Here is a 72,089-nt window from a genome sequence, read left to right as displayed (position 1 = left end):
TCCTTAATGGCAATCTTTTCGTCTTTTTGCTATCCGTCTGAGTTTAAGAGGTCATATATTTTTTAATTAATACTTATAGACTTTTTAATGTTTTCATAACGGATTGAATTATTGATATAACTCTACAAATTAATAGATTATACTTTAATAACTGTTGTATATTTTAGTTTAAGTTAATAATTGTACCAGCACTACTTTTGACTTCGCTTGCAAATTTAATCAAATTTTAATCGTTTATAAGACAAGCCAGTAAACTTTTGCCGTTAATATCAATATTTTCCTGGTGATCCTGGACAGAATAATAACATAAAATTGACAGGATAATACGATTAAATTATATTATTATTGTATTACGAGAATATTATCGGGCATTAGTACGTGTACCAATTTTCAAGGGCATCAGACTGAAAGATTCAGAAAATTAAGGTCCAGCTATTACAGCGCAGAAAACGAGTTTTCAATACGATATGAGCATTTCTGGATACTAAAACATAAAAATATACAATCTTATATGGCTTAGTACTAAGGATAATGACAATGGGGAAGGTTCGATAGGATAAATCCGAAGATTGAAGAACCCCCTTTGGAGCTGTTGCCCCTTCTTTTAGCAATTTTGCAAAATCTATCTCTTAGGGCTCCTCTAGTAAAATCAATTGCCTCGAAATCCTTTCCTATTACAATTTTGTATATTCTAAGTACTATAGAATATGGAGCATTTATAAAAACACATTTAATTTCAAATAAAAGTTCATAAGATATTCTGTTAAATATTTCAATTGATAATATTATTTAATATAATGTTTTTAATTTGAGGATTGACATACAATAATGTCGCTTCCTATTTTTAATTGGTGTTAATATCAAGTATAAGCTTAGTACTCGTAGCATTAATCTTAAGTTTTAACTATTAATAGTTTGTATATTGATCAAGTCCAGATTGAACAAGATGGGCGTTCCTAAGAAAAGCAGGTCTCGGGGCTCTTTTAACCTTTTCTAACTTCCTGTGATATTCTGTGATATTATTTCTACTGCTATATTACAAAGGTATGACATTCTATTCAAAACGGCAGATATGCTTGTTTAAAAAAATATTAACAATGAAATCTTTTTTTTAATTTGTGCCTGATATCGGCCTAAAGTGCCTAATGAATCATCCGGCCCTGTTAGACTATTCTGTAACTCGAAACTCATCCCAGAACACAAGCTTGAAATGTCGGAATGTGATAGACGACTACGGCATTGACTATAATCATTAAAAAAAATTATAGGATACGTTTCAAAATGGCGTATCACTGTAAATCGGTTGTCAATATTTCACGAGTGAGATACGAAGTGATTTCTTACAGAATCTCACCGCTGATCATAGTGGAACTATATGCGTTACTGTAACGTTCAGTTTATGTAAATGTATATTATGTATAAAACATATGGTGTATAACAATTAATATTTATCACTGATACTATTAATTTCGCGTCGCCCGTCTCGTCACGCCAAATGCAGCCGTTGCATCGCGATCGTTACGGACAGATCACTCTTGATACATGGTTTTATACGTATAATTTAGTAGATGATTTCATTTTATTAAGTTTTATTATTATTAAAAATATCTACATATAATATTATGATAACATAAATAATAGGGCTAAAAATAAATTCAGGCTTGACTTAAATGAATAGAGAGTCATTATAATGACTTCGTTTTTTTATAATATAAAAAATAAATATTATTATAAAAAAGTAGCAGACTCTCTAGCCTTTTCCGGAAAGATGCGAACCTATGTTTTTTTTTCACGCAGTGGAAGCTTTCAGAAAGGTAACCGACTCATGCCCTCCTTGCTAGTGCTTACGGCAGCACGAGGTCATCCCGGCTGCCATCCTCTCAAGCCATCTCAGGTCCGTCTGAAACAGGACACGCAAGGTCCTCACGCTTCCTCGTCACCACGTTCAAGTCCTTTATTTTAAAACTCAGGCATCCAGGCTGTGGAAAGGCGGAGACTCCAGAAGAAGTCCAGCTCAACTCGATACACCCAGCGAGGTCTGCCGCGATGTCATTGACCACAATCATTAATTACTGAAAATAAACAATGTAAGCTTTGTTAGTATTATCTTTCGATTTGACAATATTCATTTTATGAATAATTAAAAACACGGTCATTCAAAACAACTAGATATTAAAATTTTAACTTGAAACTCGTAGATATTGACGAAACTGCTTACTGAAGCCGAGAGGAATGAAGCAAATAGAAGCTTCCATTGGCAGTCCTCTGTGTTTATATATACTAAAATTATGAACAGGTAAAATTCGTTAGTTTGTATGTAGGGGGGTAATCCCCGGAATTAATGATCGAATTTTAAACATTTTTTCATTGAAAGCTTTCAGCATTATTCCTAAGTTCTATAGGGTATGAATTATTATATCAAAACATTTTCGTTATTAATAAATTGCACCCTTGCGAAGCCGGAGCGTTTTCTAGGACCAAATTACTTTTAACAATTTTCTAAAGTATCATACGATTTGATTCCGATGTTTATCGTAGCGATACATTTTATCTCACAGTTCAAAATCATTACGGTTCCTGTTTTTTTTAAATAGTCGTGACCATATTAAAGGAAATTAAGCAAAGACACGAACACTTAGTCTGGGTAGAATCAATACAAAGATAAAGAAAAAAAAATACTTCGGAGTGCGATTAAATACTTAAAAAGGCTGAAGCCGAGAATTGGTTTTGGGCTTTTTTTTTCGTTTTTGTAACTAAGGATCGAATAGATCTTCTTTAATAATATACGTTAATTGTTAATTTTATATGTAGAGCAATGTTATAATGTTACAATTAAATATATATTCATATGACTACAGTTTTGTTTTCTCCCTTATATCATCAGTAAGCGGACGGGCAAATGGACTATCTCGTGGCTAGTGGTCACCACTGCCCATAGACCAAAGGCGCCGTAATTTTTTTATCATAACTTACATATCCAATGCACCACCAACCTCAGGAACAGATGGTATGTCCCTTGTTAGTGCAGTTATTATAGATATAATATTATAATACTGGCTCTCTCACCTTTCAAACTGATATACCAATACTAAATATGACTTCTTAGCGGTAGAATATATAATAAGTGGGCGGTACCTACCCAGACAGGCTTGCACAGGCCCTACCATCAATTGTTAAGGTAACCCTAATAAGATTACATAAATTGGTTAAATAAGTAACTCCGGGGCTACCCGGTAGTTTTTTTAGTGGAATCTATATTCTAAACAAGTAGTATCATTGAATTTAAATCAATACTGTAAGATGACGATATTTTGATTTTGGAAAACAGTAACAACTAAATAAATGCATTCAAAGCCTCAAGATTATTTATTTGACAATACAACCAGAGTATCGTGATACGCAATATCCCGTACAGTAATCGCTTCATTCGCTCATGAAGGTATGATTTACGAGATCCGTGAATGCTTAGTGGCAGACGATTATAGATAACGCCTAAAACTAGAATATTTCTAAGGTGACTGGATTTTGAAACAATTTGTAATTTCTTCACCTATACCTTCATAGACTTCATTCTACTTATCTATAGTGATGGCAATTTTTTTTTTAATTTCCATTAAATTGCATCGAGATGATCCATGATAGCTGAGGCCATGCTCCACAATGCCTAGAATACGAGAATCTTTACTAAAAAATATTGGTTCAAGCCATAGCATAGCATAGCGTCTGAGATTTCATATATATCATTTTAATAATAATCTTTTAAATAATAATTCACAATCCACGTGCCCTGTGTGCAGTGTTGGTCATATATATAAAATGACTGATACAATTCAGCAAAATTTTGCTGAATGTATCCATTAACCTGCATTGAAGTGGTGGAAGAAGCTCTAAAAGACAGTCCTTCCCAGCAGGAACATTGAAACATCTTACTTCTACTATTGTCATAGTGATAAAAGATGAACACTACTGTTATTTGAAAAATATTACATTTAAATAACGCAAAGCGATTTACAAAAAACGAAAGATTACGCCAGTGACAAAATTATTTATAATGTAAGAACAGGTATTTATGGAGATAACAGCCTGGACGTGACTTGAACGAGGAATGGGAAGCAGTTAGTGTGATTGTCCTTAAAAACTTTTTAAGGCTTTTTATTTAAGCTACATTTTGTAGAAATAAGTGTGATTTTTATCTACCTGCTCTGATTCAAGAATATTCTTCCGTAGTTTTTTTTGTTACTTGTTAATATTATGGTAATTGAAATAAAGAAAAATGTTTATATGAACTCTATATTTTCAAAGTCAGACCGACGTATATATAAATTGTGGCGAATCAAACGTTGGCGCGATTTAGAAAATTGTTTTTGCATACAAAATTTTGGCACAATTTTTTTTTTAAGATTTTCCATAAATTGTAATGTACTTCTTAATTGCATGAACTTTTGATTTGAGATCAGTTTTGTAGTATATTTTTTATTTGCAAGTTACGATACTACGTTATAAGTTTTCTGTTGGAAATGTTAAAGAATAATAAACATTCAATTGGTAAAAAAAATATCGTAGTTAGTGTTTATCAGAACCTATCCAAAATAAATGCATCGAATTTTAGTTCGTATTTCATATGTTATAAGAGCTAATATAAAATGTAGGACGATTATCTAAAATACCGGGCTTAACAGTTCGTTACTCTTACACCGTCGATAGATTTGAAGTGGTCTCTAAATTCGCCAACTAATCTGTATTCAATCGATATGTGTATACGGTGTGAGTGATGACATTTAGCAGATAACATATAATTTTAAATTTCGAATACGTTCTTAAATTTAATTTTAAAATTTAGCAAAATGTTAAAAGAGATATTTACGTAATAGAGATTTTTATAATTATTAATATAATAATAATAAATATTGTTTAGAAATCAATACAGTGCATGTTCTGCTTGAGGTGATACGCTGATTTGATACGTATATCATCGGAATGTTATTATTATTAAGGTTAATGTCGCATATCACTTTGTAACCTCGACGATCGTGTTCTACGCAACGACAATAAGTCTCATGATTGGTCAGATTTTCGGAAGATCGAATTTTGAAACATAGTTACATTCCATATTTTTTTCAGTTGATTTATTGGGATCATTTCAAGTCAATATATCACTGTTCAATGATCACTTTTATTTATCTCCTATATATGATATTTTTAATATATTTAATAAAACGCCACATAAATATACTTGTACCATACTGTAGTAAATTCACACCGAGTATTCAAATATAATCCGAAGGGAACGTTATTTATAGTGTTGAATAGTGTTGAGAAATGAGGGTATCGTTTTAACGAAAATCATTCGCTTGCGTCAGGTATTCTAATCGGTGACTTTACTGAGCTGTATTTCCAAGACTACCTTTATAATTAGCACATTCTACTAAACATTCGTTTAAAGTATTATTGCTTTTGGTACGATGTATATTGTCAGTCAATGGTGTCAACATTCATTCAACCATCATGGAGAGCAATATCATACTGAGCAAAGCTCAAATTTTTCGAAAATGATTAACAAAATAAAAACCGGCGAGTTTCTTTCGTCGGTTCTTCTAAAATCAGGGTATTTTCTATTCCAAGCCGGTGGTTGTGTTTAATTTGAAAATAAATGGGTAGTTTAATGTAATATTGAATGAAGGTATTTGATTCGAGCAAAAATTCAATGTGAAACCGTTTTTTTAACTTAAAAATTAAACGTCACGTCTTACCTGAATGTATGTACTCGTATATATATAATTATACGTATATATATACATAACCTAAATCGTTCGGGATGATGTGTATTTAATAATATCCTATAATTTAAATATTTTTGAATTGTGTTTTTTGTGTATTTAAAACAGAAATGGCCCAGTGGTTCGAAAGCGTGCATTTTAATAGCGATGATTGCGGGTTCAAACCCAGGCAAGCACCACTGAATTTTCATGTGCTTAATTTGTGTTTATAATTCATCTCGTGCTCGGCCGTGAAAGAAAACATCGTGAAACCTGCGTGTGTCTAATTTCAATGAAATTCTGCCATATGTGTATTTCATCAATCCGCATTGACTCCGCACAAACACACACATAGATAGTATCAAATACAAATCTTGCGTAAATTTTAGGACACCCATTTCAATTTTGCTCTTTAGATTTCAGTCAGATTCTGATAAATGTATATATATATATATATAGTATATATATATATATATACTAACTGTAATAATTTTATCATAAGTGTGTAGGTAAGCTAAACAGAATAGACTTTATTATATATAATGTTGCATTTAATATTTGGAGCAATTATGCGGGACGGCTGTTTACTATTTATGTTAATCAACTCAGCCTTATGGGTGCTGCGTTGTGTAAAATTGGACACACTGTCTCCGAGGATGTCAATCTTTAAACACCATATTCGCAAATTGTTACTTTAATTTGATGTTAACTATCTATTAGAGCCTTTTTTTTTTTGTTTTACGAAGAGAAAATGCATTTACGCATGCCGCCCGGTCGGGGGACCGGGACGGATATGTGGGACTCAACCGGGATCTAATGCCCCGTGCCAGGGCACGTTAATGCTAATGCCCTGTCCTACCCACTAAAACCATCCTCGGGTTTCCACCATGCCGCCGAGTGGTGAGGCCACGGGATCACAAGGGCATGCAACCGTGACCCCACCAGCGGCAGCCGCCGTGAGGCGGCTGAATATTCATGGAAAGCGCGCCCAGTGCGCGGCTTCCCCCTCATCATCCATTTGGGAATGTGGTGAACTCCCCCGAATCCGCCGCTGGGCGTCAACGAAGCTGACGCCCAGCGGCGGCCCAGGATAAGATGGTAGGCACCGCCGCTGACCACCGGTGTAAAACACCTGGGAGGCTCGAGTAGCGAGCCCTCCCACTGCCTCCTAGCCAACGAGGCCACTCACATGGTCCGCCCTGACGCCGGTCAGGGACCAGACCGACGAGCAAGCTCAAGCCGGCCCCGTTGCCCAGGGTACACCACGAGGAGGTGACTGACATGTACCCCTATCTATTAGAGGCTTGAACAACTCGAATGTTACGATTGACTGTGTAGTGTAGGTAAGGTAGAACTTAAAAGAGGCTTTGTGCAACCCCGTCTGGGAAGGTTACACCCACTCTAATATTCTACCGGCAAACAGCAATATTTATAGTTGTGTTCTAGTTTGAATGGTGAATGAGCCAGTGTAAGTGAGCTGGTGTGCAACCAGGGACATAATATCTTAGCTAACAAGGCTAGAGCATGACGTTCGGAATGGTTAATATTTCTTACAGCGCCAATATTTATGAACGGTGGTGACCACTTACCATCTGGTGCCAAATTCACCGTGCGGCTATCTATAAAGTAATATAAAAAAACGTCGTCTTACGCCGTCATGCTCTTTCGCTCTCCACTTGTTAATGTGTGCGTGTTGCATCTAGTATAGTTCGTTGCTTCTTCGTGTGAGTGTGTTTGACACACAACAACAATATTACTTTTGCTTATAAAACTAAGTTTAAAGCTCACGGTAACACCATCTGTTATTATTGAACACAATCATACTTCTATTTTTTATTCATTATCACAAACCAGTGCGTTCAATAACACAAGCGTCATACTAATAATTCAGTATGTTATCGTGTTAATAATTGACTGAACATACTAAATGGTAATTTTTTACAACTAAACGAACAAACAAACAAAAACTAGAGTGATTTGAAATTGGATACAACGTACATTTAATTAATATTTTGATAGAGGTCACAAGAATTGAATAGATAGCCTTTTTCATCTGCCCAATATCATAATGTCACAAAAAAAAATTAAAAAAATTACAAGCGACCACATGTTCATCAAACCTCTTTGGAGCAGGGCGGGATAAGCAGCAATCCTTCTAGTAGCCCAGGGCCAGATGTGGGATATTTAACATCGTGACAGGCTGATACTTTTGACATATATTGTACGACAGATTAAGGCGCAGTGTGTCCCCCCACATATCCTGTTTACACGAGTTATCTGTTACGAACACGCAGAGTTACGATGAGAACCGTTTATCCTAATGAATATAAAAGTGTTATGTGTTTGACGCTATCGTCTACAATGTTTATAACTAGAAATATAAATAAATTTATAAAAATATTTTTTAAACGAACTAATTTTTCTATGTATCCTAAAATTCGTGTCTAAGTTTAGTTTATATATATATATAAATATAAGTTTAGTTTTTGAGGCCAAGGTTATCATTCAAATGTATTTTCGTTAGAACTCCACCAACATTTAAAATATATGCTCATTAGGATGAGAAGAACTCTAATACAGGTTTTGATTGGGAAGGTAGGGAGGTTAGTACTAGTATTGGCTTGAATTCGAAGATGGCGGCGAGTGAAATCGTGTTATCTCTTTCCGACGTAGTAAAGCTGCGTTCATGATTATCCAGCGTTCGTGTTTCCCAGGCCTTCCTCTATACTTTTCGTCAATTCAATTCGAAAAGTTTGAAGTTGGTTATTTTTTTGTTATGAATTAATGTTGATGATGTCGTCCTGATCGATTTCGGCCAAGGCAACTTCGTAAGAAATGTTATAGTGTATAGTTTATTATTCGATAAGAGCTTAACGCGCTTTCCGAGGCTCGGGAGACACTGTACACGCTTCCAACGTCCAGACTATAATTATTAAAGTGACAGTATTTGTAGCGGCAATATAAATGAATTCGAAATTTAAATTATTTGTTTAAAATATCAAGGTCAATTGAAATAAAATATACAATTATTACTTATAAATTTATTTTATATCATTTGATTAAACATTATAATAAACGTATTTCTTAAAAATATTGTATCCGCTGTCTCTTGTCTCCTTTAAGATATCGTCCTTAAATAAATTCTTCTAGAACTTCCTTAAATCCTCTGTTTCCATATTTTATGAGGGTGTTTATTCTAGAACTTAAATATAATAAAACAATACATTTAGGTACATTTAAAAAAATAAAACTAATTTTAAATTATGATTAATTTTTTTTATAAGTAGTATATAAATTAACTTAAAAAAAAATAGTTTAAAAATAAAAATACATGTTAAGGCTTACCTAATCAATACAAACATAGAAATATTTTAAATATATTTGATAGAAAATCAATATTGTAAATGCCATTGATTTCGTTTGATCCATTTTCAAATAGCCATGGGGAAGAATTGATCGTTGTGATTTTTGTATGTAACTTGTGGGTTCAATATAGCCGACAATTTTTCATATCCGGAATATGTTCTATTTTTGTTAATCTGAAATAAAATAATACAAAATCTAGAGAATAATATTCGAATCTGCAGTCTGTGTATGTATAAAGAGAAATATATTTAAATTAATAATGTAGTTAGTATTTATATATTAATTTGAAACATAGTATATAGTATTAATTGGATTTTCTAGTCGTTTCTAAGAAGCCGTATCGCGGACCGGTGTAGCAACGATTTGGTTGTATTGTTATTAATATTCTGTGCTAAAAATCGATTATTAAATAAACATTACTTTGTTATGTTTATGTTTGTAAAGTATGTTAACTTGTTGACTTTCAAATAGGATATATTATTATGTAAATTTAATTGTATTTGCTTGTTTTTTTAAAAAAGAAACCTCTAAGTTATTTGCCGGTTCTTCTCGGTAGAATCTACATATGTCTGATAAAAAATAAATAAGATGTTATATAAACAAGTCATAGTAACAACAGTTAAAATATCTGTAGTCTAAAAGGTCGTATGTGACATATTTTATTTCAATTCGAAACGCCCCGGCTTCGCACGAGTGCAATGCTGATACTAAATATTCTATAGAATGTATTTATATACAACGTTTACAATTTTTTTTTCATAAGACAATACAAACCGCCATGATCCTACATTTTACATCTGTAAAATCTTCAGAATTTGCTCTCTCTCGAAAGCTAGAAGCTAGCTAGGGAAGCTGAATGAAATGCGTAGTCAATTATTCCGACGCAAATTACGCACAACTTGAATTACTACGTTTTGCACTTATCACAAACATTATCAACAATTCATAAACAATGTTATCAAACAATCAATAAGATGCTACATAGATATTGTGTGCAAATATAATATTTTAGATAAGATATAATATATATACATATGTATATGTCAGACATACAGATTTATATCGTTCCTCTTAAACTGAATTTGGTCTTCGTCCCCTCTCTATCACAATTCCACGAACTAAGACAGTCTCTTCTCCAGCATTTTGGTCCATATTTCTTCGGTTGCAACCGTGTTCTCTGCGCTCTTCTGGACCACGACCAAACATGCCTCTGCAGGATCCTTTATGTTCTTCTCCGCGACAACCAGGTCTCTCATGTCCAAATCTTCCCCATGGCCCCCAAAAATGGTGTCCGAAGAAACCAAACTCTTTATGGTGTCCATGATGCCCATGATGTCCGTGATGACCATGATGTCCATGATGGTGTGGACCATGCCAATGTGGACCAAATCCAAACGGACCAATTCTTTGATGTCCGAAACCGTGCGGACCGCAATGCTGATCGGACGGAGATGGACCTCGTGGACCATGTCCATATAAGCCGAAACTATGGCATGGTAAATCACGCGTTTCCATGAACCTTCCGCAACCAAAGTGTTCCCTCATTTTGCACTTTATTTTTATACTTTAATACAATACAACGCGCCTCGACAAAAGTTGTCTAGCAAGTGTGGTAATACTCGATTGTCGTAGTATTTATATGGCGTCGATTTCACAACAATTTAATAAGGTTTCCACAAATCCCATTATAGTCCAGGCAATGTTCGTGAAAAATATCATAACATTTCATAAGAATTTTTAGATCAATGAAACCATCTTTTTGTACAATATTTTGAATTCATAATTATTATGATTCAATTCACAACAAAGTTAAACTGGTTTTGCGATCATTGTTTATCTATAATAAACTTTATTTAGATATAACATATTTAATGTTACTGAATATTTCCAAACAGAAATTATATAAAAAAATCGGTGAGAAAGTAGGATTTTCCAGCACGATTGGATGGTGGATTACATTTGACTGAATTTTATACAGAATTTTACATTTTTTCTTTGAAAACAGGATGATTACAAACATAAGAACTGATTGACGATGTACCGGATTTGAAAGCAAATCTCCGGTTGACAAGGTACCTGCAGAGGCGGCGTAAGGCGTGGGCGGTGTGGGCCACCGCCCACGCCTTCTTCTTGCACCACCAGAGGGCCTCGCAAAATATACCTTGCCCACATTAAGTTTAGGTCTTGCGCCGCCACTGGGTACCTGTTCTATCCACGAATATCCTCGGTTATATATTATATTCAATATACGTATATGCAGAATTATATAATAGAAATTGGAATATATTACCAAGGATTCAACATAATTCGATATTATCTACATATTTATTTTTGTATTAGAGGTAATTACGTACACGCAATTGAGATATTCAAAACAAAATACTTTTTCATGGGTACCCGGAGTGAGAAAGGGGATGTACTGGAAGAAAATATACTTTATGGATATATTTTTTTATTACTAAAGTAACTATTTGAATGAAAACTTCGGGCAGTCAGTCACTTCATACTGATATTATAATGAGGTAAAATTTGTTTGTTTGTATGTAGATTAACTAAGTGTATAATGATACGATTCAAAATAGTTTTTACTGGTAGAAAGCTGCTTCATGAATGTTATAGGGTAAATGTTATAACAGTACAGATCATATATACTTTTTTATTAATAAATTGCACCCATGCGAAGCCGGGGTGGGTTGCTAGTGTTACATAAAGAGCGAGATCTTTATTGACAGTTTACACAGATTTACTTTTATGGCACAGTCTTAACTGTACTAAAAACAATGATATAATCAGAAAGATCTAGTTTTTGCAAATCATCTTAGATAATAAATATTTCAGATCATCACACAAATGGAAGACCGTTTCTTTGACTTCTTTCTCTAATTTTGATATTTTTTTTTAAATTTTCAATAAAAAAATACAAAATAAGCTAACTGGTTTGGTATGTCGATTCAATCGACATTGCTTTACAATATGACCAGATCCTAAAATACAAGAAGGCAGCCATGTCATGTCGTATTTAAAACACAGCCTACTGTATAAAATTGGACTGAAACTAGAATACTATTAATGTCACTGCATCTGTGCCTGTGATCTTATGATTTAATGTACTTTTTTATAATATATAAACGAGCAAATGGCGGTCCAGATACAAGTGGTCAGAATCATATAAAATACATTAATAATGCCTTATATCGCCAGTCTTGGGACCTACGGCGTTGTCCCTTGTGCCTGTTAACTATCGCACTTAACCTCCAAACCTTAATAGAATACTATACTAAGAATAGCCAAAGTACAAAGACCACTAAGGATGACAAAAGCCTTTCAAACATCGTATAAATTGAACACAGAACATCGACAAGTTTAACCAATGAGCACACACGATCGTAAAAAGCATAATATATCCGACTAAAGTTGGTTTCCTGGTAACCCTATAGACAACCTATACAACGCATCGATTCTAAATTATGCGTGTTTCTTTTTTCCAAAACAACTTTTAAATGTCAAAACAAAGTTGAATGTATGCGGAACAGTTAGAATCCATCATAAAAAATTGATTCATTAATGAATCATTAATTAATTCATCCAGAGCAGTCATATGTTTTGAAAGACTATACATCAAATTAGTTATCTTCCGTGGGGTCTCTCGCGTTTTAGGGGTTCGTCGGTAGATGTTAGGCATAAAATAAAAGAGTAGATTTTGTCCTTGGACTTCAAGCTTGCTTTATACCAAATTTATCAAATTCGGTTCAGTAGTTCGGTCTCGAGTAAGCAACAGACACACAGAGTTACATTCGTATTTATAATATTAGTTTGGAAATTTTTTTGATCTATTTCACCCTTAAATGCAATAAAAATTTTAATCACATTTTGTAAGTATTTCAATTCAATTTCATAATGTTGTGCAATAAAGTTATGACTCAACGTGGATTTCACAATGTGTCGCAATCATTATAAATACAACAATAAAACTAAGTTTATACAAACGATTCATTTTCAATACGAGTAAAATACTTTACACACTACAAATGTAAACGTACTCCTAATTTCCAGTAAAAATACACACAGACACAAAAAATCATACTGTTGTCTACATTACTGACTGGCGCGAGCGGCAACTTTTAATTTATTTCAGTGTTGTTAAATGACGATTCTAAAGTGTTGGTAAGAGCCTCTTTTATAATGTAGGTAAGCGGACTGGCAACGTGGTAAGTGGTCATCACCGAAAAATATGAACCATATCTTACGACGCCAACGCGTCACCCAGTCGGACTTGCACAAAAAGACTCACTCTAAGTAAATACTATTCGAATAGATTACATTTTTATTTGACTATAATATCTTCTACCTAAATTTATGTATTACACGCCTCCTTTTTTCTTTTACATCGTATGTTCGTTCACTATGCGTTGAAATTCTGACGAGTTGTTCTGTGTACGGTCCCAATAGACCCTAGGTCCAAAGCAAAAGATACTTCTCACTAGCGTTCACAGGGTGCCATGAAAACTACACGATGAAGTTGCTCGCAAAACCGCCAATAAAATCGTCGCTCTAAACAGACAACGTCACAACTTATCTTATTTTACGATGTTTATTTCATTACAAAATTAAAATGTAAATGTTTAGTAGTTGCGAAAAAAGTAATTATATTTAATAACTCAAACTCCTTTATTCAATATAGAAGCATTACTTATTTATTGTCAAATTGAACAATAGCACCGGTTCGGAAATGAAAATACCTTGAGAAGAACCGACGAAAGACATTCAGACAGACTAACATATTAATAAGTAGATTATTATTTTATCGTAATTAATTATTTACATGCAATTCAAACTTTTTTTAATTACTCAGAAGAAGTAGAACTTCTCACGCGCGTAAATAAGTACACGGAACTTTTTTTTTCGTATTCTTATCGTTTATTATGATCATGTAGCCGATTACTCCACCCATGCGATGCTAGCTATAAGCCATGGGTAGCTATAAGTATTTATACAATGAATTTTCTCTCTGCACATGATGCATCAATCACGTGAAAGGCTATTATTTTTTTAGTTGGTTCCGTTGAGCTAGTAAATGCTTAAGATTTTTTTATGGCTTAGGTTGGTGGACGAGCATATAGGCCACCTGATGGTAAGTGGTCACTGCCACGCATAGACAATGGCGCTGTAAGAAATATTAACCAATTCTTAAATCGCCAATGCACCACTACCCTTGGGAACTAAGATGTTATGTCCCTTATGCCTGTAGCTACACTGGCTCACTCACCCTTCACACCGAAACACAACATTGTTGAGTACTGTTGCGTAGCGGTAGAATATCTGATGAGTGGGTGATACCTACCCAGAGGGGCTTGCACAAAGCCCTACCACCAAGTAAAAGTTAAAATAAGTTATTAGAAGCAATTAGATTATTTAAAGCATTTGAATTCTTATTAAAATATAGTATTTTAATTTCTAGCTGATATTTATAAATGGCTTGTATGATAAATGGATTTTTATACTATTTATTATCATCATCTTAAATAAAGGTATCGCAAGACAAACATTGTCAACTTTTTATAAGGTCAGTTCAGACCGCGTGGGATACGACGCATTTCAGATTTGTGTTTTGTGTGAACCGAACCGGCTGGCAACCTTGAATTACCGAACAAAACATTCAATATTAAATACTATTCAAATAATATGTTGAATTTATTTAAATACTTGAGATCGAAAATTATTTCAAAAACACATTTTATGTAGTTCTGCACGTTGCCATAATTGGCACGATATATTATTTCAATATGATAATAAAAAAATATTGAATTAAATTTTAAATTACACATTTAAAGAAAAATGATGAAAAAAAACATTTTTAAAAAAGTGATCTTCCCGTACCGGGAATCGAACCCGAGCCTCCTGGGTGAAAGCCAGGTATCCTAGCCACTAGACCATACGGGATATGAAGAGCTTGTCGAAATAGTTATTCTATATATAAACTAAAATTTTAATCACTATAAGTAAAAATAAATAATAACATAAATTAACTCGTATCTTTAATTGGTGCCTCAAATAGAACATAGATTATTTGATACGCGGTTGAAGATTATAAAGGTCACACAAACGTGTATTTATGGAATAAATAACATTCTACGCGCTAAAGTTGGAAATTTTTAGGAAAGTTATAAAACAGAAATATCTTAGGATTATAGGTTTTGCAACATTTTATAAAATTAAACGTTCTCGAAAATTCAGCTTGCTAGTATTCATAGAAACACGAGGTCAATTGTAGATATAATTCTCTACAACAATTTCCTCAAATTTCAAACATAGTCCTGCTATGATATTAGTACTTACTATAAGAAATAGATATTTCAGGGCTATGCGGTTATAATTCCACAATCTGTTAGTAGTCAGAATCGGCTTACGAGATTATTCTTGAAGTACTGATCGTACGACTGCACATAGAGTGCCATTTGTAATCGAGATTTAATTAATGATTTCTTGTTTTAATAACAATTATAATTATTTATTTTTTGTATAATATTATACTCTTTTAGGGTTCCGTACCCAAGGGGTAAAACGGACCCTATATCTAAGACTTTCATGAACCATGATGGATAGACACTTGAAATTTTCACAGATAATGTTGCCGCTATAATAACAAATACAGTATAAAATAAAGATTTGAGAAGGCTCATACAACAGGCATACTTGATTTTTTTTACCATTTTTAAAGATAGTACGGAACCCTTCGTGCGCGGATTTTTTACTAAGCAAGTGCAAGCAGACATTGGCATCGTAAGAAATATTATAATATTACGTAAGTCGAATGTTTTGTAAATAAATATTTAATTTAACAGTATAAAAGTTAAGTTTATCTTTAAGTGAACAATGATTTTTTGTTTGAGAATTAATATAAATTATTGTAATTTTATATTGTATAATTTTTAATAAAAGTGTATTATAGAGATTGATCGTATATTATCTTTGTATTTACGTAGCCTTCACAATTTTTAGAGCATACCGTTATTACTAACAGTATTTAAAACGGGATATTTACCATGTTTTTTATTTTTATTTGGTGGAGCTCGATATTTCGACATTATCTACGAATGTCTTGTTCACGAGTCTCGTGGTAAATATCCCGTTTTAAATACTGTTAGTAATAAAAATAACCATGTTAATTTAAAAATAAACCGTTATTGCCTATAATTGAAAGCGCAATTAGCATATAAGTTGTTTTTGACGGCAATTCTCATATAATAATAATAAAAAAGTTAAGTATGTTTAAATCGAATTGCATGCACTATAAATTAGCGAACGAGTGTTAAACCAGTGAGCGGGTGTGGTTTTCACTGGTAATACGATAGCGAATTGAATTTAAATGATTTTAAATAAAAACAGTTCTATCTATCTTTTTTGCAGTACATCACTAGGAAACGCGAATTAAGTTAAGATTGTTCCCTCTTTTAAGGGGTACCACTCACATTAACGTTATAAATGAAATATTGTATTCGAAAACAAAAGAAAAATAACTAAAGTAACTATTTACATTACATTACATTAGCAGCCTGTAAATTTCCCACTGCTGGGCTAAGGCCTCCTCTACTTTTTTGAGGAGAAGATTTGGAGCATATTCACATGTGGCAGAATTTCGTTGAAATTAGACACATGGAGGTTTCCTCACGATGTTTTCCTTCACCGGTTAAGATGCAAGCGTTCTAACCACTGGGCCATCTCGGCTCTAACTATTTACCTGTGTGTTTATGTGTGTATATTTTTGTTTAAAAAACAAATATCACAGTCAATATTAGAAAATAATGATTGTATATTTTTATGATATAGTTTGGCGGACGTGCAAATGGGCCACCTGCTTGTAAGTGGTCACTACCACCCATAAACAATGGCGCTGTATGAAATATTAACCATTCCTTACATCGCCAATGTGCCAACTGAGATGTCATGCCCTTTGTGCCTGTAGTTACACTGGCTCACTCACTCAAACCGGAACACAACAATACTACCTACTGCTGTTTGGCGGTAGAATATCTACCTAAACAGATTTGCACAAAGCTCTACCACCAAGCAAAATGAAGTATTTATAAACACATCGAGGACGTAATTATAGCCGTATACGTTTTTCACTTTTCGTGCAACAGATAGCACAACAACATGTCTATAATTAAAGTCAATAGATAATTCAAATAACTTGCGTAATTGTACTTCGTGGGTAGACGGTTGTAGCAAATATGTTACATTTTTAATTTTAATTTAGATTTTATTAAAGCTATTTACAATTATATATAATTTTAATAATATATCTTCGTGTACTAATTAAAGTATTATATACTTAATAATATTAATCTTATAACATCATAAATATATATTTAACATTATAAATAACAAGGAATTATTTCCGAGGAACAATAAGGTGTTTTTATACCTATGTATATAGCGATGTCTTCCAGACACCAGAACCTTAAGGGCATGAAACAAAGTCAATAGAGTGGTACAGTATCAGGGTAGGGCTTCCGGGTCTACTGCCCCGGGGCCTTCACAATACAAGTTTCTAAAACATCCCAATTTCGGCGAACAAACATATTTTATACTATCTGTGCCCTTTGAAGCACCCGGGGCCGGACTAATACGCCCTGACATCGTAATATACTATTAAAATGTAAATTAAAATATTCTATATTAAATTCGAATGGTCATGTAACACTGTTGAATTAAATGTATATCTAACACTGGCTCGGAAAGTAGATTCTAGCGAGAAATACCGGCAAGAAACTCAATAATTACTCTTTTGCATCATCTTAATCACTGACTACGTCACTAAAGTACGACAGATATAAATAAATATTAAATCCCAGGTTTTTATCTCCATTCGTTACTATTATTATTATAATACAGTTATTTATGTATTTTATTTCTCGTTTACATTTCATCTTTGTTTGCACAGATTATAAAATGAAAGGCAGTCGGAGCACAAGAATTTATAAAGTGAAATTTTCCGGTACTGCGTAAGGTCCCGTATTTTTGTTAATATGTCAAAAGCGCAGTCACTTAAAATTTTTAATGATTACTAAACACCACTGAGAAACGATATTCGCCTTCGATTTTATTCCTTTTATTCCAATTAACTCTTCATTTATTTATTAATTAGAATAATTGCGTCTATTTTGTTAAGTCGGTGAGTTAATGTACGGTTTATATTTCTACCGATTGACATCTTTAAGGGAAAATGCTGTCCGCTAACCATTAAATATCCCTAAGTGATAGACACATACCATCGCGAACTTTTTGTAGACCTTTTTAAGGTGTACAATACTGTAGTATATTATTTTGATCTATCTCGTAGGGTTCAGCCAGTGCAAAAAAAATGTGTTTATTTACGACATCACTTCAGAAACCTCTAAAATTATCAGTGTTTCTCTACTATATTGTGCATGTATTATACATATAAACCTTGCTCTTAAGTCACTCTATCTATTAAAAAAAAAACCGCATCACAAAAGTTTTTAAAGATCTAAGCATACACAGGAACAGACAGCAGTAAGCGACTATGTTTTGTACTGTGTAAAATTTAAGAAAAATTTTAGAAAATTGTTTAAGAATGTAACTTCGAAGCTATTAATTTTCCAATATAAACAAAAAAAAAATTTTTAACACTTTGTATATGAAGTCTCCTTCCATCAACGTGTACGTGCAGTAGGTTACATTAAGAACAAAATAAAAAGGAAATGAATTAACTAACTTTGATCAAATGAAGATAATGGACTCGAAGTTTTCCTTAAGCATCGAATTCCAAATATGGCGATCCACTGGGAGAGCCAAAGTTATCGATATACATTAACATTACATTAACAGCCTGTAAATTTCCCACTGCTGGGCTAAGGCCTCCTCTACCTTTTAGGAGAAGGTTTGGAGCAAATTCCACCACGCTGCTCCAATGCAGGTTGGTGGAATACACATATGGCAGAATTTCGTTGAAATGAGGCACATGCAGGTTTCCTCACGATGTTTTCCTTCACCGCCGACCAACAGATGAATTATAAACATAAATTAAGCACATGAAAATTCAGTAGTGCCTACCTGATTTTGAACCCGAAATCATGGGTAAAAATGCACGCGTTCTAACCACTGGGCTATCTCAGCTCATATAGCCCAAAGGATTAGTAAGCTGAAGTGGCAGTGAGCTGAACAGATATAGCAGATCCGACATTTATCGGAGCAAACGTATTCTGAAATGGATACCACGCCTTGACATGCATAGGATACTTTAAAGCTAGGTGAAGTAAAGATGTAGTGGCTGACTGAAATTGAGAACTGAAGATCGAGCTCATTGCGGTGCCATCGGAGAAGCCTATGTCTTCTAGCAGTGGTCAATATTTTACTAGCTGTTCCTCGTCCGCTTCATTGGGCAATAAATGATAAAACGAGAAAGGTTAAAAATAAATACACTAAAACCGTCCACGGACGTCGCATCGATAAATTCGGTATTATTCGTGTGATAATCAAAAATTATAAAATTTATTTATTATTTGAATATATAATGAATCATCTATATTATTTACATCACATCCATTTAACGATAAACATAACAAGTGAGTTTTGTGAAAATATTTACGCAGTAATAAATTGTCGCTTTATAAATGCTATTATTATCAAACGTATCGAAAAATGTTACGGAGATGTATACCGTAACGCATCTTATTTAAAGAATACATTCCCTTGAGTTAAAAAAACGGAAGGTTGTCAAGCACATCATGTCACGTAGTTACTTCAGAACTCGGGAAGTCACCGGAGACGAGATGGGGTGACCATCAATAACGAAAAGACAAAATTGTTATATCTCGTATGAAAAAACATTTCATAATTACATCCTTTGCTTGGCGTTAAAGAAAACCTGTATATTAAGCCGCCATAACATCAAATCAAAATAGATTTGATTCAATTAGGCTCATTTATTTGAAAGTTACCACCGATTCGATATGTAGATTCTACCGAAAAGACCCGACAAGAAACTCAGTAGTTACTTTTTTCCAAAACATAAGAATCCCATTTACGTTTGACTCATTTAATATTATTAAAAATTAGTTTTATAACGCCGCGGTTTTAGCTGGTAATAGTAGTAAATATTACAGATTAGGAAACTGAAAACTGGACTAGAGAAACAGAATAAAAAATATGTATTATTTACGCTTCAACTGTGGTTAAATGCAGTCGACCATAATATTTAAGATAACTTTAACTATATATATATGTATCTATGAATTTAGGAAAATCTAAATGTACAACAAATCAACTTTCAAGTATGCGATTTTTTGTAATATGATAATGTAGAAATTGTGTGTTGTGCTGCAGAGACATTTCAGGTTATAGAACTTTATTATTAATAAAGAATCTCACTGTTCAATACATAGAACTTATATACAAAGTTGGTTTCAGTGTTAGGATCCAAGGCAGTACATGCCCACGATGATCTAGAAATGATAAATGAAAAAAAATACAAAAAATTACAAAAGAATGCATAAATATTAATTTTATATTTTAGCAACATTAAATTTGAGTTTTAAATATAGAAATTTAACGACAATATCACAAAATTAATTAAAAAAATACATGAATATGCAAGTTTTCACATTGACCGATCGATGTATATTCATCTGAAACAGATACATAATATATATATATATATATGTTTAAAAAATTAAAAAAAAAACAATATCCTTCAACAGTAGTATGCCATGGTTACCCTACATCGTTCGTATTTACACTCGACGGCGTTTTGTAGTGTTGATTCCGTAACGACTTGAAAATTTCTTCTATGTTTGTTAAGTAGATTATTATACAAGTCATTGTCCCTGGCTTTGTTCATCTTTTTAAAATTCCTTTATTAATAGTAACTTATTAGAGTTTTTAGCCGATATAGCCAATAGCATTACTGGAAATCTATAGTCCATTACAATGGACTATTTAATTACTTATGTGCACTTTAATTTTACTTCCAAAGTTTCACTCTTTTCGTCGACATTCAAAGCGCCATTTTTTAGCAAATCCCTACGGAATATCAAAGATCAAAAAGAAAAAAGATCAAAACCTCATTCCAAAGAACCGTGATGGCCCAGTGGTTAGAACGCGTGCATCTTAACCGATGATTTTGGGTTCAAACCCAGGCATGCACCACTGAATTTTCATGTGCTTAATTTGAGTTTATAATTCATCTCGTGCTCGGCGGTGAATGAAAACATCGTGAGGACACCTGCATGTGTCTAATTTCAACTAAATTCTGCCACATGTGTATTCCACCAACCCGCATTGGAGCAGCGTGGTGGAATATGCTCAAAACCTTCTCCTCAAAGGGAGAGGATGCCTTAGCCCAGCAGTGGGAAATTTACAGGCTGCTAATATAAAAAAAAATCGCGTCTAATCGATGTCAAATGTTGTTTATTTGGCTTTTGTACTCTTGTGGCTGGGATACACTTCCAATTTTATGTTACGTTACGTTGATACGTTCCAATTTCAAAATTAGATTTGACATTCACTTGGAGGGCTCTATACAAGCCTATCTGGTTAGATAGCACCTAGTCACCATAAATTCTACCGTCAAGCAGCAATACTTAGTATTTTTGCGCTTCGGTTTGAAGTGACTGAGGTATTGTAACTACAAGCACAAGGGACAACAACTCAGTTCCCTAGTTTAGTAGTTTATTATATTCATTGGTTATGTAAGAAATTGTTGTAATTTCAGACGGCGATCATGTCTATGGGCAGTGGTGATCAAGTAGCCCATTTCCTCGTCCGTGTAAAAATGCTTTTAAAAAAAATCCGTCGTATTCGGTCGAAGGACATAATCTCCACAAGGTGAGCATTAATAATAACGTCAATATAAACATTACTTAAATCATGACATCACTGTTTCCGAACGAAAGGCGTACCGAATAATCGGTTTTGTTTCTGTAATTAGCAGCCGTAATTTGTCAGGCGAAAGTTTAAAGGTCATTCCTGAAACCAAGAAAATAAACCATTATAATATCTTTTTTACATAAACGATCACGAGGGAACGCCCCAGAGAAATATACGTTGCTGTCGTCATAAAACAATATTTGACAACGTCTCACAAACTGGTTATGTTATGATTGTGAGTGACAAATACGATTTTTATACACGGGGCCGCGTGTTTCGTAACAACAAGGGCGAAATGTTACCCACGGGTTTGGTTCTCACTTGGGATATCTATTTGTATTTACGATTTGTGTATCGATCTGCGTTATTGCTTTCGTAGGTCAATATTGCGGTTCAAACCCTGGTTTCACTTGTGTTAATAATACACTTCGTGTGAGAACTGCATGTGTCGAACTAATGCAGTTCTATGTGGTACCAACCGAATTGGAGCAGCGTGGTGAGTATATATCCTAAAAACAATAATAATAAAATAACTACACAATTTATACAAAAGCGTACGTACGTCACTGTAAAATTGTAAGTACCGTTACATTATAATCGATCTCGTGAGATTGTTAACTGTCAAAAGATTGTGAACATACGGCTTACAATTTAACGCATTATACTTCGGTAGATAATAGTTCCTATATTGAGGTGAATATCAATATTTTTTTATGGTGTCGGTAGGTGGACGAGCAAATGGGCCACTTGATGGTAAGTGTCACCGCCCATAGACAATGGCGCTGTAAGAAATATTAACCATTCCTTACATCACCAATGCGCCACCAACCTTGGGAACTAAGATGTCATGTCCCTTGTGCCTTTAAATTATAAAAAAAACTAACTAACTATGTAACCTAATGAAGAAATATTTATAATATATCGGATATTATAAATAATTCTTGATTCACAATCTCGTAACATAGATTGTTATTTATTACCTAACAGTATTATTAATATCAAGGTTATGTATATGTATTAAATATAATTCGAATTATATATATATATATCATTCGTCGTCTAACAATTTTACTTCATTTCACAAAAGTTTCCGTAGTTCTAGAACGTGTAGATCGCGTGGCGACCTTATCGACCTTTGTCCCCGACCAACGTAAAGACAGATTGAGAAACGTATTGTATAAATCTATTATATGATAAAAAAATCGATCTTGTATAATATGTGTGCAATAAAATAGATCCGATGCAAGTTTTTTTGAGAAGGAATGTACAGAGGAAAATGCTATCAAAATCAATATTGCTCTATTCAAGTAGGCACAAGCAATTTTGAATCGTCTTTTTATAGAATTGTATCAAACGAGAGGCTACGTCCGGCTCGGAATGTATGAATGATTCTACCGAGATGGATCGGCAAGGTTCTCCGTTGTTAGAATAGTCAGTAATAGGGCATCCACTTCAAGCCACCTCGTCACTTCCCTCCTCAATTCCCTCTAAGAATAGCTTGAAGCGCCGACAACCATATAATAAATATAATGTTCCACGCAAATTAATTCGGTTTGATTAGTTAAAACACCGTATTATGTAATAGTACAAAAACCTTAATTAAAAGACGACCTCCGTGGTCGAGTAGTGTGTCCACCGGTTTTCATGGGTACGCCACTCGGGTTCGATTCCCGGCCGAGTCGATGTAGAAAAAGTTCATAGTTTTCTATGTTGTCTTGGTTCTGAGTGTTTGTGGTACCTTCGTTACTTCTGATTTTCTAACACAAGTGCTTTAGCTACTTACATTGGGATCAGAGTGATGTATGTGATGTTGTCCAATATTTTAATTATTATTATTATAATACATTGACTTGTTGCCTCCACAGGAGAGCTGTGAACCAAAATCAAAATAGATTTTATTCAATTACGCTTTTACAAGCACTTTTGATACGTCATTTTACAGAACTATATTAATAATGAAGCTACCACCGATTCGGAATGTAGATTCTACCGACAATAACCTTCAATATATTCAGTAGTTACTCTTTTGCAGCATTGTTTTATGTTAGGTAAATACAATTTATGTATAATATGACCTGCCTGAAAATCAACAAGTATTAACCTCTCGCTTTTTATCGTCAATGTATATTATAATCTTGTGTTGAATTATACACCTTATTTATTGTTTTCTTAACAAAATATTTGAATTTATTAATCGGCAACGTTAAAAATACCCGTAGAATTTTATTATAAAATCAAAATCAATATATACTTTATTCGAGTAGCCTTTTACAAGCACTTTTGAATCGTCATTTAACCAACTATTTAAAGTAAAGCTACCACCGGTTCGGAATGAAGATTCTACCGCGAAGAACCGGCAAGAAACTCAGTAGTTACTCTTTTTCAACATCAAAAAATACAGTCATGTTAGTTAAAGTTATAGAAATGGATATCTTGCCACAGGAAGGATTTATTGACCTTGCGGAGACGGAAACTTGGCATTATAAGGTTATCCTTATACAATTATTATTATTATTATCACTGATTCTATAAAATTGATCAATCTTATTGTTAATATACATAACATTGTTGTAAATATATTGTGACGTAACTGTAAGTATTCCTACTTTGTTAAAAACTTCCCGAAGTCAGTTTCGAGCTTCAAGATTAAAAATAGACCAGACGGCTCTTTTTTGCAAAATAAAATTACATTCAATATATGAAGCGTTACCCCAGAGTAATATGCCATGACGGAGTAGCTTGTCCCAGCTTGTTTTAAAAAAAATTACGTCAACATTGCTGACGTCACAAATGTCAGGGTTTGGATTTCTATCATCCTCGAAGGTATGAAATTAAACTCAGGAAATATTCTGCTCCGATTTATTCCAAACTGAGGAGGTCCGATCGCTCCGACGGCTCGAACTATCCTCCCGATACCTTATAACAAAAAATGGGTGGGGGCACTATTCACTCAATATAACACCTATTTATGGACGGTGAAATATTTCAAACTAATTTAATATCTCAAAATTCACTAAATATTATTAATTTAATAATCAAATAGTTTTCAATTATTAAAAATTATTAAACAATAATTTACGGGCACGTGTTTTTTTAAATACTTGATTTTCCGACAACAGACATATTACTATGAAATAGCCAAAATATACTAGACGAGTGGTTTCAATATCAGTTAATCGTCTAACTTTTCTTACCGCGTATACGTACTGCGGAACTGAGTCGGGTATTCAGCGTGAAAGTGAAGATATTCTTTATCATCATTCTTTGACGGCTATAGTAAATATTTTTACTATAAATATAATTGTATAATAACACTCAGACAAATATAAAAGCTACTTTGTGGTTAAAGTTTTATTAACTCGAGCAAATACATAGTGCTATTACCACAAGTAACTCAAAATTTGTTCTTTAAAACTCCTTAAAATGATATCTTTAAAAACCAGTTTGCACCTGCTCAAACTGGTTTGAATCGGTTATATCCAATAAAGTCAGAATGCGGTTCGAGTGCTCTATATCGAAAGCTCGTTCGCCCCTCTTAATTTCCGCCCGTATAGAAGATTTTCGCGATTGCCAATATTTTGGTAACTTGATCGTGTGGTTTCTAACAAAACATGTACTTAATGGAATATTGTTCAAATGATAAGTTCGACGACCTTACGCTTTTGTAACGAATCCATACTAATAAATGCGAAAGTAATTCTGTCCGTCCGGTTTTGATGAAACGGAGCTATCTTTTGCTACGGAGAAATCTTAACCCTAGAAAGAAGGCTACTTTTTATTGTTTCGTCTCTCTGGGGAGTAAGATTGGGGAGAAGGGTTCGTTTTCTTTTTTATATGATATATATAGGTAGACGGACGAGTAAATGGGCTACCTGATATATACCTGGTAAGTGGTAATGTGAGCCGAGATGGCCCAGTGGTTAGAACGCGTGCAGCTTAACCGATGATTTCGGGTTCAAACCCAGGCAGGCACCACTTAATTTTATATGTGCTTAATTTGTTTATAATTCATCTCGTGCTCGGCGGTGAAGGAAAACATCGTGAGGAAACCTGCATGTGTCTAATTTCAACGAAATTCTGCCACATGTGTATTCCACCAACCCGCATTGGAGCAGCGTGGTGGAATATGCTCCATACCTTCTCCTCAACGGGAGAGGAGGCCTTAGCCCAGCAGTGGGAAATTTACAGGCTGATTATGTAAGTGGTACTCATCGCCCATAAAAAATGGCGCTGTAGGAAATATTAACCATTCCTTACATCACCAATGCGCCACCAACCTTGGGAACTAAGATGTTACGTCCGTTGTGCCTGTAGTTATAGTCTCTCACTTGACCTTATAATCAGAACTCAACAATACTGAGTATTTCTGTGCGGCGGTAGAATATTATAATGAGTACAACCTACTCATGCACTTACCCAGAGGATCTTGCACAAAGTACTAAGCTACACAAATTCAATTATAAATATAACTTCAAAATGTATTATTATATGCCTTCGAAAACACAGCGATGAAATGAAGAAGCAGTCCTTATGATTCTGTAAACTTTTCTTACTAACATAGATAATTAATCTAGACAGTTTAATTATAATACCTATTAATGTTAGATAGATTTTTTTTTTTTTATATTAGAGGTGGTAAACGAGCAGGAGGCTCACCTGATGGAAAGTGACTACCACCGCCCAAGGACATCTGCAACACCGGGGGGCTTGCAGGTGCGTTGCTGGCCTTTCAGGAAAGAGTACGCTCTTTCCTTGAAGGTTTCTAAGTCTAAGATTTATTATGTTATTTTATCTTTCTTTTATTATTTTATTAATATAGCAGTAGTATCTACAAGATATAGATGGCTTTGGTTCCCAACTTTTAGATACATAAGGATAATTGTTAAAATTGATTCCTCTTAATTAGAAATTAATACTATAAATGATTAAAAGTTTTAAAGTTGATTTTAATCCTGGTATTAATTTAACAATTTGCTTTCACGTTGAATTCTTGTGTTTTGTTATTTCTGATCACCAGCAGATATCAAACAGGTCTTCATTTCATTGCTGTGTTTTCGAAGGCATGTAATATGACTGTTTTGCATAACAACAAAACAGGTATTATATGTTGGAGAAAACACAGCAATGATGAAAGAGCTTGCTGATGATGAAGACTGCAATGACGCTTGACAGCTGCAATGGCGGTAAAGTTCTTACGGCGCCCTCTGGTGCCAGAAATAGAAGGTATTCTAGATTTATTATCTATGCTAGTAAGAAATATGTACAGAATCATAAGGACTGCTTCTTCATTTCATTGCTGTGTTTTCTCCAACATATAATACCTGTTTTGTTGTAATGCAAAACAGTCATATTATAATTCTAAATCCGAAAATTAATAATGCCGGTTCACCATTCTATGAATGATTTCACGTTACATACCCATAAAGCCAGTAAATGCATGTGATCATATTAAATTGCGTGTCAAGTATGTTCACTTAATCCGACATTAGCTCGTTCAATTATACACCCTACGGCTAAGGCTTTAGAATTATTTATTGTATGTGGTGTCACCGATTATGCTGTGCTGTGACTACGGACCGTGAAAACTGCCCTCAGTCTGCTCATTGAAGATACACATGGCTGTTACAAATATCAAACCGAAATAATTTGCTGTCACCATCTAGTTTTCAGTTGTATTATTTTAATCCCTATTTAGTATTCCATTGAATTGATCTGATGCCAGGAGGTGGCTAGGACAATTAGTTTTCACCCAGGAGGCTCGGATTTGATTATCGGTTTTGTAAAAATATGAAATGTTTAAATGCCTTAAATTCATATAATCTCACGGTTATAGATCTGAATATAATCTTATTTGTATATTTTTTTGTTTTGTATTCTTACATAAGTAATCTCACGCTCATCTTGTCTCGACCGTCATTCTTATGGATGTCAGAGCTATTTCTTTTCTGTTTCTTTGGTTCTTCTCGGTAGAATCTACATTTCGAACCGGTGGTAGCTTTACTTTAAATAGTTTGTTAAATGACGATTCCAAAGTGCTTGTAAAAGCCTACTTGAATAAAGTTTATTTTGATTTTGATTTATGCGACCTGCCGCGCGATTCTGTAAGAATTCACTTCGTATCTCACACGAGTGTAGGTAGTTGGGGCTTATTCAGATTCATTTCAGTTTATTATTGGAATACTATTGAGATATTAAGACGGAACCCTTTATAAAATTTAGATAGGGTTGGCAGTTTTTAGTAAATATTTTTAACCTTAATATTTTGTAATGTGTCAAAAATCTAAATTAAAATATTCTTTATTAGGCATATACAGTAGTAGATTAAATGTAAAGCTACCACCGGTTCGGGAAGTAGATTCTACCGAGAAGGACCGACTAGAAAAAAGACAAAGAAATAAAGTAATTACAAAGTATGTCTGTGACCTGTTACTTGGTGGTAGGGCTTTGTGCCCAACCTTTCTGGGTAGGTACCACCCACTCATCAGATATATACAAACAACAGTACTCAGTATTGTTGTGTTCTGGCTTGAAGGGTGAGTGAGCCAGTGTAACTACAGGCACAAGGGACAAAACATTTTAATTACCAAGGCTGGTGGCGCATTGGCGATATAAAGAATGATTAATATTTCATACAGTGCCATTGTCTCTGGGCGATGGTGACCACTTACCATCAGTTAGCCCATATGCTCGGCCGCCAACCTATAGCATCAAATTTATATGATAACGGATAGATTTCATCAAAGATATTGATGTATGTGTATGTAGATGTATGATGTATGTATTGAATATGAAGATTATTTTTTAAGCCAATCATTTGTATTCAATTTAAAAATATGTTTATTGTATTTGCGATAATTTAATAAGGAAATAATATGATCTGACAAAAGTATTCATAGTAAAACGATTACGAATTTAATTTCATATATACAATAACAATTTTGTAAATCTTGTCATCTCCCGTATGGTCTAGTGGCTAGGATACCTGGCTTTCACCCAGGAGGCTCGGGTTCGATTCCCGGTACGGGAAACTATTTTTTTTTACAAAAAAATAAATCTTTAAATTACTCAACTTCAAAAAAACTTACAGCCTTGTCAAATATCACAACCTAGCCTGAATATCATATAATTTTTTTTTTTCTTCCATGTCTCATCTTACGCACACTAAAACACCATTTGTGTGAATGTTACTCATACTAACGCAATGTAAATGGATCTACATTTATAAACGATCAACGATTGCTTAGTTACAACAATATTATACCTCTCTCTTTCTGTCATTTTTGACGTGTCTTTCGAAATAAGAAGTCAAATGATTTAGTTTTCGTTTTTACATACACATATAATTTATTAATTTTATTTTACTTACAAAAGTTAAGATTAAATATAAATAGTTCATTATTAAAATTCAATATTACTTTGTAACCATAGGCAACCACAACAACAAGAACAAACATTATTAAAGCTGCTAATTTAATTTAGAAATTAAATTAATAATAAAAAAAAAATAAAAAAAAGAATAAATGAAAAAAGATTCCTTACCAAATATATTAATAATAACATATATTATTTTTATCGAATAAACGATTTGAATATATTTCTGATTTACCATAGTGTTGTTTAAATTCTAAGGCCATGTAACACGGACATGACGTAGTGCTTCGCGCTCCTGATAGCATTGCGCAGCGTTGCGTGATATAAATTCAAGCAGATGACTGAAGAGACAATGTCGCTTATATATGCATCCAATATTTAAATAAGGAACGACATATCATCTCTAAACTGCTGAGATGAAACATTGAGAAATAAATGACAGTTATAATAGTCACCGCCGAGCAACACTAGTGACGTCACTAGTGTATCTTAGTTCCATGGTTAGTGGCGCATTAGCGATGTAAGGAATGATTCAATCCTGTATACCAATGTCTATTCAGCATCGGTGATCTAATTTACATTGATAAAAAATATATAATAATGATTACTCAATTAAATACCGTTTAAAATAATTATCTGTATCTATCAAAGTTCCTCACATCGATATCGAAAAATCGTTCGGATGAATTGTTAATCGAATGAGTTAGTGAGGAAAATGCCGCATTTTTGGCACCATTCCACACCACTGTATAACATCAATATTATACATTATGCAGTGGATTTACAGTTTAATGATTTTCTGAAAGTTCGGAACTACTTAAGTAGCGTCAGAAGAAATATTAGTTCGATATTTTTTTTTATGACAATCAAAAATCGAACCTGCGTACCCTTTGAAATGAACACCGTATCAGTCGAGAAATATAAAATACACAATCGTTTTAATATCGGAGAACGTGTTTTATAACATCGAATTGATAAAATCATTTTACCGTAACGTATTGAAAATATCAGACGTCGGAAAAAAAAAAAACAATCTCCCAAGATGGCCGATTACGATATCTTTCTCAATATATCGATACCTTAGACGACTCCCGCAATTCTGGCAGCGTTGATAACAAGAAGTTATTATGTGGATTTATGATTGCTCGCGTTTCGTGATAAAAATGTCTGATACGTATTTTATTTCCATATTTTCAACTTTAATATGTTTTCAAACAATCAAAGTATCTTAGATGTCTGTATATAGTATATTCCAATCGAAGAAGGCACACAGATATACATATATTTGATTTATATATTAATAATAAATATTGGACAACATCACATACATTACTCTGATCCCGATGTAAGTAGCTAAAGCACATGTGTTATGGAAAATCAGAAGTAACAACGGTACCACAAACACCCAGACCCAAGACAACATAGAACTAATGAACTTTTTCTACATCGACTGGGCAAAATATTTTTAGAAAAAGAAACAGAATGTTATTTATAGTATGTATCGAATTAATTTACACGAGGCACATAAAAATGCTAAGCATTATAATTAGTCTCAGACAGATTAACAGCAAAATAATATTCGAATTATCTTTTTATAAATACAAAATAAAAAAATAAAAAAAACATTTGAAGTAAGCAAACTATCCAAATATTCGCGTCTGATTCCAAATTACTTGTTGGATCAATTTTATCTTGAAACATTTTGGATTAGTGGTGCAAAAAGTTTCATTAAATGTATAAAACCTCGCCTTATTGCCTCCACTGGTAGATAGAAGGGCTGGATATTTTTTTGCCCACAGGTTCGGAATTGCGATTCAACTGGGAAATTCAGTAGGATTCTCGCCACCATTCACAGTCATAATTTATACAGTAATTATTTTTAATTCTTATTTATACACAGTTAAGGTTAGTAACTTAATGTTGTGTTATATATATAAAGTCAAAAAATATTTTAATAATATTACATATAACGTGTTCATTCAAAACATATATTAAAATCCATAAATAATATTCTTAGTTACAAAGCCCTTTCTGATCAGCTTTCGTGCGTAACGTACAAAGTAACATATCAACATTCACTCGAAATGCAAATAACGAAGCAGGAAGTCGAATTAATTCCATTTTTCAGTCACTTTACAGATACGCTATTTAATATTATAGATTATTTTTTTAATTACATATATACATTTATATTTTTGGTTATTTTTATCTCTGTTGCATGAGTGTGGCGGGGCAGAATTGGACATTGTCATTTAAAGCGAGTGAAACTGCTAAGTGCAGCTATTTATTTAATAACTAGATAAACCTGAGGCTTATAATCAGCCTGTAAATTTCCCACTGCTGGGCTAAGGCCTCCTCTCCCGTTGAGGAGAAGGTATGGAGCATATTCCACCATGCTGCTCCAATGCGGGTTGGTGGAATACACATGTGGCAGAATTTCGTTGAAATTAGACACATGCAGGTTTCCTCACGATGTTTTCCTTCACCGCCGAGCACGAGATGAATTATAAACACAAATTAAGCACATGAAAATTCAGTGGTGCCTGCCTGGGTTTGAACCCGAAATCATCGGTTAAGATGCATGCGTTCTAACCACTGGGCCATCTCGGCTAACCTGAGGCTTTATCCCTGCGAAATTTATAAAACACAAACTTCCAACCCCCGCTTTACCCCTTACGGGTAGAGTTTAGTAAAATCCGTTCTTAGCGGATGTCCACACCCTATAAGGAACCTACCTGCCAAATTTCAAGTTCGTGGGTGTTATATTTTCTGAGATTTCGTGATTAATCGGTGACTGGTATTTCGCTTATATGTATATAGCTAATTAAAAATAAAATCTTGTCAGATGCGCGTTGCATTTTCCATCATACGCTTTATATTGATTAAATACTTTTTCAATCAGGCCTTACAAAAATCGTCTAGTCATTTATTAGTACACATCTACCTATTTCAACATTTAAAATCGTGAATCTATTTCAGAATATTTTAATCGATCCCAAATTCAATTGTGATAATAATATTTCAAAACTTCAATAGGACAAGATCATTCGGAGTGAGTTAAAATGATTTTAAATAGAGTGAGTTGCTAGTCAGAGCCACGTACGTCTGGAGTCGGTGCCACTTGGAGACTTCAAATGAGAAATTTTAATGAATTCTTGCCATCTTCGGTTGGTATTTGAATAAGATTATCTAGATGTGATAATAACTTATTTCTCTTATGTACAAAGGGTAGCTTATACTTAATCATAAAATTAACTGGATATAAATGAATATACAGATAGCCCTGAGATCACCTTCGGTCCCTAAGAAAATATTCGCCAAGCCATGAGTTGAGCAAAACTCGAAGGAGCCACGAATTCATTATATCCTCACAATTCCGCAGCCCCTCCAAACCGTGTCGAAGACAATCCAAAGTATTCGTTTCGTGGGTAAGAATCTCACATTTCTCAAATCGTCACTAATTTTGGGAACTAAGATGTTATGTCCGATGTACCTACACTGGCTCACTCATCCTTCAAATCGAAACACAATGGTACTCACATTGTTATTTGATGGCAGAATACGTGGTGAGTGGAGGTTCCTGTTCATAATGACTTGCACAAAAGTCTACTGCTATGTATTACTATAAAGGAAAAATTTACGCAATGGTTTTATTTAAACTGTGGACCTTTAGATTTGTATAACTTAATTTTTATTTGAATTAAATTACGAGTATACAGTTTCGTTAAGATTTTTAAACGATGACCTTGGTCTGATCCCTTCCGGTTTCTAGGGTGTAGATTTTAAATTAGTACGGGTTCAATGTAAATGTGTATTTATCGTATGAAATATGAGTTATACTCGTCTCAGTAGAAAGGGTAAGTAAATAATAAATAAATAAATATTGGACAACATCACATACATTAGTCTGATCCCAATGTAAGTAGCTAAAGCACTTGTGTTATGGCAAATCAGAAGTAACGACGGTACCACAAACACCCAGACCCTAGACAACATAGAAAATTATTGAACTTTTTCTACATCGACTCGGTCGGGAATCGAACCCGGGACCTCGGAGTGGCGTACCCATGAAAACCGTAACTCGTAACTACCATAAAAGTATTACGGTAAGTAAGCGTTATAATTATATAAAATAATATACAATGAAATGTTTATTTCCTGTATGTTCCTTAATCAATACTATCTCAAAGCTCCTGTATGATATATATCATATAATCTTGTGCAGAATTATATAATGGCATATTTATTGTTTTCAAGGTTGATTGTTTTTATTCAATATAAATGAGCCATATCCAGTTTGACAGATATTTATATCTCATCGACCTCCTGTAGACTACCAGGTAATTAACTACGAGGAAGGTTTTAATGAAAATTATTATTAGAGTCAAAGATTTGCATTTGATGATATTTTACATCTGTGTGAAATTTCATTTTTAAATTGGAAAGACATATCTTGAAAAGCTTCACTTTTTATAAATGTTTTTTTTTTTTACTGAAGTTTTATATAAAAATATGTTATGCTTATATGTAATCTACTTCAGTAGGGAAGCGCGATTTCCAGAATACATTTTATATTTCCCTTACAGGGGAAACTGGCTGTAAGGCACCCCTTTATACATATATATTATACCCATAAGGTACCATATCTTGGGATGGTTACTTGGGTTACCCAGTAAAACCCATACGATGGGTTGACCTTGATCGGAAAGGCTACTGTATAAATATGCTCTACTCCATTCAGGACTCGGTGGAGCTCTCTTCACTCCCCTGGACATCGTACTATCACAACCTAGTCGACTCACTCTAATGAGAACTCGATTTAGCCTTTTCCAATCGGAGAAGGAGTAAAAACTTCGATTTATATATTGGGATTTGCTAATAGTTCTGTTATTTCCCTATTTATAACAGAACACTATTCTAGTTAACTACCTGTATTCACTGTACTGTTAACAATGTTCCGTTATCAACTTCGCCGACTTTCAAACCATAATTTTTTCGCGAATCCATAAAATTAAATATTCATAGATTCCCTAGAGCCGAGATGGCCCAGTGGTTAGAACGCGTGCATCTTAACCGATGATTTCGGGTTCAAACCCAGGCAGGCACCACTGAATTTTCATGTGCTTAATTTGTGTTTATAATTCATCTCGTGCTCGGCGGTGAAGGAAAACATCGTGAGGAAGCCTGCATGTGTGTAATTTCAACGAAATTCTGCCACATGTGTATTCCACCAACCCGCATTGGAGCAGCGTGGTGGAATATGCTCCATACCTTCTCCTCAACGGGAGAGGAGGCCTTAGCCCAGCAGTGGGAAATTTACAGGCTGATTATGTTATGTTTTATTATGTTATAGATTCCCTATTTAAGATTTCGACCTGATGATGAATGATATCTTATTAGTTCAAGTGGTTTATTTGTCTTTACTTGTAACTTCTAAAACGTCCATTTAAAATAAAATAAGGAGAATCGACTTGAATAATGTTCAACATTTTGATTTATAATTTAGTAATAAAATTAATCTATGTTAACATTTAAAAGTAAAACGTATTAAATTAATAATATCATCACGACGAATGAACTCGAATGATCTGAAATAAAATCCAATTTCGAGACATAGGAAGGACTTATAATAGCTGCAATCTCACTTCGTGAAGAAGCGAGCGAAAACTTAATAACAGTCAGTAATCATTTCATTTCTTTGAGGACCTTCGTAGGAATTGTACAAATACGAACTATTTGAAATGGTAGAAATGGTAGAAAACTACAATAAATTAATATAATAACAGTGATTTTATTTTTATCATTATAAATTTTAAATTGATGCAAAATATCTTAATATATAGACGACAAAAAATGCAAGGAATTGTATTTATTTCTTTATATTTATTTTATTTTTATATTGTTGGTAAGCGGTTGGACGAATGGGCTACCCGACTCTCCACCTCACCAAATACCTACGATATTGGCACAAGTAGAAATAATAATCACTCCTCACATCGCCAATACGCCAGCAACATGGGAAGCTATGTTATTATGTCCTTTATGCATGTAGTTATACTGACTCACTCACTCTTCCAACCGGAAAACAATAATACTAAATATAGCGATTTGGCGCTAGAATTCATAAGTCATACGATATATATCAATTGAGTTTTACTATTGAATAGATCTAGTTGAAGTCTGTTCTATGTAGAAAACATGCGCCAAGAATCAACTGCGTCCTAACAATTTTAAGACAAGAAACTCAACCCCGTGACGGTTGAGTTTGCAAAGATTACATACACAAACATTTTTTTATCCCAGTCCTGGGTGATCTGTGCTACCTTCGTCCGCACTCAAAGGCATTTTACGGGTCCTTGAGTTAATAAATTTCATGATTGCTTCTTAAACGTCACATATCACCGAATGCACGCACTGATCGTATCATCAATTTATTATGAATCAGATTCAAATTAGTGATATTTATACCAAATACAATTATATCGGATAAGATATTACTTTCACAATACTAAGTGTCGTCATTGTTATAATAAAATAATGACATCAGCTTATTAATACATTAAATCACCACAACAATATAATGATTATCAATAATATAAAAAAAACACTGATTGATGATTATTATATCGTCTTCTTATCAAAGTTTATGAATGATCTGCTTATGTAATGAATAAACGAGGAAGTTAGAAATATATATATATCGGTAGGCGGGCAAATGGACCACCTGATGGTAAGTGGTCGCCACCGCACATAGACAATGGCGTTGTAAGAAATATTAACCATTCCTTACATGATCATTGCTCCACCAACCTTGGGAACTAAGATGTTAAGTCTCTTGTGCCTGTGGTTAAACTGGCTCACTCACCCTTCAAACCGGAACACAACAATACTGAGTACTGCTGTTTGGCGGTAGAATATTTGATGAGTGCTACCACCAAGAAAAACAACATTTTATCGACAATTATGCCATCGGCTGTTTAACAATAGTGTGTATTTTTTTGCGATTATGCAAAAGATTATATGCCTAAGCCTACCTATTATTATATAATATACCTACATATCAAAACACAGATCGAAGCTTCAAATCCAAACTAGGTTCTAGCTTGGATTTGAAGCTACGATCTTTAGTTGAGATCCTCGTGTTTTTCCATTTGGCCATCCTAGTTATAATTATGTACTATTAACAATTAGTATTATACAAGACTATTCTCAAGTTGGTTTAAACTTCGGTGTTTCTAAACTGACTCAAAACTTGTTAACTGAGAACATGGCACAGGAACAATGTTAAAATTGTGCTAATTAATTTATGTAGAAACAAGAAAATTTAAAAATATATCAGTGTTGTTTCAGTATAATCCAAAACCGTATATTTGTCTGAATGTTCTTAAAATAATGATACTTCAAACGACTATTTATTCTGATCTGTTTTATTTTATATCATATTGTGTTGAAGATTCAAATTAGAACTCTACACTATTGCCATATTGGAGAGCCAACTGTGCAGATATATAGTGTAGAAATGTGTGCGTAAGGTCAGGTTGACATCATATTACCTCGCTTTCATCACCCGATACATCAATCCTAACGGGGAGAGACGAAGGCTCTTCGTGCTATTCGCGGTACGATAATATAACACTGACAACTTACAAACTCTCAAAAAGGCGTTTTTGCAACGATTAATTCCTATTACCTCTTAGTATAATATTAACTAACTACATCAAATCATAGATGAAAAATATCAAGCCAAATACAAAACATGCTAATTCTAAATTTAAAAATAGTAAAAAAAAAAAATTAAATTAGAAATTGTAAGTAACACTGAATTTTTTGTTCAAACGTCCGGCAGCAGCTGCTCGGAATTTACCCCACTCGATAATCAAAGTTGCGAAGAAAGTACCGTTATTGGTCCCATTTCAATAAAACTTTTAGTTGAGTTGGAGTATAAGAAATTTTATATCGGCTATTTCAAATAAAACGACGTTATATCGGAAGCAGTTCTCAAACTTCATAAGTATGTTTTAAATTGTTTATTTAGTTTGGCTTAATATTTTTCGTTTCAGAACAGTTATGGAGAAAGCAACTAAAATAGTCTTTATACCTTTTCTATAATCTTGATAAACATCAATATACCAAATTCTCGTAAGTCCAATGAGGGATCTTGATGGTAGAGACGTTCATATTGATTTTCATCATAAAATATGAGTCAGCTTACACAAGGAGTTACCACCGTTCATATACTGGATACTATAAACCCTTCCCCTAATGTCTTGCCAAGCATAGGATCTGCGATTTCCTATATATATTTAGTGGAATAAAAATAAATTACTAGAATATTTCCACTTAATAAAATTTAAAACCTACTGACATACACCGCACAACCTAAGTCCACGTAATGAGATGAAATTTTTCACAATCTACTTTACTAAGTCAGTATTTTCCAAAATTCTTCTTCTAAGGGGATTCATAGAAATTGAAGTTTAAATGAAAATTCGTCAGTTCGATGTTAGAAATATATATGTTTATGAGTAAAAATCAACTGTTACGGGTTTTTTGCAAATCATTTGCCCAAAAAGGATTTGGGTTGGAAGTTTGTAAAGAAGACCGGCCTTTTTTATTGTGACTTTCACAGAGAAATATGGAAATCAGTGTTTAGACTTATGTGTTTATAAGTAAAAGACAACTGTTACGGCTTTTTTACAAATGATTTGCCCAAAAAGGATTTGGGTTGGAAGATTGAAAAGAAGACCGGCCTTTCTCATTGTGACTTTCACAAAGAAATATGGAAATCAGTGTTTAGCAACCAGCTTTTAACAAAGCCGCATTGGAGTTTTATGGTGAAAGAAGCTCCAGGCCGTCTCTTCAAAATAGAAAGGTTACTGACTTTTGAATTTACTTTTCCAATTCTGTACGTTGAATATGATCAAATAGACCATATTCAACGTAGAGTAGTTCTAATTAATGACGCCCTTTTGAACCACCCGATCCATTGGCTTTGCGCAGAGATGTTGAATTTCTGCATCTACATTACAGTATTTTCTCGGGAAATGTTCCGACATCGCGTCAGAATTCGATATTTCATCCCTACCAATTCGGTACCGGGGACACAACTTGGAAACCAGCAAGAAAAAACCTATTTACATCTTAAAGGCTGCTACCGTACCTGCATACCTTCCGTTATTGCCATTTGTCCATGGGTCATAGTCACCTTCTGTTAAAAAAGTCACAAATTCCATCTAAGTATTTTTAGGTAAAATATTGCAAACTGAATTAGAAACCAGTTGAGATTTTATCATATTTGTTTAGTTCAAACTATACCAATTTTTTTTTGTATTCATTCAACAATATAGGAACGATTTATGTATGTATATTATATAAAAACTTGTTCTTAATTTTTGTTACTATTAATACATTTATTAAATCACTTAAACTATTTATTGATAACAAAAACAAAAAAAAATTTTTTATCGTTTATTTGTTTTTAGAGCCGTATAAAAATATTGTCACTGCATCTGAGTTAAAGCAACACTTTATGGTAAACTAAACATTATTTCATGATTAATTTCTTGCGCTAATTACACACGAGTTTACTAAAACAAACTTCAAATATAACATACGCTCGAACTTAAATATTCTATATAATCTTAAACATCCCCAAGTACTTCAACTGTTTGGAAGTAGATCGAATGTTTACAAAACTATTTTCTGAATCATCTAACTTCTTCACTGAGCTATTTATCGTCATAAAATACAATAAATTTTTATATGTTGTTTTTATTAATATATAATAGTGGGCGAGAAATTGGGCCACTTGATGGTAAGTGGTCACCACCACGTTTAGATTTGGCGCTGTAAGAATTATTAACCTTACGAACTAAGATGTTATTTGTAATGTAGCAGTTGTTATACTAGCACCCTCACCCTTTGGAAATTGGAACCCAGCACCATTGGAACACAGCAATATTGCTGTTTGATGGTAGAATGTACAATGAGTAGGTGGTACGTACGCAAACAGACTTGTAGAAGGCACTTCCGTTACCAAAATTTGATTGCCCTATCACTTAAATAATAAACAACAGTAGCTGGTTCATCAGAATAAATGAAATCTGAGTTGAATTAGATAAAATGTGCAACGTAATTTTATTTAAATATAAAGATCGACCTGATTATAGCGATCATTATCAATTCGGTTGTTGTATAAATAATGCGTTTGAAATATTTTTTAATTTATTTATGCAGTATGACGTTTTTAGTTTTGGTACTCTTTGTGACGGCGATTCATGCCAACATGAAATTTACTCTGGATGAGCCAATTTTCACATCTTATTTCAGAGAATGTATAAAAGTACCAGGTCGATTTTTTTAAATTCCTAGCAGAAGAAAACATATCCAATCGGACACATTCAGAAGATCTTAATGAATGAGTATCGCTTGAACTTTAACTTTTTCTCTCTAGTCTTTTCTTGGACTGGTGTGATTACCGTATAGATTGTTCTGCGTTATTGAGTAAAATCATTTTGGTCGTACCAAGGAAAAATGCAAGAGCCCAAAATAAGCATAAACAAACTTTTCAATATAGGAATACTAAAACTAATTTAGGCAAATCTGCTCCTTTATATAGGGCTATAAAAATCTATAATTCCATTTTTAAACAAGCGTCTAATATAGATATATTTGCAACACTGAATTGAATTTAAAAAATAAATTAAGGAAATATTTTTACCATAACACTGTTTTCATGTCACTGTTGTATTTGCTACAAGAGGTATTTATATTTTGTAACGCTATATGCTAAACCAAGCCAAGTCAAGCCAAGCCAAGCCAAGCCTTAGAATTGAATAGCCGACCCAGTCTTTACCGAACGTACTCATTATCAATTATGCAAAAGGGATTGTCGCCCATGGCAACCGATAACAGGAAAGAAAAGACGGGGTCGCCATAGCAACTAGATGGTAAAATATAACAGAGTGAAAAAAATATAAACGATAAAATATATATAACATAGTTGTTGTTATTGCCTTTCGTTTCACTCAGAAGTGGGATATGAAACGTAATCGCCCTAACGAGTTTGTTGGCAATAAAGACCGTCCGCCTGGGTGGCAAGAACGAAATGATTCTAGTGAAAATGAAGAATCTCCGCCACCGCTCGCTAGAAAACTACTGAAGTATTTACTAGAAAACGAAGTTGAGAAACGGGAACTCAATCAAGAATTCTTATCACTCATTCATTTCGAAGTTCATCGTGCAGCGTCTCTTATTCCGGAATTTGATCCCGAAGGAGACGATTGTACATTAACGGCTTGAATAAAAAAAATGACCTGTCAGGAGATATTCACGGTTTGAGTGACGAAGTAAACGAGATAAACTTCGTGGTCAAGCCCGTAAGTGGTATAATCGTCTTGATGAATTATACCTACCATAATGGTATATGCCCAAAACGGTTTGCGATGCGAACTTTTGCCACCATTCACTTAGTAAATCCTAGGGTTTACATTTAAGGCACGATAAACGTTGAAAAATATCATGTCATAACGTGTTATAAAATAATGTCCGAAATTAAAATAATTTAAATAGGTGAGGTTAGGTTAGTTATAACCGTTTTGGGCATTTACCGTTAAGAATTGGTAAATCTTAGGTTTTACTGGAAAATCTAAGGATTTACCGTAGTTCGAACTTTCACAGTAACATATATAACAATGCTAAAGAATTCAAGTTCGATGAACATTAGCCTCCGTACTAGGTGAACTGTATGACGGTAGGAGTACATTTCTGGATCGCAAGTCAATAGTTGCATTGTGTATGCAAAAGTTACATGCTTCCATAATTGTTCCAATAATATATAGAATATAATATTATATTAATAGTGCAATGTTATATGTATTGGTATATACATATATGTATCAGTATATGGGTATGCAAGAGTCTGCATTTTGTGTGTGTGTGTGTAAGAAGAACAGCCGAGATGGCCCAGTGGTTAGAACACGTGCATCTTAACCGATGATTTCGAGTTCAAACCCAGGCAAGCACCACTGAATTTTCATGTGCTTAATTTATGTTTATAATTCATCTCGTGCTCGGCGGTGAAGGAAAACATCGTGAGGAAACCTGCATGTGTCTAATTTCAACGAAATTCTGCCACATGTGTATTCCACCAACCCGCATTGGAGCAGCGTGGTGGAAATTGCTCCATACCTTCTCCTCAAATGGAGAGGAGGCCTTAGCCCAGCAGTGGGATATTTACAGGCTGCTTATGTTATGTATGTTATGTGTAAGAAGAATTTTCTATTTTTGGACGATTTATGTTATAAAATGAAGTCAGGTTTTAACAATTTTTCAGTATCATCATATTATGATAACATTTTAAGAAATTTATGAAGTGATATCTTGAGATTGAATTTAGTAAGATGCTTTATTACAATTTTCATAGATATATTAATATAAGGGTACGGTGCCAAGAAAGATAGAATGATTTGGAGAAGGCTAATTTATATGTTGGTCGATCATATACTCTGACATGTCGCCTCTTATTTTGGGATGTAATTAGCTTTCTATGTTGCATCCTCAATATATCTTTTATATATATTAGCCGAGCTAGTTTTTATATAGCAAATCGGTAGGATGCATATAATTTTTAAAGGTCACCCTCAAAATATCCCGATAAGCTCGTTCTAGTGTAAGCATTAAATTCTTACTTGCCCCCCCATACTGAAAAACCATAACTCAACAAGGAATGACAAAAACGTAATAAATTGAGGTAAGAAGATTTTTATCACAAACATACCTGAGGTTTTTAAAAGTGAATATTATTTTTCTTATTCGTCAATTCAACCCTGATATGTGTTATTTCCACCGTAAGTGTTGGTCTATTGTTATTTAAAGGTATTTTATAGATTCCGTTTAATCCAGTTTTTCGGTGACACGGTCTATCCTTTGTATAATCCTTCTCAAAACAGAGGTTGCAGATGAATGTAATTGTTTTTGCTAAGACATTTGCGCCCATTTTATAAAAAGTTGAAGTGATACCATCCCAGCAATGCATGTGGCATTAGTATTCTTGGGTGATTTAATTTTGGGTAACCTCAAACTCATCTGTTGGATTCATATAGAGTTTTCTTGATTTGATAATTTAGATTGCAAATTTATAAGTTCGGCTTCGATGGTATTTATTCTACTTATGTCATTTTGCCAATTGTTTTCCAATGCTACCGAATTGGAATAATCGATTCACCTTTCAGGGCTTCTTTTAATTTACAATATATCTAATAGTGTATGATTAACCTTATCTAAACAACAAATCTGCTTAATACATTTTTTCTCATTAATTATGTTTTTGTTTAATTTATAGCTGTAATACAATTGTTTATTTTTATTCAATACTTTTCTACGTGTATTACGATATATAACATGGTTAATTTTAAGAATTACATTGTTCGGGTCTTTACGTAAATTACAGTGCAGTCTATCTCTATGTTTTATACATCTAATTAAGCCTGCGGTAATCCAAGGCTTAAGATTTTTCTATCTATTTTACAACTTAATGTTTACAGTTTGGTGGTCTAATGCTTTTGTAACAATTTCAAGAAAAGTAATAGTGACTTCTGAAAATTTTGAAAAAGTCACTCATACTTTATTTTAGTATATCAAATTCCAATTATTCAAAATATTGAAGGTTCTTTGTAACAATTTCAAGAAAAGTATTAGTGACTTCTGAAAATTTTGAAAAAGTCACTAATAAAGTATAATATTATTTATTAATATTATTTTAGAACATCAAATCCCAATTACTCAAAATCTTGAAGATTCTCACTTACACTTTATTTTGGAATATCAAAACACAATTAAGGCTTTGTAGGATTTTGATAACTAAATGGTAATCTGTCTTTTTAATAATATGATTATTTATAGTTTTATTAGTTATAGTAGAAACTGCCACCATAACACATGCATGATCTGTTTAAGTTGATAAACATACTATAGTTGTAATATCATGTTTCATACACAACTTTTATCACTGGAAATGGAAAACCGTAAAAGGACAGTAATTCTAAATAATTCTCAGCAATAGGCTTGGTATCCATTAATGCATCCTTAATATCAATATTGATATCGCCTTAATATTAGGACGTTCTTTGTGCAAAAGTGATGGTAATTGGGCAAGGTTGGTAAAACATTAACTTTAGATAACAAGTATTGAGCATCAAAACTTATTAAAATAAATTTTAATAAGAATATTCTTTTTATCTGTTGAGAGAAGTTTTTTACGACATTTGTCATGAGTCTTGCCACAGGATAAGGTAAATATGAACGGAAATGTCACAGATAAAATAATAATGCACAATCACTCTGTGGAACCAGCTTTCGCCGACGGTTTTTCCGAACCGATACGACTTGGGAACGTTCAAGAAAAGAGCGTACTCATTCCTTAAAGGCTGGCAACACATCGGCAAGTCCCCCGGTGTTGCAGATGTCCATGGGAGGTGGTAGTCACTTTCCATCAGGTGAGCGTCATGCTCATGACAGGAATAAAAAAAAATGTTTATGAAAACAAACAATGAGATGACACTTCCACCCTTATATTACAAATAAATCCATACCATATTTTTTTATTATTTGTGTATAGTTATAGCCTTAATTTTAAGAATATAGCTTTCATATTGAATGGATATAAAGAGTTCGACTTTGTAATAGAAAAAAAAAACGAAGAAAATGTAGCTAATTTTAATTTTTTTCAATTATAATTTTAGTATTCCTTAGGTGACCTATTTGCTGATCTACTTACATGATAAAAAACTAATTGACTGACTGCCTCGTTGGACTAGTGTCTCAAATAAATAGTAATTGGGATTTTTAGCAGCCCAGAATTTGGAACTTGAACTCCTTACGTTCATACCGGATTCGCCGCCCCCATTAAATTATGAGAGATTTAAAAGTGCACTTGCATTTGGGATTTTGACTTGTCTCCCTTGAGATGGACTGGCGTGGCAAAAATCGGTCAGGACGATTTTTTTTTAAATATTAATATTAATTCAGAGCCTTACCAAGCGAACCTATTTAGATTTAAAACCAATTGTATCTTCTTTTAATATTACTTTTTTAATTAAAATTGAAATAATTGTTTGATTTTAATAAAGATTAGGGTAACAAAAAAAATTCAATACAGATATATCTTTTATTTTATTTTATCCTCAATAACAATATCAGAACAATTTTAATTAGGGGTCGGCTGTCTTCGTTTTTAGAGGTAAAGATGTTCAAGATGTTCTACCTTAAGTCTTTAACTTCGTTACCAACACCAAGCGCCAACAATCAACAGAGCGCCTTTCTTTTCGTTTGTACTTAATTTTAATTTATTGATAAACATTATAATAAACCATCTAATTTGATACAAGTAGTAAATTAGCTGTTTTTCAAAAACATCACAGATTCTTTTTTCCAAACAAATCACCAGCTCTTCTAGCCCCAATAACAAAAGCCGCCCAGGTTTCTACACAGACTTGATTAATATAAATAGGATCCAAATGGAAGCCTTCGCTAAATTCATTAGATTCATCATCTTCATTTTCTAAACCCGGTAGCTCAAACGTAAAAGTCAATGGAACTCCCCTATAATGAGCATAATCTTCAGCAGCACCTGATGTGCCATAACCGATAGTAAGCATTGAGTTGCCTACCACGTAATTAGGGAAATGCGGCAGCGATAATCTATTCATAGCATCAGCCATATTGATGCCAACGGTGTGAAGAGAAAAGGCGTTATGAGACAGAGAACCATTATTACCCCACGGGTAAAGAATCATGCTTCCGAAGCTGTGCATGGTTATAAAGAGGACCATCCGATCAACATGTTCGTCAATTATTTCACCAACAGTTCTACTTTCTGATTCGGAAAATGGTTTAGTTCCGGCGTAGATCGGAGAGCATTTGTCATCATCTGCACCGACTGTGTTCCACTCGAAGTTAAAATTTCGGTTTCCATCGACGCCTCGGCAGAGAAAGCTCGTAATACTCCAATCCTTCAGAGAACGAGTTTTTCGCCACATTCTGTCCTGAATTTGAAAATGAATACAATCGTAAGATATTATTTTTTGAGGCTCGTTATCACGAAGCACCAGCGAACATAGCACGTAATCGTTTTCAGTAGCAATGATGACTAAATGGTCTAGGGAGTGTTTAAATTATACTTTTATTTTTGTTCAAATAAAGATATATTTTTATCTTTGAGTTAATAATCAAATATAAATACAAATCTGACGTTCAATATAACAAGCAGTAATAATGATCATTTTGACTCACCCTTTCGTATGAAAATACATAACCATCAGGATTTACGACTGGAAAGAGAATCCAATCGAAGTTGTCAAGGAGATCGGGTTCAGTCACGTTTTCAACCAGTTTGTGGATGGCATAAGTGACAGTTGGGATAGTGATCCATTCCCGGGCGTGGATTCCAGCATCAATGTAGATGATTGGTTTGTTGCTTACAAATTTATCTTTCGAAATCTTCAAGTACTTAAGGGGCCGACCTTGAAATGATTTAGAAGAACTAACTAAAGTTACAATTTCTGGATAATCCTCAGCGATTTTGTCGATATATTCATATATCTGTAAACGAAAACACAACATTGTATTAAATCACAGACAAGGAAACGAGCAATCTCACCGTGGCGAAGTTGTCGTCTTATCCCATAGACACTAACAAAGTCTTGAATATGAATCAATTATATTAACTGAATATAAGATGTTAATTCCGTTGTACCTTTAAATACAAACCTATACAAAGTATTGATTATTTAGCAGTGGAATAACCACGTAACCCAAAATTAGATAAAAAGCTTGATTATTTTTAAAAACGTGATTTTTAAAATTTTTAAATTCGATGTTTATCATATTACCAAGTTTTCAAAAACGCAACATAATTCTAAAATTTGGCAATAACAATTTGTAGATTACATGACAAAATAACATTTTCAAATGACATACCACGTCCAGAGTTTGATAGTTGTCGTAAGGTAAACTGCCGCCGTTTATAGAACGAGTTGCTAGCTTTCTCGCTTCGATTTTCTGGTCATCGATATCAAATCGTCTGGAAGAGAAGAATATTATTATAAGATTTTTTTATTATACAGTTTATACAGCGCCAATATTCCATATGAATAAAGCTGTTTACAAATTACCAAGTAATTTTGCTTATTCCATCACGCTGCTCAGTTGAAAGAAGGTGTCATTTGCGGTATTTTTTTACCATACATACGCTGCTCAAAAACTTGTATTCAATACAGTCCTAAAAATGCTTGAGAGAAAAAGTCACGGTTTAAACAATACTCACTCTTTTAGATCGTCAGAATGAATCCGATTGGATATTTTCTCTTTCGCTAGGAATTTCAAAAAATCATCCTGGTATTTCGGTTCAACCACAACAATCCCTTCTCGATTCACCGCTGCCTTTCTGACGAAGTCGAGATGGAGCTCTTGGATCTTACTCGTCAATTTTAATAGCTGGTCAAAGCTCACCGGATTGACGTAGAAGGATTTCCATCTGAAACGATATCGAGGTATCACCAATAAAGTTGTGATCAATTATGCCAAAAGCATAGGCACTTTACTAATATTCCTATGGTGCCAACCATTAAATCAGGTTATAATATTTTATAAAAAGAAATTAACATTCCAAAGAATACAAGATCGTATACTAAATAAGATATTTGTATTGGCTCACCCAGAGTATTGTTCGTGTTTGGCGTGAATCGCCGTCACGAAGAGCAACAACACTAACGACTTCATACTCTCAATAAATCAAAAGACAACCAAATGCCTTATTTATACACCAACCGAATTGATAATGATCGATATGACTTAGTTAATCTCTTCATTAAAATATGTTATTGACGATGTATATCTTATCTAATTTAAATCTGATCGCATGCAAGGATAAATGAGCTGATGGTGTTTGGTATTAAACTGATAAGGCAATCAAACTTACTTGGTAGCAGAGCTTCGTGTGAGCCCTTCTCGCTATAAAGCACTCCTTATATATTCTACTCTCAAATACCAAAGCCTCGCTTCTTACACCAATGCCTATACCAGTACTTGATACTTTCCAATTACCTTCCTTTCCTGTTAATTTGTCTGGTCGATTAAATTTGATAATGATTATATCAGTCAGTTCAAAGTTCACCACGTTACAGCAATGATGAGCATATAAAGTAACTTTATTTCACTTTAGACAAGGAAGGAAAAGGAGTTAGTTCAAGGAAAAGGACAAAATTATATTATTTATTTAATATTCAACGATACGTCTGATACACTTACTTAAATGTAAATTTAAAAATATGATGTTCATTGATTAACTCAGCGCCAATCTCTATATATACAGATATGTTACAGGTTATACTTGTAGTAAGTATCGGTTCCGGTTCTAACTTTGTGAATTTCCCTTTTTTAACAAAGTGCACATATTCAGAACCACTAATAGCGCAGTAATCTTCACATTTGTATGGACTAGCAAAATTTGGCAGACTTCAACAAAGTCTCTAAACGAGTTTTTTTTTATTGTAGTGTAGAAAATGGTATGACTGATGTTCATTAGTCTACATTTCATGTTTCACTTCAAAAAAATAATCCGATTAATTCATTACGTTCGAATGAATTACTCTCAATGAGTTTGCATTGTTCATTTTACAATCTTTGAATTGAATATCTGATTATGATATTTTTTGAAAAATATTTCAATGAATCATTGGTCAGTTGCATTTCTCTCTTGTAATTAAGCCTCTCCCAAAATGCGCCAATACTCCCAGTACTTCACCTTTCGTATTGAGTTGGATCCGACCATCATTTTTCAGAGCTGTCAGAGTTGTCAGAGCATCATGCTGTAATTGCTGATCAGCAGTCTCCACCATAGGAATATCCTGTTCCAAAAGCCATCGACTTATGTGGCTAGCTCAGTGCCATTTCAGTTAGCTTATCCTACAAGCTATCTGCCTATCTCGGTAGCTCCAAAGCTTGCTCTATAATACCCCGATCGAGCTCGAGTTTCTTGACTCAGTTAGTGTCATGTCGGCACCGTATATCATAGGAGATAAGAATCTTTGATAACTTTTATATATGTATTTAATTTTATTCATAATTGTATAAACTTTCCGTTAGTATACGTTTATTTATCTCATTAATTGTATAATGTTACCTATTTGATTTTATGTATATGCTTGTTTTATAAGTGGTTAATAAGTATCAGCGCAAACTTAACTGATGTATGTAATATTGTATATTATTATGCCATAAGTGTCATCTCATTGTTTGTTTTCATAAAATATATTTTTTTATTCCTGTCATGAGCAGGAGGCTCACCTGATGGAAAGTGATTACCACCGCCCATGGACATCTGCAACACCGGGGTGCTTGCAGGTGCGTTGCCGGCCTTTTAGGAAGGAGTACGCTCTTTTCTTGAAAGTTCATGTTTTGGGGCGGGTTCGGGCCTCCGGGAATCTCACATACCGGACGAAACGCGGTAGAATAGCTACCACTTTACGCCCATTTAAGTGAGAGAGTGGTACTTCCCCTGGCTTACCGGCCCATTCGGCTGCAACCCGAAGGTATGCAGTGTGACACTACCATTTAAAAATTCTAAAACACCTAATACTACCAAATTTAAAGATCAAAATGGAAATCTGAGCCGTCCTTGAAAATTTCTATGTAAACAACAATTCACTTTCATATTCATTCAAAACGTCCGTCAAATCATGCAGTAATGTTAGGAGAATTTTTATATTCAAAGAACTTTGCTCTTAGGGGTTGAGTTTTCTGAAAATATGTTATGGATTTATTTATAATATAAGGGTGAAATATAAGGATTAGCCTCGTTATGCTTGGCGTGAACGCAAGCTGCTCTAGTAATTTAATTTCATAAGTACACTCTCGCGTTTGATAAAATATGTTGCAAATATTCGTTTTTTTTAATGTTATAGGGAGCAAACGAGCATGACGCTCACCTGATGGAAAGTGACTACCATCGCCCATGGACATCTGCAACACCGGGGGGCTTGCAGGTGCGTTGTCAGCCCTTAAGGAATGAGTACGCTCTTTTCTTGAACGTTCCCAAGTCGTATCGGTTCGGAAAAACCTGATAGGCCGTGACCGAAATGGACCAGTATAAGTTAAACCCTATTTCATATGATCGAATACGTTGCTGAAAACTCAACTTACATTGGTCTTCGAAATTAGCAGTATTTTTTTAATTTGTGTTCACATTAACTGTCAATTATAACCATTTTACAGACTATAATTAACCAAAGTTTCAACCAAATCAACTTGACGATATTTTTGCAATAAATATATTGATGTATTTTTTTTTAATTGACATATCTTTTTTATTTGTGAACCGATTTTAATAAAACAAAACCTATATGGTACCCTGAGCTAACTACAGTATATTAATGAAAATCGCATCCAAATCGGTAAAGCCGTTTCCGAGATTAGCGCTAACGAACGAACTGATAAACAGACAAACAGACAAAAATTCTAAAAATCACATTTTTGTGATCTATTGCATTAATAAATACCCCCAGTACAATATTTTCTCAATTTTATTCTATGGACAGATTTTGATCAGTTACGATTTTATTATATGTATAGAAGATAAAGAGATTGACTAAGTTATATCGATCATTATCAATTCAGTAGTTGTATAAATAAAGCGTTTGATTGGCTTTTGATTTATTTAGGCGATATTAAGTTGTTAGTATTGTTGCTCTTCGTGGCGGCGATTCACGCTAAATACGAAAAATACTCTGGGTGAGTCAATACTCGCATCTGATTTAGTAAACGTTTTTATATGCTTTCAAATGACAATTTCACTTTACACAATTGTCGTTGTTGCCCGTACGTTGAAGGGGTTGGTCGTCCTATATTAGGTATGAGATAGGCAACTTATGTCTTTCCTTGTGGTTCAAGTTTGCTTTATATCAAATTTCATTAGAGTCGGTTCAGTGGTGTGACCATGAAATAGCAAGAGATAGACAGACAGAGTTACTTTTGTATTTATAATATTAGTGTATATATTAATTGGTTTTAAATGCTGGCACCCTAGGAATATGAGTAATGTACCTATACTTTTGGGATTTCCAATCTCAAATTTAGTTATGTAACATTCAAAATATTTCAGCTGGAAATCCTTCTTCGTCACACCGGTGAGCCATGATCAGCTGTCGAAATTGACGAGCAAGATCCAAGAGTTTGATCTCGACTTCATAAGTAAGGCAGCGGTGAATCGAGAAAGGATAGTTTTGGTTAAGCCCCGATACCAGGTCGACTTTTTGAAATTCCTAAGAGAAGAAAACATATCCAATCGGATTCATACTGAAAATCTAAAACAGTAAGTATCGCTTACAATTTGACTTTTTTTTCAAGTGTCTCTTAAACTGGTGTGATTGTTAGTTTTACAGCAGAGAATCTTGGGAAAATAGATCGTTACCAACGAATTGAATAGCTCTTTCGTTATCAGATATATGCAGATGCATGCACCATTAATATTTTTCATATGCTTAAATTTTTCATGATTCATATCACGCTCGGCAGTGAAAGAGAACATCGTGAACAATCCTGTAACTTTTACCGCAAATGCAACCTGCATCAAAACAGCAAAGAGATCTGTTCAATTGTGTTCCGATTTGAATGTTAAGTAAGCGATTGTAATTTGTGGTGCAAGGGACATATTTTTTAACATTCTTATTTTAACGTTTTCTTTAGTTAAAAGCTTCAAAATAATAAAGCGGAAATACCGATAAGTAGTAAAGTATATTTATCTTAATCTGATATAACAACGCCCATTTTACATGTAGATAAAGAATTCTTGATCACATGGTAGTGTAATATTGTGTATTGAGCAAGCTTGTTTGTTTGAATTGAATTGTGGTGATGATCTTATTTGATTAAAATTATCGCGTATAAGTTGTACTAGTTTAAAATTATCATGACGTGATGTTTATGATTCATTAGAACATTAGAAGTGTTAACAGTAACCATACAAGTAATTGTAAATCAACAGATAATTTAGTGATTATTAAAATATTAATAGTATTGAAGTTTGTCGCTTGTAAAGTTACTTTGTGTCATTTCAGGATCGTCGAATGATATTGTGACAAATAGCAGTTATTGATTAGGAACTGCATAAACGCGTTCGTATTTTTTTTATAATGGATATAAACTCGAATTGATTTTCTTCTATTTCAGACGATTTGATATCGATGACCAGAAAATCGAAGCGAGAAAGCTAGCAATTCGTTCTTTAAACGGAGGCAGGTTACCTTATGACAACTATCAAACTCTCGACGTGGTATGAAATTTGAAATAAATTATTTTGTCGTATCTTTCTTCAGTCACCAACAAAATTGATTAATAATTTTGAATTTAGAAAACAATTTTATTTGGGGAAAACTCATATTTTTGGCAAACTTTCGTAAGATTATTTGAAAAATGATTACCCTTTGAAGTAAGTTTGAGTCATACGGTACTTTGCTACTGTAGGATTGCCCGTTTGTTTGTCCGTGATTAAATATAATGTTGTGCTATATTTTGCAGATATATGAATATTTGGACAAAATGGCTGAGGATTATCCAGAAACTGTAACTTTAGTTAGCTCTTCGAAATCATTTGAAGGTCGACCCCTTAAGTACTTGAAGATTTCTAAGGAAAAATTTGCAAGCAACAAACCAGTCATCTACATTGATGCTGGAATCCACGCCCGAGAATGCTCGCCCCCTACTGTCACTTATGCCATTCACAAACTGGTTGAAAACGTGACTGAGCCTGATCTCCTTGATAACTTCGACTGGATTCTCTTTCCAGTCGTCAATCCTGATGGTTACGTATATTCTTTTGAAAAGGTGAGTAAAAATGAATATTACCACTTCTTACAATATTAAACGTTAGAGCCAAAAATCTTAATACATATATTTTTTCTAAATAAGATTGTTTACTAAATAACACTACATTTTATTTAAGCTGATACTTCGTATCGCCTCGTTACGCGCTATTTTAATATTCAATATTTATTTTTTAATTCAGGAAAGAATGTGGCGAAAAACTCGTTGAATCGACGGAGTATTTTAAGCTGGATCTGCCCTGGCGTCGATGGAAATCGAAATTTTAATTACGAGTGGAACACAGTCGGTGTCATCGATATTAAATGCTTCAACAACTATCCTGGAAGTAAGCCATTTTCCGAACCAGAAAGTAGGACTGTTGGTGAAATAATTGAAAAACATCTTGATCGGATGGTTCTTTTTATCACCATGTACAGCTTCGGAAGCATGATTCTTTACCCGTGGGGTAATAATGGTTCTCTGTCTCATAACGCCTTTTCTCTTCACACCGTTGGCATCAATATGGCTGATGCTATGAATAGATTATCGCTGCCACATTTCCCTAATTACGTGGTAGGCAACTCAATGCTTACTATCGGTTATGGCACATTAGGTGCTGCTGAAGATTATGCTCATTATAGGGGAGTTCCATTGACTTTTACGTTTGAACTACCAGGTTTCGAAAACAAAGATACAGGTGTATATCTTGATGGTTTCAATTTGGATCCTATTTACATTCATCATGTGTGGAAACCTGGGAGGCTTTGGTCATTGGAGCTAGAAAAGCTGGTGATTTGTATGGAAAAAAGAATCTGTAATGATTTTTAATAACTGACAATTTAGTATACCTATATAAGACAGTTGTTTTATTATAATTTACTTTACTCTTACTTTATATATTATGGTCAAGTTAAAAATGTACCAAATAAAGAAAGGCGCCCTTAGTCACGTTGTGGTAGCCAAAGATCTCAAACGTGTTTAGGAGACTTAACTTAGGACATCCTGACCCCTAAAAACGAGGACAGCCGACCTGAAATTAAATTAAAATAATATAAAAAAAAATATGACTAAAAATACGATGAAAAATATAGACTGATATTGTAAATTATTTTTATTATACTTATTTACTTCTTGATGTAAAACAATGATTTAAATTTTTACAAAAAAAATATATTTTAAACTTAGACCGAGTTAGATTTTTTATAGAGACTTAATACAGGATGATGATTATGAATGATGATTGTCAGGATATTTTAAGAACAATTTCTATTTCTATATTACTTTATTACATTTTAAGGTTATAAGACAATGAAAGATTATATGAAGCACAAATATTTATTCAATTATTATAATAGTTGTAGTAATCGTAATATTGTATTAATTAATATTTACATTAATACCATTACCTTAATACTAACTTTAAAAAAAACACAATTAATATATCATCAATAATTTAATAAGCAATAATAACAATTACACTATATCAGAAAATTATATCGTACCTTAAATGTTAGCAGCAACTTGCTGGTCCAGGATCAATGTGAAAAGTAAAAGTCGAAAAAGTGTTCTGTACCGAGCTTCCATCACTTATATAAGCCTCACTACAAATCACGTGACTCACAATATTGAACAGAAAAGTCAAAGTACCCTCTTATTTAGTATCAATGTTAAAAATACAATTCAAAAATAATTTAAATCTAATTATTACAGAATTTATTAAAACATTCAATAAATAATGTAAGCGTTTTTGTAATCATCTAATTTTTAATAATTTCTTACTTAATATGTCAACTGCATACAAAGATAAGATTCATTTTAATCTTAGCATGCGTAGATTTGAGTAACGTCGATTCTTAGATGATTGTGTACTTTAAATATTTAATAGCTAGTGCCCGCTACTCTGGCCTACTTTATGACCCAACTATTTTTTTTCCAGAATTTTAATGTTTATTACATCGGCCTGGCGTAATGTAGGGTCAAAATAACTTTTTCGCAAAGCCAGGACTTTTCTTAATTTGCGTTTTACGCTACGTCCCCATAAAGCGATCATATGATGTCTTGCATCGATACTGTACAGCAGAGGTTTTCACGTAGGGCAACGTTTCCTTGTTCCCATGAATATGAATCGTTGCCAATATCTCGTAAAAATCCGAAAGCTGTTGTGCATTTTCATTACCTCCGATTCGTATAAATATTCGTATATTTATTTTCAATTGCAGAAGGACGACTTAATACTACGGATCAAATCTCTTCAAACAGGGTTTAGCATCATTAACCTTCGACGTGATACAACAGGCAGCAGTCATGCAAAAGTCACGGAAGTCACTACAAAAAGTATTGTAATCACATAGGTTGGTCGTTTTATTTTTGGTATCACGTAATATTTTTTCAACTGCTTTTATTGCTTTACGGTTTACCATAGTGCGTTCATCCCATTTCAGAAGATGTCAATCACGCAAAACATTGACTTTGGCGCTATTTCTTGAAATATGTCTGATATTTGTGACGTAATTATAACTGAGAAACAAATACTGACTAATTTAAAGTCTCTAAACATTGATAAAGGAGCAGGCGCAGATAATGTACCTCCAATATTCGTTAAACAGTGTGCTTCTACTCTGGTGAAACCACTTTCTCTTATTTATCGTGAATCGTTAAGTATCGGAAAGTATCCATTTCTTTGGAAGAAAGTACGAGCAGTTCCTATATTTGTCCTATGTCTGTGCGGTCCTAGTCGATCAGAATCTTAAACGAATACAAAAAGTATGATATTTCATTAGTTACCCATGACCAAACGGTAGTCACTGCCTTTCTTTAAGAGTCTTGTGATGACCTTCTATTTAGAGTATGTCGAAGTCACTTTGTATTTCATCGCGATTAACGTTGGTCTGTAGTTTATTTTTACCTTATTTCAATTGCTCTTTCTCTGTCAGCTAATAAATAATTTTCCCCATTCCCCATTGACAAATCTTTACATTGCCGATGTTCATCTTTTCTTAAGATTTCTGACATTTTTGTGTTCTTCACGATCAGCTATTATCTTATTTCACGTTCTAAGCTACACATTTTTGCATTCTAGACTGAATTTTGTTAGCTAGCAGTATAATATAAGCATCAAGATCGACAGTTAGATGCGTCCTTAGTTTTTTAGGAGTTTCCTGAAAAACTCCGGAAGAACTTAAGAGAGAGTCTCTGTCAGTAAAGGTTACGTACTCACGTTATAAAATATGAGCATCGCGATCGCAGTCAGATGCGCTCTACGTCCTTTACGCGTTTCCTGTGACAGAGTGTTAACCGTTTGAACTCTTTGAGAGCATAAGCGAGAGTCTCTGTTGGTGAAGGTTAAACCTTTTACCGAGATTCTGTAATAGTTAAAGTCTTTTACTCGCAAAGCAGGATATGGTGTCACGTTCCGCTGATAAGCGTGCCTCGTGTAGTTGACTGCTGCTAAAGTCTTGAGCCTGATTCACCCGATTCACTATTCGACTCCTCACGAGTCGAACAGTGAATCGAAAACGCTGTAAATTCCGTCACGATTCACGCTGAGCTAAGGTTTCTGTTGTACCAAATTCGCTCTTAAGATGCTGCAATTGTCGCCTTATAATCTTCTACAGATTCTCATATTTTATGTCTTATATTATGAGAGGCTTGATTTTCTTCGAAGCATATTTATAATGAGTAAGCACTGACCCAACTCTTCAGCAAAATTGTTATAAACCAAGAACAAAATAACGGAGGAACTCCACTTGCCAAAGTCAATAACTACCAATTCTAAGTTCGTGTCACCCTGATAAATAAAAAAACTCAGTAACTTATAGAACAAAAAACTATAACGTTTAAGTTTTTTAACGCCCGATTTATAAGACATTTTGTGCCTCGCACAACTACACTGTGGAACAGCTTCCGCCGGCGGTTTTTCCGAACTGATATGACTTGGATACCTTCAAGAAAAGAGCGTACTCAAACCTTAAAGGCCGGCAACGCACCTGCAAGTCCCCCGGTGATACAGATGTCCATGAGCCGTGGTAACACATTCCATCAGGAGTTCCATCATCTCTGACGTAAACGCACACCCCAGCTCGTGGTACAAAGAAATGTTCCAATTTGTACCCGGGGTAAGAGAGAAAAGTCGTATCGGCAGGAGAGGATATCTGGGTCTCGGTAAGAAAGAGCAAGGCCGGCTTCGCCGTCTCCCAAATTTCCCCCCCCAGAATTTGGAGGGCAGCCTGGGCATCCCTGCTCAGGTGGTGTACGTCCTGAGTATGGATGCCCAGAGAGAGATTCTCCACCGCAGTCGCTGATGGTACCCCCTGGGGTAATAAAACCAAATTCTGCACAACAATTATGTTTTGGGGGGGAGGGGGGTTGGGCCTCCGGGACTCTCACATACCGGACGAAACGCGGTAGCATAGCTACCACTTTACGCCGATTTTAAGTGAGAGAGTGGTACTTCCTCGGACGTGCCGGCTCATTCGGCTGCAACCCGAAGGTATGCAGTGTGGCACTACCACTATAGCCTCCTGCTCGTTTGTCCCCTATAACATAAAAAAGTAAATAATGTATATTATTATATTTTCTACATAGACATTAACTAAATAACTGCTATCAACTGTCACCGTTTTTTTTTTTACAAACAAAAATAATTAAGGAACGCTATTTACCGATCCAAAAAAACATACAAACAAAACTAAACCTAACCTGTAATACACATACTAAATAAGCAAAGTAATATGTACCTACAGTTTTTTTATTATAAAATCTAACTTATTACTATAAAACAAAATAATATCATATCAGCCTAAACTAATATTAGTAAGCGCAGATGTTATACAAATAAAGTATGTTTAGTCTCATCTTATTCGTTGGTGAAGCAATTCAAATATTCACACAATAAAATAATTATTATTTATGCTCTCGTTAAATAGTAGTAACAAAACAGAGTATCACTTACCATATATCTACCATTACAATAATTAGTGAACTCAAGCTGCGATAACTATCGAGGTGATAAAATACCCTTCCAAAAAATTCATTGGAAATAGTTTGTTATGAGTTTTTATCCAGTGGCCAAACATAAACTTCAAGAACCAGTTTTATTGTCTTATCAGTTTAATAATAAACACCAGCAGCTTATTTATCAGAGTAAAGGCGATCAGAGTTAAATAAGATAAGTCGTCTATAAAATATTTTATTATAGGGATTTACTAAGTTTTATCGATCACTATTATCAATTAGGTCGTTGTATAAAAAAGACGTTTGATATACTTTTACTGTTTAGGCAGTATGAAGTTCTTAGTTTTGGTGCTCTTTGTGACGGCGATTCACGCCAAACATGAAATATACTCTGGGTGAGCCGTACAAGTATAATATAGAATACATTCTTATATTCTTTGGAATGCCAATTTCCTTTTACAAAATATCCCAATGGGATAATTAATTGGTGCCACCATAGCAATATTAATAATTCACCTATTTTTTTTGGATCTCAATTTATGTAAGCTGTAAATTGTCTCAGGTGGAAATCCTTCTTCGTCAAACCGGTGAGCCATGACCAGCTGTCGAAATTGACGAGCAAGATCGTAGAATTCGATCTCGACTTCGTCAGCAATGTAGCGGTGAATCGAGAAGGGATTGTGTTGGTGAAGCCCCAGTACCAAGTTGACTTTTTGAAATTCCTATCAGAGGAGAACATATCCAATCAGATACATTCTGAAGATCTTCAAAAGTGAGTATCGCTTAATCGTTGACTTTTTCTTTCAAGTGTTCACTAAGGCTGGTGTGATTACCAGTTACTGAGCAGAGAATTTGATCTTCATAATTTAGCACTTAATTATACGTCGTCACTATAGTCTATGATCCAAAAATTTCAGTTTTAAATCAAGACAAGTACTGCTAAGTTTTTGTGTAATTAAATTGTGTTTATAATTCACTCGTTCTCGGTGAAGGAAAATACCGTGAGGAAACCTAAAGCGGTTCATAGAAGATTCTGTTATAATTTCAACCTGCGCTGGCGCAGCGTTGTGGAATAAAATAACTTTTTTTCATGAGAAAAGTAGATGTTATACCAGCATTGGAAAATTTACAGGCCGTTATATTACTCTATTTTTAATCAAATATTTAAAAAAAAAAACACAAATTAGGTACATGAAAATTCAGTGATGGTTGGGTTTGAAACCGCAATCATTGGTTAAGATGCACGTGTTCTAACCATGGAGCCATCTCGCCTCAATTATAATTACATATAAATTGTTTTTGATTGAAAAAGAGTAACTACTGAGTTTCTTGCTGGTTCTATTTAGTAGATACATTAATCCGGTGGTAGCTTGATATAAAAATGAACCTTGTAACAAGACAAAAGTGCCAGTTGAATAAAGTATATTTTGATTTTACACATACCATGACGATGACGTAATATATGGAGATAAAACATAGTGTATTGACATATATTTTTTCAGCTCTATCAAACCGTTTCAATAGCTATTAATCTCAAACAGATATTTTTTATTTGTAGATAAAGAGTTGTTCACATCTATTTTCTTCGTTGCCTCTTCAAATTCTGCAAGCATGGTTGTATGAATTTATTCTCATGATGATATTATGTGATCAAAATGATCAAATGTCACGTAAATAGTTTGAAAATTTTATAACAGGTAACTTACAACACAATTGATAAATGGATTAGCTTTTATCGCATGGAATGTTCTGATCACCAAATATCTGTTATTGTACAAATAATTATTTAAGACAGTAGATCATTATTATTAGCGATTATTAAGTGGATTATTTCTCTATCAATAGTATTTCGATTGACTTGTTAAGCGTCTTTGATACAATAGCCAATAAAACGATTGTCGAATAATTTATCAGCGTATTGTGAATTTTATTGTAGACTTTAACTGAAGAATGCTGCCGTTGTACATTTTTTATTTATCACTTGAAGCTTATTTCAATTGATACTGATTTTAATACCCTAAAGAAAATAATTTACTGTGCAGCATGGACAGCGGCTTAATATAATGAAGCAAGACATCACTCAACGTCATTCAACACAGAGCAACCGTCAAAACTGACTTAGAGATACTTAGATTCAGAAAACCTAGTTGGCAAAGAGGAAATTGATAATAAACAGAATAACGACAAGCGATTAGTAGCTGCAGTAGAAGTAATAAAGAATATCAATCACACGCACATTATAAAAACTCAAACATAAATACAGAACAAGAAAGAGGAAGAAGATTAATAGACATGCTTAATTGACACTATAAGCAAATAATCACAATCAGACAAATCCCAACATATCCCTCTATTTAAACACGCAACAGAAATAGACAAAAAAACTTTCAACACTAAATCTACACGACAAATGCAAATCATAAAAAGTTTACAACAACAAACGTCGGGATGGACTTAAAAACACTTCGTGGGAGACATTTACCCAAATAGAATGACTCAAGCGAGGTGGTTTTATGCTTCCTTTTCAAGACCAAATATTAGGGAAACAGTCTACTGACTTAGGCAGATATTGTAACTAGTAGATCTGAAACTATAACGTACATAACGACTTGCGTATCTCTCACTCAAACCGATTGTAAGCTGAGAAATGCCAACATAACATACAAACATATGTATGTGATGTTGTCCAATATTTATTTATTTATAAAACAACACACTCCCCATGCTCCAGAAATTTATAATTTTTAACACTCGAAAGTTTATATCGACTTCTTTGTTCAGGTTATTAATAGAAACACTAATTATTGCTTTGCTGCAGCCTTGCAGAGTTATTTGTTAGCCATTTCGAAAAAGTTATTATAATAATTTATTTCAGTCTAGCAAAGAAATAACTGCAATCATTACATTAAAAATAGACGTTTTGGTTTATAGTCTAGTTATTCTAACTAGATTATGAGACTTATCTGTGTTAAAAATGACCAACAATCCTCTCATAAGTACGAATAATTAGTTTATAGCAGAAGTTTCCTTTGCATCGTTTAAATATATAAGAAATACATGCTTTAATTTTACGTCTGTTAGTTCGGTAAGAATGCAAGGTGTCTTTCAAATATATATTCAAATTTTTATCTGCTATTACAGACAATTTGAAATAGATGACCAGAAAATCGAAGCAAGAAAGCTAGTAACACGTTCGGTTAATGGAGGCAGGATACCTTACGATAACTATCAAACTCTGGACGTGGTATGTGATTTTAAAAGATTTTTTATGAATAGTCTACAAACAGTCAAAGATAAAATATATTAAATACGTCTTCAGAAATCTTGGTTATTTCATGAAACACGAAGTTGATAGCAAACCATTGCAAGGTTTTTTTGTGAAAAATCTCAAACTCTTTTAAACACCTTTGGGTTACGCAGTTATCCCTACCAAAAACTTAAAAATACTTTGTACAGCTATGTTCCAGTTTAAATGCTGATTGAAGAAACAAACATCTAATATTCCTTGACTATATTTACAGTGTAATTATACTATATTTGGGCTATGTCCATCAAGTCTTTAATTTTGTGGTTCTTTGATGACATGGACTGATATTATTGTGCAGATATATGAATACATCGACAAAATCGCTGAGGATTATCCGGAAACTGTAACTCTGGTTAGTTCTTCTAAATCATTTGAAGGTCGACCCCTTAAGTACTTGAAGATTTCGAAGGATAAATTTGCAAGCAACAAGCCAGTGATCTTCATTGATGCTGGAATTCACGCCCGAGAATGGATTTCTCCCCCCACAGTCACTTACGCCATTCATAAGCTGGTTGAAAACGTCACTGAACCTGATCTTCTTGAGAACTTCGACTGGATTCTCTTTCCAGTCGTAAATCCTGATGGTTACGTATATTCTTTTGAAAGGGTGAGTAAAAATGAATATTATCACTTGTGACAATTTTAAACGTTATAGCCAAAAATCTTAATATTATTTATTACCTTTTTATACAGGAAAGAATGTGGAGAAAAACTCGTTCTACTGACCAGAATGTTTTGAGCCAGTTCTGCCCAGGCGTCGATGGAAATCGAAATTTTAACTTTGAGTGGAACACAATAGGTACAAGCAACAACCCATGCTCTGACATCTACGCTGGAAGTAAACCATTTTCTGAAGTTGAAAGTAGGAGTGTTGGCGAAATTATTGACGAACACCTTGATCGGATGGTACTCTTTATCACCATGCACAGCTACGGAAGCATGATTCTCTACCCGTGGGGTCATAATGGTACTCTCTCGCATAACGCCTTCTCTCTTCACACTGTTGGCATCGATATGGCTGATGCTATTAATAAATTAGCTCTGCCGCATTTCCCTAATTACGTTGTAGGCAATGGAATGCTAGTTCTCAATTATGCCGTAGCAGGTGCTGCTGAAGATTATGCTCATTATAGAGGAATTCCATTAACATATACGTTGGAACTGCCTGGACTGAGATCTGGTTTTGCAGGTTTTCACTTAGACCCTATTTATATTCACCAGGTCTGTATAGAAACCTGGGAGTCTTTTGTCATTGGGGCTAGAAGGGCTGGTGAATTGTATGGAAAAACAAATCTTTAATATTGTATAAACATAATTACGACAATATCTTGTGATGCTTTTACTACTAATTTAGTATACGTGTACATAAATCAGTTGTATCATTATAATATATTTACCCTACATTTTTTTCCTTCTATATATTTTTCAAATAGCTTCTGTTATACAAATAAAAAGAACTGCGTTCCTTTTGATGACGCCCTCTAATCATGCGGTGGTAGTCAAGGATCTGGTATGAGTTACTTAAGGCAGAGCATATTGACACCTAAAAACGAGAACTTAACTGTTGCTGATCACTATTCGCCATCATAGCAATACTTAGTATTGTGGTGTTCCTGTTTGTAAGGTGAAAGACTCAATGTACAAAAGGCATAGGCAGTATACAAAACATCTTCGCTTGCGAGGCTGGTGCCATATTAGCGATGTAAGGAATATTAATATTAATGAGAAAATTAACATTTCTTACAACATCAATCACTATGGGCAGAGGTGACTTATTACGATGCGGTGGCCCATTTGCCCAAAAAAAGTTACTAGACACTAGAATAAAGTATATTTTTAAAGAGTTTGTGAACATCCTGTCCACTACTCGAAAAGGATATCTGCGTATAATGGCCAAGAACCACTATCTATTATAAACCAGTAATTGCAAAATGTGGTGGCGTCGCTTACCTGATCGTTTTAACGATTGATCAGCCTGTGCAGTTCACTTTCACCTTGATTCTCACAGTAGCCATAACACTTAATTATATAATAGACTGGGACTTAGTTATTTTCCTTGACTCTCATGCACAGCGGTGATGGTGGTGACCATCACTCTAGCAGCGTAGTGGAATTAATAAAAAAATTAAAAGGAAAAAAAAATTACCTCACGCCACCTATCATCTATTTATAACATAATAATATCAATACAGACCAACGTGAATTTCCTTAAAAAAAAAAACGATACTTTACGTTAGATGGCGCTTAAAACAAATTAATTATTTGTTAATTTACAATCACATTAAAAGATTATAATATGACGTAAAGTATCTAAGCGATTTGCTTTTGTATGGCATTTTATAGCATGGAATATTATCTTACCAATATTAAATATGCAAAGATGGAATAGATAGATCTTGCTCAGTCAAATAGGCCAAAACGGCAGAACGTATCCGAATGAAACTTGGCAAAGAGATATACTGTAGTATAAAATGGCAGACTGTCGTTCGCGGGAGAAACCGTAGGCGAAATTTAGTTTATTAATAAAGTTACATATGATTCCTTGACAGAATTCGATTCAGCTCAAGTTATCCCCAATGGTAAATATTAAAATGACTTCCTCCATTACTAATGTAGACATTTTATAGTGGTTTGATATAAGACTGCAGATCTCGTGATCTTGGATTCAAGTAACAGGTCGGCTGTTTAAATTTATTGGGTTTTCAGTCGAAATCTTGTCAGTAGTATATACACTCCCGTTCCTCGGGAAACAAGTAAACTTGGTCATGCAATTAAACTCTGGCCGGTCGTATCGGATTTACGTATTACTACGTGAGTATTAACAATATATCAAAATTTATAAGAAATATTAAGATCTATAAAGTTAAAAAACGTAACAGCCTGTAAATGAATCTCAGCTTGGCCTCCTTTCTATCTGAGGAGAAGATTTGGAGCTTATACGCTGCTCCAAAGGGGGGTATTTAAAGTAAATGCAGTTTTCCTTAGGATGTTTTCCTTCACCGCCGAGAACTATAAGGTGTAAACATGTTGTATTCTCTATGTGATAGCTCATTATATGAATTATATATTATGTTGTTTCTTCGTCTGATCGAATCTCAAAAATATTACAAGGAAAATCCACAACGACATGTTTAACTTTTATAGATAACAAACAGATATCAATTTTGTTATTTTGATAAGATAATTTTGCTGTATTTGCACTTGTATTGCCATTTAAATCGTCATTTTTTTTTGGATTTGGATTATATTCGAATATTTTTCTGCATAATATCTCTTTAATAATAGAAAAGTATTAAAAAAAACTTGGCATGTGCAAGTAGGACTCATGCCCTACGGGTTCCGTACCACAGAATAGATAGGCAAACATACACTGATGTAACAAAAAAATTATTGGATATTTCTTGAGAAATTTCATGATTCTAGGTCTACAAGAAGTATCCTTATAGGAATTCGATTTGATGCCCTAGGCGAATGGGAAATGCGACATAACTTAAAAATTAAAAAAAGATTATTCTCTATTCAAGTACGTTTTTACAAGATCTTTTTAATCTGCTCGGGATGTACGTCCAAGAGAAAAAGAGTAGCAGCTGAATTTATTGAAGTTTTTCAATAAATACAGCTGCTACTCTTTTTTTTCAAATTTAATCTAAAGTCAACTATTACAAACGTACGGACGGAATCTACTTGTATTTTATATATGTATTAGGTATGAGTATGATATTTTTTAAGTAGATATATATGATGATAGGGATTCATTTAAATATACCTATATATACATATATACCTATTTTCTATATTATATTTCTGTGGTATATATTACTTATACACAAAACAGCTGACCGAATACAGCGTGCACTTTTGCATAATAAATATTTCAATATTTAAAATATAATAATGAATTCGCATTATTAATTTCAAGCAAACGCATATTTCATTCGAATTAATTTGTAATTTAATCCTTGCACGCAATGTTTGTTTAATTTTTTTTATACAAGTAGATATACAGGGGCCGTCACGGACAAAAATAGCAAAAAGTTCCAAGTTAATCCGATTATGCATATATAATACGAATACATCCCAAACTAATATAAAAATGAGAGAGTAACTCTGTCTGTTACCTCTTCGCGCTTAAAATGCTGAACCGATTTAAATGTGGCCATAGTGTGAGTCCCGGAAACGGACATAAGTTAGCTTCTATCACGAAAATCATCCCTTAAGGGTGGAAGTATGGAGAATTAATCGCTTTCTATATAGGGATATTAGGGGTGAAAGTTTGTTTACGATAGTTTTATAAATTTCGCGCGGTTAAAGCCCGGCTGGTATTTTTATATATGAGACAAGAATCTTAATTTTACGCTTATCATGTCTAAATTAGAAACGGTTGAAACTTCAAAAAGAATTCCGAATTGACAGTAGCTGTTGACCAAAGTGGCTTCTACTGCGTCACCGAGCGGGTGGGCGAGTCGTAGAAGGCTCTGCCGGATTTCGAGAGCCCAGTGAAGGGCTCAGAGGATAGTTTATTAGAGAGATATCCACGCAGGCCCGCATGGCCCCCTACAGTGGTGGCAACGCCGTCTGCAACTACAGACGGGTCACTGGGTGGATTATTATCCGTGATGTCTGAACCGGGTGGGGTTCACGCCACAGAGCGATCGAGCCTCAGTGATCGACGAGTTGCGGCGGATCCCGCTCTGGTGTGTCCGTGTGATGGCTTCACAGGTCGCGCAGCGAGGTCGAGTTCGCCGGTAGATCCTGGCGAGCGCCCGTCAACCCGTGACGAGGGAGCGGTCATTGCTGGGTGAGGTCGCATGGTAAGGATAGTTTATTAATTTGTACTGCTAATCTAATATTATTTCCATTAACAAAGGATAGTGTGATTCAGAAAAACGAATAAAATGAACCACGACATCTATTGATACAAATAAAAACTAAATAAATACTTAAAAAATATACACAAAGTATCAGTCGTACTATTCAAAACGCGCTGCATTTTGTGATATCGTTTCATATAAAGTTATTAAGTTTTCCTTTTAGTTGGACAATTACATAACATACATATATAATTGTATTTAACTAACATGACTGTATTTTTAGATGTTGAAAGAGAGTAACTAATGAGATTCTTGCCGGTTCTTCTCGGTAGAATCGACATTCCGAACCGGTGGTAGCTTTACTTCAAATAGTTTGTTAAATGACGATTTAAAAGTGCTTGTAAAAGTCTACTTAAATAAAGTATATTTTTGATTAAAAACTAAGTAGAATTTATTATTACAGACAGATAAATTTTATAATGAAAATCGAATTACGATGACAATATACTTGATTAATGAAGATTAAAGATAATTATTTTAAGCATTTATCATTTAATAATCATCTCAGATATTTTTTTAAATACAAGATAAAATATTTTAAAGTTGATTGATAATCGTAAATCCGTTTCCAATGTAATAAAAAACGAATCAAACTCATTTCGGCTATTTGTCGGAATATTTGCCATCGCAATAATGGCATACATTTTTAAAATTATTTTTCTAATATTTGCATCTGTTTATATAGTGCAAGCAAAACACGAAGACTATGATGGGTAAGATATTTAATTTACATTTTTACATTAACAACCTGAAAATTTCCCACTGCTGGGCTAAAGCCTCCTCTCCCTTTGAGGAGAAGGTTTAAGAAGGTTTGAGAAGGGAGCATATTCCACCACGCTGCTCCAATGCGGGTTGGTGGAATACAAACGTGTCAGAATTTCGTTGAAATTAGACACATGCAAGTTTCCTCGCGATGTTTTCCTTCACCGCTGAGCACGAGATGAATTATAAACACAAATTAAGCACATGAAAACTCAGTGGTTTTGAACCCGCTATCATCGGTTAAGATGCCCGCGTTCTAACCACTAGGCCATCTCGGCTTAAAGATATTTAATAGCAATATATACTAACTTATTTTTGAGATGTATGTACCGACTGACTAAATGAGCCATTCAATGAAACGCCTTGTCATTTTACTAAACGGCGCCGTTCAACCAGTGGCCAATTTATCTTCCGTTCATAGGGACAGGACTCCCTGAATGAGGTTATTTATCAATAATCGTAGAACGTTAGCGCTGTGAGATGTGCAGCACATGCACCTCGCACAAGCTGTACCTGCTGTTCCTCGGTGAGGCAAGATTTTTGCGCCTTCACTCTCTTAAAAAATACTTTAGGTTTAAAACTGACAAGGCCATATAGAATTAAAGAGTTATATTTCACGGAATTAAAGAAAATAAAAGGTAGTCTAAATCAAATTACCCGTTTCTGTTAATAGAAGGTGAATTGTCTGATGCCATTCGGCCGCTGACTGAATAACGCAGTTTAGTAAAGTCCCTAGCTGTTAGTTGGCTGTGACATATACCCTTTTTTACTTATATCATATGAAGCTGCTTCGTGCAAACTATATTTTTAACTTTTCCCATTAATAAATATAATTATATCTTGTATTTAGAACACAAAATAAGTCTTCTTGTACAATACGAGAACCTAAATAGACTATGATAAAAGCATTGAGTTCTTATTCGCATATAATTATGTATTTTATATAGGGAAAATAATAAATGTTAAGGTTCAAAAGCAGTTATTGGAATTAACATTCAGAACCATTGGAAACTTAACATTTAAAATAAATCTTGTAACAAGACAATTCGTATTGTAAATAGTTGCTGTTAATAAAAATATATATGATGTCAAAGTAAATCAATAAGGACTGTTAATTTGTAATAAATATTGAAAACTTTGAACGTGGTAATTAATTTAAAATGAAACGCAAAATCGATACTGTGATCGCAGAATCGATTTGTATTTAATTAATTAAAAACAGTATAAATTTTCCAAACAATATTTTTACTATAATTATTATAACCTAAACATATTAAAATACAGGCACAGACGAATCTGATATCATACATTTTGAGGTTTGATAGCGTTTCTTCCGTATTGAGCAAGGTTTTCTGTCTGAATGTAAAAGATAATATAGAAATGCTTTAATTAATTAATGATAAACAAATCATTCGCTATTGTTAAATGATCTTTTGTTATATATTAGCTATCCAAAAAACTAATATACTTCAATAAGATTTTCACTAGTCCAAAAATTCGTATAGCGCGAGTAAATGAAATTATACTTGCAAGCTCTTAAAAGTCATATAATATTAGTTAATACGACCGGAATGACGCCTGCAAAGTCGATAACAGATCATGAAGTTCTTGAGTGGAAATATGTAGGATCTGGATTTAGGCCCGGGTTCCATCTCAAGACTGATTGAAAACAATAATTGTGAATACTAACACGATTGTAAATCTGTTTGTTTCAAAAAGCAATTATACGAGTTTCTTGAATAACGGTAGAAATATTGAAAATTTTAAAATGTTTTATTGTAAAGTTTACTTGAATACAACGTATCAATATATTTCGTTTGATTTGATTTGAAGGAACGTATTTTAAGCGTGCTTTGAAAGGTACCGGATAAAGATGATGATTACTTTTTATTTCTTCCTTCCAGACATTCCTTGTACGAAGTCAAGGTCAATGACCTTGTACAAGTTGATGAGCTAAATGCAATTGTTGAAGAGATGAATCTAGATCTATGGTCGTATGCTATTCCTGGCCGAGAAGGACTCATTCTAGTTGCAAAGAACATGAAGCCTCTTTTCGAAACTGCCGTTAATAAAATTGGAGTAGAATACAAAATTGTTACGGAAAATATTAAAGAGTAAGTAGAACAAATCATATCTATTAATTTCTAAATAGCAATATCATTGGTGCTAATTATTTTTGATATCTTCATTTCATATCTTCTACCGCCAAGCAGTATTTTTTTCTATTGTTGTGTTCTGGTTGGAAGGATACGTGAGCCAGTAGTTCTATAGCCTGTGCACAGTGGACATAACATCTTAGTTCCCATGGGTGGTGGCACATTAACGATGTAAGAAATGGTTAATATTTCTTAGAGCGCCAATGTTTATGGACAGTAACCACTTACTAGGTCCCATTTGCCACATCAATATCTATCTTTCTTATGAGTAACTACTAAGATTACTGATGTATTTTATTTTGGGTGTATATTCCGCTTCATAAAGTATTTGATCTTATACGAGATTTTTTTCAAAAATGGCAATATGAAGAATCTGTCACACAAGGATCTAAAATCTTAATAAAAAAAATGACTAAAAATTACTTTTGTTTCATAGAAAACTGGAGCTAGAAGATAAATTATTAGCTGATGCGGCTAGATCAAGCAATTTTAGTAGATCTGGGGACATATCTTTAGATGTCATTCACCGTTATAATGTGGTAAGCTTACAAAGAAATATTTTTAAAAAAATTATCTAAAATATAAGATTTTTTTCCAATAATACAAATAACTAATTATCAAAACAAAAAAAATATTATATTGCTATTTAATAAAAAAAAGAGAAAGGTTTGGCCACGAAAGAGATAGAGGTACATTAATTACAGTAAATTATTAACGCAATTTATATTGAATCTTGAAGATACGCTGATTTTCGTAACCACTTGTCGATCTCAAAATCATTTATTATATATGGATGAATTATCGCAAAAAGCTAGATTTTGTTTTTAACTATCAGAGCATAAAATATTTAAGATATTTGCATTGAAGCAAAACGTATATAAAATAAAGTGCAAGATATTAAATTGCTGCCTTGAATACCTTCAGAGTCAGTGCACTAGACATAATGACCTATTTGCCTTTGTTACCCCCGAAAATGTTATTGTATGAACTTGCCCCTCTCAAAGAACGAACCCAAATCTAAAAAAGGTCCAAATTCGTTCAAGGACCCTTTCGAAGTCTTAAATGAATGGTTGGTTTAATTCAAGTTGTGGTATTTTTTTTGTAGGTAAAACTTTATTGAAATTCTTAGTGCTTATTCGAGTTTCTTGTCAACAGTATTCAAACCGTTAAGTAATATTTCGTCAATATAAATTCATAATTAAATATGTATTTTTCGATGATTGCATTGCTGTAGAACCTTTTTATCTGATTAAAGTAAGGAATTCATATTATTAACTGCCCTTTTGTATTATATATTGAAAGAAAAAGAGTCTGTTATTTTTATGAAACACCGATTTCTTAACGATGTTTTTGACTTTAAATGTTCACAGAAATAGCATGACTTATTCAAATTGGAACTTGCGAATTTATACCATAATTCATATTTTGCTATATCAGTACTGTTTCGGCTCTTGCTGTATAAATAATATCATTAAGACTAAAAATTAAAACTTTTCAACCAATAGGTGGACCGATACCTCACCGATCTGGCCAACAGGTTCCCAAGAGTTGTCCGTGTCGTGTCCGCTGGGAGAAGTGTAGAAGGTCGAGACATCAAATACCTTAGGATATCTTCAAACAATTTCCAGGTAATATTTACAAAATTAGGAACAGGTAACTTATTGTACTCTAACACACTAAGGCTTATTAATAAGATTCCATAAATATTTAAACCGCATATTTATTCTGTAAGAAATCATTTTGGTGATAGACGTGTAATTACGTGTATCTTATAAACTTACCGCGTATCACTTTCTGATATTTTACGATCGTGTTCTGAAGTGAGTTTTCAGATTTTTGTGACTTTCAGAACTGCTTACTCATACTACTTCCTTATATCCGATGTTTTTAAAATAAAATATATTTTAAAAAAAAATTGAGATTATCGTTCCATAAATTATTTCGAACAAGTTCGATATTTTTTAACTCTCAAATATTTACAGGATACAAATAAGCCCGTCGTCATGATCCAGTCTCTCCTCCACGCTCGTGAATGGGTCACTCTCCCAGTGACTCTTTATGCCATTCACAAGTTGGTGATTGATGTCACCGAACAGGATTTGATTAGGAACATTGATTGGATCATCTTGCCAATCGCGAATCCTGATGGATATGAATTTTCCCACACCACAGTACGTATCCCACAAAGACATACTTTTATATCAAACTTTTTTATAATTCAACAACCAAAAATCTAATCATTATTTATTTTGGCTTTGAATAGCTGGGCTGTTTGATTATCACTCACTTTTTATATTATATTCATATACCACAAGTGAAGAAGTGAATAAGCTATTGTAACTATGGGCATATGACACATAACATTTTATCGGGCTCCCAATGTTGGTGGTGCATTAACACTGTAAGGTCTTTCTTACAAGGCAACTGTCTATAAGCGATGGTAACCACTTAACATTTTCTAGTCTGGGTACCGAATTTAAATAATAAAATCCTAAAGATTTGGTTAGTATTATTTATTATGCCATTAATGCCTAAAATGAATTCGACTAGATTAAAAAAATAGTCTCATTTTATTGAATTTATTGATTAAAAAAAAAACGTTTTTAAGAATGAATGAAATTAATGAATGAAAATTATTTTATCACTTAGACTCGTATGTGGAGGAAGAACCGCAGAACTGGCTTCGGTATATGCGTCGGCGTTGATCTAAACAGGAACCACGACTTCAACTGGGGTACCGCCTCCAGCAACTCAGCCTGCAGTGACACGTTCCACGGACCCAGAGCCTTCTCTGAACCAGAGACACAAATCACAAGGAACATTATTACCGAGTTTAGAAGCCGTCTTTCTCTATTCATTGATGCTCATAGCTTCGGAAGTCTGATACTCTATGGATATGGTAATAGACAGCTGCCACCACACGCACTGATCCTGAACACAGTTGGCGTCCAAATGGCCCACAGAATCGATGCTGTCAAATGGCCATCTCATCGTAATTATAGGGTTGGTAATATCGCGGCAGTGTTGTACCAAGCATCTGGTGGGTCCAGTGATTACGTCCAGTCCATGATCGGTCGTGGTCTTTCATACACTTATGAACTGCCAGCTTACAGAAATCTGAATACCATTAACGGTTTCCTAGTCGACCCTGCTTTCGTTCGCCAAGCTGGTTTTGAAACCTGGGAAGGTATCAAGGTAGCAGCTCGATACGTTGTCCAGAACAGGATGTATTTCAAAAATCAAACCGATGACTTTCCAATGTTTGGATATTAAAAATAAACTCTATTAAAATAATGTAACACTTATGAAACTTTTTTCGTAATTTTATTTTGACTATTATTAATTATATATAATCTAGTACACTCGAGGGATTAAGATTTTTTTAAATTTCTGATTTTGACTGTTTGTTATCTCTCTCCAGTCCTGTTTAAACAATTGTAGTTTGTTTAAAAGTCGAAACACATAATTCACAATCAGGAAAGCATAAACATAAACATAACATAATCAGCCTGTAAATTTCCCACTGCTGGGCTAAGGCCTCCTCTCCCGTTGAGGAGAAGGTATGGAGCAAGTACGGAGCATTCCACCACGCTGCTCCAATGCGGGTTGGTGGAATACACATGTGACACATGCAGGTTTCCTCACGATGTTTTCCTTCACCGCCGAGCACGAGATTAATTATAAACAAATTAAGCACATGTAAATTCAGTGATGCCTGCCTGGGTTTGAACCCGAAATCATCGGTTAAGATGCACGCGCTCTAACCACTGGGCCATCTCGGCTCTCCAGGAAAGCAACT

General features: G+C 33.9%; 4 protein-coding genes, 2 non-coding genes and 1 pseudogene across 7 annotated transcripts; 4 read left to right on the top strand and 3 right to left on the bottom strand.

The window, feature by feature from the left end:
• Positions 1–8,782: 8,782 nt before the first annotated feature.
• On the bottom strand, positions 8,783–10,743 carry LOC113400693 (uncharacterized). 2 transcript variants are annotated; one of them, XM_026640344.2, is made up of 3 exons: positions 10,155–10,743; positions 9,102–9,295; positions 8,783–8,958 (listed from the first exon to the last, which is right to left on the bottom strand). In XM_026640344.2, the coding sequence occupies exon 1, from the start codon at positions 10,595–10,597 to the stop codon at positions 10,241–10,243; it is 357 nt and encodes a 118-aa protein (XP_026496129.2). In that variant the 5' UTR covers positions 10,598–10,743; the 3' UTR covers positions 8,783–8,958; positions 9,102–9,295; positions 10,155–10,240. The 2 variants fall into 2 exon arrangements, with proteins under 2 accessions (XP_026496129.2, XP_064074558.1); XM_064218488.1 differs by having other exon boundaries at positions 10,176–10,743.
• Positions 10,744–14,990: 4,247 nt separating this feature from the next.
• Positions 14,991–15,062, bottom strand: Trnae-uuc (transfer RNA glutamic acid (anticodon UUC)). Its single transcript has one exon. It is a non-coding gene; the product is annotated as a tRNA-Glu (tRNA).
• Positions 15,063–28,968: 13,906 nt separating this feature from the next.
• Trnae-uuc (transfer RNA glutamic acid (anticodon UUC)) lies at positions 28,969–29,040 on the top strand. The gene has a single exon. It is a non-coding gene; the product is annotated as a tRNA-Glu (tRNA).
• A 15,742-nt stretch (positions 29,041–44,782) lies between these two features.
• LOC113400698 (carboxypeptidase B-like) lies at positions 44,783–47,162 on the bottom strand. Its single transcript, XM_026640348.2, has 5 exons — positions 47,098–47,162; positions 46,708–46,917; positions 46,362–46,464; positions 45,675–45,983; positions 44,783–45,427 (listed from the first exon to the last, which is right to left on the bottom strand). Exons 1-5 carry the CDS (start codon positions 47,160–47,162, stop codon positions 44,798–44,800), a joined length of 1,317 nt encoding a protein of 438 aa, XP_026496133.2. The 3' UTR covers positions 44,783–44,797.
• A 3,362-nt stretch (positions 47,163–50,524) lies between these two features.
• On the top strand, positions 50,525–53,059 carry LOC113400699 (carboxypeptidase B-like; annotated as a pseudogene).
• A 4,386-nt stretch (positions 53,060–57,445) lies between these two features.
• LOC113400691 (carboxypeptidase B-like) lies at positions 57,446–61,832 on the top strand. Its single transcript, XM_026640341.2, has 5 exons — positions 57,446–57,589; positions 57,757–57,966; positions 60,336–60,438; positions 60,800–61,108; positions 61,195–61,832. The coding sequence occupies exons 1-5, from the start codon at positions 57,525–57,527 to the stop codon at positions 61,798–61,800; spliced, it is 1,293 nt and encodes a 430-aa protein (XP_026496126.2). The 5' UTR covers positions 57,446–57,524; the 3' UTR covers positions 61,801–61,832.
• Positions 61,833–65,993: 4,161 nt separating this feature from the next.
• On the top strand, positions 65,994–71,600 carry LOC113400694 (carboxypeptidase B-like). The gene is made up of 6 exons (XM_026640346.2): positions 65,994–66,085; positions 68,039–68,248; positions 68,727–68,829; positions 69,796–69,918; positions 70,273–70,461; positions 70,940–71,600. The coding sequence occupies exons 1-6, from the start codon at positions 66,006–66,008 to the stop codon at positions 71,561–71,563; spliced, it is 1,329 nt and encodes a 442-aa protein (XP_026496131.2). The 5' UTR covers positions 65,994–66,005; the 3' UTR covers positions 71,564–71,600.
• Positions 71,601–72,089: the final 489 nt, after the last annotated feature.

The sequence above is a fragment of the Vanessa tameamea genome, chromosome 22 (genome assembly GCF_037043105.1).
Source record: "Vanessa tameamea isolate UH-Manoa-2023 chromosome 22, ilVanTame1 primary haplotype, whole genome shotgun sequence".
Lineage (NCBI taxonomy): Eukaryota > Metazoa > Arthropoda > Insecta > Lepidoptera > Nymphalidae > Vanessa > Vanessa tameamea.
The sequence above is the reverse complement of the archived record's forward strand: the minus strand, read 5'-3'. Positions and strand labels throughout refer to the sequence as shown.

Coding starts and splice junctions, on each gene's coding strand:
- LOC113400694 (XM_026640346.2), top strand. CDS start 66,006: ATGGCATACATTTTTAAAATTATTTTTCTAATATTTGCATCTGTTTAT. Junction 68,830..69,795: donor TCATTCACCGTTATAATGTG/GTAAGCTTACAA, acceptor TTCAACCAATAG/GTGGACCGATACCTCACCGA. Junction 69,919..70,272: donor TATCTTCAAACAATTTCCAG/GTAATATTTACA, acceptor AAATATTTACAG/GATACAAATAAGCCCGTCGT.
- LOC113400693 (XM_026640344.2), bottom strand. CDS start 10,597: ATGGACATGGTCCACGAGGTCCATCTCCGTCCGATCAGCATTGCGGTC.
- LOC113400691 (XM_026640341.2), top strand. CDS start 57,525: ATGAAGTTCTTAGTTTTGGTGCTCTTTGTGACGGCGATTCACGCCAAA. Junction 57,590..57,756: donor AAACATGAAATATACTCTGG/GTGAGCCGTACA, acceptor AAATTGTCTCAG/GTGGAAATCCTTCTTCGTCA. Junction 60,439..60,799: donor ACTATCAAACTCTGGACGTG/GTATGTGATTTT, acceptor ATTATTGTGCAG/ATATATGAATACATCGACAA.
- LOC113400698 (XM_026640348.2), bottom strand. CDS start 47,162: ATGAAGTCGTTAGTGTTGTTGCTCTTCGTGACGGCGATTCACGCCAAA. Junction 46,465..46,707: donor CATTCTGACGATCTAAAAGA/GTGAGTATTGTT, acceptor CTTCTCTTCCAG/ACGATTTGATATCGATGACC. Junction 45,984..46,361: donor ACTATCAAACTCTGGACGTG/GTATGTCATTTG, acceptor TTTCGTTTACAG/ATATATGAATATATCGACAA.